This window comes from Schistocerca gregaria, chromosome 2, assembly GCF_023897955.1.
Source record: "Schistocerca gregaria isolate iqSchGreg1 chromosome 2, iqSchGreg1.2, whole genome shotgun sequence".
NCBI classification, from domain to species: Eukaryota; Metazoa; Arthropoda; class Insecta; order Orthoptera; family Acrididae; genus Schistocerca; species Schistocerca gregaria.
In genome coordinates this window covers 299,833,576-299,905,664 of record NC_064921.1, presented here as the reverse complement: position 1 = coordinate 299,905,664, position 72,089 = coordinate 299,833,576, and positions in this window count along the sequence as shown.

The following is a 72,089-nucleotide window of genomic DNA, read 5'->3' as shown; positions in this document are numbered from 1 at the left end:
TTGGCGCGTTAGTAAATCTGTGATTATAAACTTGCTCTACATGTTACTCCAGTTAACAATGACGATGTTTTCTGGAAACATACAAACAAGAAGGAGGAACTGCCAAATGAGTCAACACCACAACATTTCAAGGGGCTGCCTGCAGCACGTATTTTGTTCACACCATGCTGAATTTTCAAAGTCAAATATCATATGCAACTACTTAATCGAAGCATTTGTGTCTTGTGTGTTTCTCATCCGTGGTATCACGGGAATATCAGTCATGGGAAGGGGTGTTCAATAAATAAATAAAGACAATTTTTTATTGGCCAGTATCGGTTGAAAAAAATTGAAATTTATTGTGGGACATGGTGAAATATTCCCACTTCAGTCCCTATAGTTTCCTGAAGTTTCAATAGTTGGCAGTGCTATACAAAACCCTCAAGATGGCGTCTGTAACGGAGGTGCGTTCCAAGTGGAGAGCTGTCATTGAGCGTCTTTTGACAGAAAAACAGAGCATTGCAGAGGTTCATAGGCCCTTGCTGAATGTCTACGGAGACCTGGCAGTGACTAAAAGCACGAAGTGATTGGGGGAGGTGTCTGTAAACATCGCAACAAGATCGGGCAAACCTGTCCCGTCTCCCGCGTGCCGACCGGCCGCACACGCCTATGACTCCTGCAGTGATGAACTCCACCGTGTTCATCTCGACAAATATGAAAACGAACATGCTCTTCTCCTTGACAGCGCTAGGCCTCACAACGCTAGGCACCCGAGAGGAGCTCACAAACCTTCCGACTTGAATATGTTTTTTCAACGAAGGGGGCACTCCGATGGAATCAATATGTGGATGATGGAGAGATTATTGATGCAACAAGACGTTGGCTCCGAGTTGACACGTGTAGTGGTACCATACGGGCATACAGGCCGCTTAGTGGTGGCGTCAGGCCATCGCAAGGAACGGATATTATGTTGAAAATCAGGGTAGTGTAGTCAAAAGAGTGGGTAATAATATGGTGTATTGGAATCCAGAATAAAACCAACATGCTTTCAGAAAAAAAATGTATTGTATTACGTATTGAATGTTCCTCGTACTTATAGATTATCAACATTACAAATTTCACAATCTTCGTTGCAGCTTAAATTCATAGATTCCCTGTTTAATAGAAATTAAAACGCAATGGTGAATCTCAAATGCGGCTCCCATGCATGGTGAAGTTCGATCTACGAAAAAATAAAAGCATAACGAGCATTAATTATTTTCTCAAAAAAGTTATGCACTTCTAGGACTTCCGTGATAGTGATTAGAAGCATCCGACGTCCGTATATGATATCGGCCGAAAACATAACTCGTTGGCAATTGCCGTGTTATTAACAGAGATCAACAATGAGTGAACTATCTTCATCTATAAAATTTATTTCAATCAATCTTTACATGTACTTCTTAATAGCCATGAAATGATGTACTGGAGCTTAGATAGAAATAAACTTTAAATTCAAAATATGACTGACCAATCTCCGTTACAAAGCCCTGGGATTGTCTATCTGAAACGCGTACTAGTATCTGGCCGCCTTCACACCCTCCCACGATGATCGTCTGGTGTCTGACAAATCTTGCACTCGCTGGTGAAGAAAATCTAGACAGTGATAGAGATTCCATTTCAGATGTTGCATCGTCCACCTTACTTATGCAGCACGGAGCTGGAGGGAGATTAGGGGGAGGGAGGAATTTCGATTGTTGTTCGTAATGAATGCTTAGAGGAGAAATAGACCGTGTGGAGACGCTTTCTTACAGTCTGGGTCAACATAGCGTTCTGAGTTGTGCCGCCAAAAAGGCAGCACGCAGTTTTGTTGCATTCTCATCGGGGTACCTAAGAGCTGCAATTTGTAGGCATCGGTCAGCAGCTAGTGTTGTTGACTGGGGGCGACCACTTTATGGTAGGTGTTCAAAATGTTGTGTCTGAGGAGAGCGGTTCAATGTTTGAATGATGTCGCCATCGCTGTGACTCATGCCGATTCTCCGCGCAGTTTCACATGCTCCTTGCCTTAAACTGATAAAGGGGCACGTTGTAAGTTTGGAACGAACGAACCACGATACCCTTATGGAGTCATATTCTGGTTTACTGGCAGGTTGAAAACAGATGAAAGTGCTGGGGTTGGGGTATACTGGGTATAGCCTAGGCTAGAGAGCTCAGTCTATCCAACGAAGCTGGCCACGGATTCCTATTGGAAATACGTGCTGTCAGAACGTGGGCGGACAAGAATCTGCACAGGATCTACTAAGATCGTGGCGTCTACATTCATTCAGACTGAGAAGCAGCTCTGAAATTTTTATCGGCCGCTGCAACGGGATCTAAGATCGTTGCAGAATGCCATGACGTCCTTGTGAGGGTAGGAGAAAGCAACAGGGTAAACATGCTGTGGGTCGTTTTTCACTCAGGGATTAGTGGCAATGAACAAGCTGATAGGCTGACCAGCGTAGATACGGCGACTCACTGTTTTGGAGCGGAATCCTTACTGGTCGTCATTAAGGCGGTGGCGAAATCGAAACTACTTAGTTGGCTTAGGAGGCAGGACATTGAATGTTGGACCAAGATCCAAAAATGAAAACAGGGCGAGCTAATGATGCCGAAACCATTTTCCAAGAGAAGTTCTGCGAACATGGACTCGAAGAAGAGATAGATTACTCTCTTGGTATGACTAATGGCTACCCATTTGAACTTTAAAAAACACCTACACACGATCAGTATAGAAGAAGTAGCCCTAAGTGTTGACTATGTGGTGAGGTGGGTGAAACAGCACCACAATTTAATCTTACAACGCGAAGAATTCGAGATCAAAAGACATAGAATATTCTGGTCCTTAATTCGTTAAGAAACTGTCCGATGAAGAACTAGTAAAGGGTCAGAGAAATAGTAAAGCGTGTCCTACTACTTTTAAAGGGTACCGGCTGACTTTACCAGAATCACAGGGAGAGCAACAGCACAATAAACTTAGTCTCGGAGGGGTAACAGTGGGCTAAGACTCTGTTGTTTTGACTCCTTGCTTAAATCAATACATAAGCCGCATTGTCTCGCTCACGCACCACGCCCTACTGAATCGCACAGAGAATTCAGGAATTCACCTCTATTTCGCAGGTGATTGTACGGTGCGATATCCCGCAGCTAAGTCTATTTAGAGAAAATATCCGATTAAATAAAAACAAGATTTTAAATGAAATATGCACAAATATTTTGTGACACGAATTGTCTGAAAGTAAAAAAATAAAACTAATTATAGAAACATTCCATGCACTTGTGAAGGAGTCTCGAAATCATGCACAGTGAATGAGGATTGCCAAATGTTTCTCTGATCTACATTATTTTCCACTTTTAGACAAACCATTTAACAGAAACTTTGTATTTTGCAATTGTTTTCTTTTATTTCCAAGTTTTGTTCAAAATGCCTGAAATACAAAATATTTGAATATCGATTGATACTCTATTATTATTAAGAAAATATAGTTCAAGAGAAAGCTGAGAAGTTTCAGTATGTGCTGTAATTTGATATTTATTCAATTTTTTCCACATGAAAGAACGAATGTTCCTTAATTCTTACACCAACGTACCTTTCTATGCGCAAAATACGCCTCGCAAAGATGAACTTCTTAACGTTTCATTTATATAGCTAGCAGCAACTAACTGTTCCTGAAATATTTCAGTTTTCTTTCACATCTTTTTCTCCCATTCTTCCATTTCCCAAATTTGGTTTTGCTGTGTAAATGCGAAGAAAAATCCATTGTGTAATTTTTCGTCAAATCACTAATTACTTTTTTCTTAACTGCCCTGGTTACATGCATGAAATTACTTTTTAAAAGAATTAGACCTCTTGCAGATCAATTTGATACCTCATTTGTTAATTTATCTCTCTTCGTTTTGCTATGGAAATTCAGAGACAAATACATTGACAATTTCTATGGGAAGAAAAGATACTATACAGGACATGAGCGTATTGAAAAATTATTTATTGAGCAGGATATATAGGAAATGAAATCTTAAAAACACAGCGGAGTATGTATTGTAAAAATTACAGAGTGAGAGGCAAAGGTTTTACGTCAATAAGCAGGTTCATGTGTGTATGCAGAGGTGAAGAGGTTTGCGCAAGATACATTGGCATCGAGAGCTGCATCAGACCAGTCAAAGGATTGATTGCTACACCAACATGAAAAGGAATTGGCAGAGATTTTAAAAATATGACGTTCTTTACACAATTTATCAGGAAGCATATAAAATATGTTAATCCTCATTTTGAAAACGTCAAACGAAACCGTCCTGGTATTAGAAAGCAACAACCACGAACATAAAAAAAGGTTTTACCTGTAATGCAACAGTAAAATCGGGCAATAACTCATCGTATTCAAGAAAACAACGAGATCGCCGGAAGAAGAGAAGAAGAATGGAGGTGATGATGGTAAGCACTGTATTAGCGGATGTTAGCACGGCTGTGAAAACAAACCTGGCTGGCGGTGTAGTTCCGACTAGGCGTTTCGCTGAGAGATGGCCGCACCGGCTCGCTAAACAGTGGAGAACTGGTACGCCGGCGGATGTGTGCTAAAGTTAGAGAGGGGGCTTGCTGATGAATTAGCAATGGGGAGGCGGGCCGAGACCCGGAAGAGCGGGCGACAAAGCAAACGCCTCGACAATGTGATGAAGCACCTTTCCTGCGAGGCACTTCCACGTATCCCGACTACAGGCAAACCACGCGGTTCTGAAAGTAGAGCAGCATCTGCTGTCTGCCAGGTGACTATGGTGACGTAAATTGATATGTCGAGCTAGAAATGCAAACTTATTTATGAATCAGAAAAAAGATACATCGAATATAGCACTTTGGTTCGATACACCTGTAACTTCACTCCAAGAGGATATGGAATTATGCACGTAAGAACAACTGCCTGTAGAGGAGGGGATAACTAAATGAATAGTTAGTGTTCTCTGTTATACAGAAAAAAACGTTTTAATCCTCAGAAGACATCACGCTAACACCGTATAATATCACATCTGGCCTTGAAAGGTTGGAATAAAAATTAGTTCCAATATTGGCCACCAGGAGCAAATCTGGCGCTGTGCAGAATCTCGTCGATGCCTCCTGCGTTCATATTCATATTCAACAAATGGTGTAAGCGGCAGTAAAACATTATGGCTTTCTCATTTGTTTGATATTTCCTGCCCACGTCCCGTTCCTAAAGTGTTATAAACTGAAGCATTTCTGAGCGCATTTCTTGCATTTGCAGCGCCAGATATGCACCTGATGATCCAAAATTGGAATTAACTTTCTTCCAGCTCAGACCTTTTCAGCATTAATGCACCAGTATATCTATCAAGTTTCGCTCCTGTACGATAGTTACAGCCCACACTGGACCTCTGTGAGTAGCTGCACTTTAATTATAACCACCTGTTAATGGACTGCATTGGGTGAGGAAGAGAGTTTGCAAATTTCTTGATGTGTGCCATATGTAGCAGAAGCCAATCATTGATCATTAGACTCTGCAGAGCTACCAAAGTATGGGGAAGTTAATTACAACAGTTCACTTTCTGTTCGAAATACTTTCAGACATTAACTGTGGGGATGATGTTCGCTCAGAATCGATGTGAGATAGCATGGCTGAGTGTTCACCAAAGCAGAAAAGTTCACGTGCAGCCCTCTGAATGCGGAAAATTTCATCTTGGGAGACGGGAGCGTCTACAGCATACTCTTCATGATGATGCGGGAAACAGGGCAACACTTGCTTATCGAGAATGTTGAAATAAATGTCGTGTTCATATTCACCGTGGCATGAATGAATAGCCTCTAGCCGTGGTACGAAAAGTAAACCCGAAAACGTCACAGAACCACGTTCACTACAGACAACATCTCCCGCTCTACTGAGGGTCAAGCCTTCTTTGGCCGAGTTGCACCTGACGTCCTGCAGAAAAGACACAAAATCGCGACTCATCAGCCCATACTACACGCTTCTAGTCAGCTGCTGTCCAGTTTCTGTTCTGTGTGTCCAAAAAAATAGTCATAAATGAAACGTATTTCAGCGACACAGTAATTACATATACCACAAGTACCTTCATTCAGTACAATGTAGCTGGGCTACAACAATTAATGTATCATACGCTTTCGAATAAAACTCCAACAATACGTGATTATCACCTGCATCTTACTGAACAATAACATACACTTACGAAATACAGAAACTAAAACGAAAAGTTTCAAAATTTCCTATCAGTAGCACTAAATCAAGGAAAAGTTGTTTTTAAAATTATACAGAGGAACAGGTTATTATTATTATTATTATTATTATTTTCTGCTGTTTTGTCTGTCATCAAACCACAGTAACGCAGAGTAATCGCAAACATAGAACAAACAGGAGTAAAAGACCTTACGACTGTTTACACGTCCTCGAGAGTATTAGTTTGCGTTTTCCGACGAACTGTTTAGGTTAACAAGAAGTCATGATTTAATTCTGATATGTACCGATACCGTGAAGGACAGTTTTATTTTCACTAGATCCTTTATTTCGTTTTTAGAGAAGCCCGTTTAGTCCCGACAGGTGAGAACATCTCAAGAAGAAATTTTCGCTTCAGCTATGTTCGTATGTCCAACAACCATGAAAACGCAGCAGATGGATCATAGCATTGGTGACGTTAATAAAAGTGCAATAGTAAGATCAAAGAGCTTACGCCGACAGATCAAAATTAAGAAAAAAAAGGTGCGCCAAGACCCTGACTCGAACTCGAGTATGGTTCAAAAATTGTTGAAATGGTTCTGAGCACTATGCGACTTAACTTCTGAGGTCATCAGTCGCCTATAACTTAGAACTACTTAAACCTAACTAACCTAAGGACATCACACACATCCATGCCCGAGGCAGGATTCGAACCTGCGACCGTAGCGGTCGCTTGGTTCCAGACTGCAGCGCCTAGAACCCCACAGCCACTCCGGCCGGGTCGAGTATGGTAACGCAAGTCTGTCCAGCGCACAAACTAGGGAGCACATCTACATAGTATTGAATGATGGCTCTTGCCGAATCTGTGCTTAAAGTGTTGGTAAATTGCCTTTCTATGATGCTCATTTGTTTCGGAAGATATGCATTGTACGAAATTTCGTTTGAAACATTTTTGTGCCGTTGATGCAAAAACAAAAGCGATATGGTGTCCTAGTGCGAGAAGTTTGGTTCACTGTGCGTATTTATGTACGAAGCCTTACGAAATTTACTAGGGTGATAACACCCAACAGCCGGTCGGAGTGGCGAGCGGTTATAGGCGCTACAGTCCGGAACCGCGCGACCGCTACGGTAGCAGGTTTGAATCCCTCCTCGGGCATGGATGTGTGTGATGTCCTTAGGTTGGTTAGGTTTAAGTAGTTCTAAGTTCTAGGGGACTGCTGACCTCGGAAGTTAAGTCCCATAGTGCTCAGAGCCGTTTGAACCATTTTGAACCACCTAATAGCGTGTCGGGCCACGTTTCGTCCGGCGTAGTGCGGCGACTGGACGTGTCGTGGACTCAACGTGTCCTTGGAAGACTCCTGCAGAAATACTGAGCCATGCTGCCCATGTAGCCGTCCACCGCTGCGAAAGTGTTCCCGGTGCAGGATTCTGCGCACGTGTTCCATGGGATTCATATCGGATGATCTACATGGGCAAATTGTTCGCTCAAATAATACACAATGTTTTTCAAACGAACAATTGTGTCCCGGTAACACTGCGCATTGTCATTTATAAAAATTCCTTCGTTGTTTGGGAACATGAAGTCCATGAATGGCTGCAAACGGTCTCCAAGTACTCGAATATAACCATTTCCAGTCATTGATCGGTTCGTTTGGACCACAGGATGCAGTTCATTCCATGGAATACCGTACCCATTAATGCCAAATTTCGCCGCATTGTCCTCACAGATTTCTGTGGTAATTTAACGCAGTGTTTCTGACATATCAGCACTGACAGCTCTACGCAAACGCCGCTGCCGTCGGTCGTTATGTGAAGGCCGTCGGCCATTGCCTTGTCCGTGGTGAGAGGTAAAGTCTGAAATTTGGTATTCTCGGTACACTCTTGACACCGTGGATCTCGAATATTGAATTGCGTAACAATTTCCGAAATGGAAAGTTCCATGCGTTTTACTCCAACTACCATCCGCGTTCGAAGGCGGTTAATTCTCGTCGTGCGGCCGTAATGTCGTCTGCAACCTTTTCACATGTAGCATCTGAGTACAAATGACAGCTCCGCCAATGCACTGCCCTTTTATACTTTGTGTACGTGATACTAACGCCGTTACTGCACGTGCAGACGCTATTACTCCACTTTCGTCACCTGAGTCTATGATGTTCGCGGTAAGCAAGTGCACGATCACGTAAGAACGAAGTATATCACGGCACTTTTCATTAAATGCTTTTATTCTTGCCACTTTAGCCTCAGTAGGTAAATACAGATTAACAGCATTCGTGCCCTTGTTGATTTCGTAAGTACTCTCACAGCTGTGTCACGCGACCTATTACGGTCAGACTACTGCAAGCACGAAGGCTATCCGTGCTTGAGGTGCATTCGATCCGTTCGGAAGTTGTTGGGCAGACGACTGACGCACGGCAGTGGCTCTGACCATGCAAGCAGTACCCGAGTCGCATCACGCAAACCCTGACGTTCAGACAGGCGCGTTTTTGTTCTGTGCTTTAGGCTGCACGCTTTTCCTAGCGCACTGTGCACGCGTTACGTACTATAGTGAGGTTGAATTTACGGTGAGACCGAAGTACACCAATAAAATTTCGAAAGTTGATCAGACATATTTTCAGAGTACATTGGCACCAGCTGAAAAACACTCATGTTGGAGCACTCAAAAACGCGAATATGTTCGCATGACAATTTTTTTAAATTGAGGACGGTGGATTGAGTCTCTTGAAAGGGGGATATTCATCATTTTTTTACTCCGACACGAGCATTTTCAAGCTGGCTTTCTTTTTTTCCCTTTACAGTAAGGTGTGCTGTTTATAGTAAACGAATTCTATGGGTCAGCACAATTTTAACAGTTTAGTTACATACTTCGATACATTTAGGTACTTTGACACGTGTAAACAACAGGTAAGTACGCATTGTACACTGAAGCTCTAATGAAACTGGCACAGGCATGCGCATTCAGATACAGAGATATGTAAACATTTTATTTTCACAAGTCCTTCTTGATCTCACAGATTTCTTACACTTTGTTACCGGTAACTGTACTACAACTACGTTTATGGTAACTAATCTCTCAGGCTGGAAGATTTTTTTGATATTTTATTTTATTGTTACACTTTTTATACTAGCTTATACAAGTTGTATGTTTTAACTAGTCAGGCTAGTGGCTGTATTATATCACTGTTTGTAGGAGGAGGAGGAGATCAGTGTTTAACGTCCCGTCGACAACGAGGTCATTAGAGACGGAGCGCAAGATCGGGTGAGGGAAGGATGGGGAAGGAAATCGGCCGTGCCCTTTCAAAGGACCCATTCCGGCACTTGCCTGAAGCGATTTAGGGATATCACGGAAAACCTAAGTCAGGATGACCGGAGACCGGATTGAACCGTCGTACTCCCGAATACGAGTCCAATGTGCTAACCACTGCGCCACCTCGCTCGGTCCACTGTTTGTACTTTTTATGGTATTTTAAGTATGAATCCAATTTCACATCAGTTACGTTTTATTGTCAGACGCTCGTTTTGCTATGAGAAGTAATTTTAAGAAATTTTTAACTAATCACTGTGCATGCTGCAATTTAATCATCTCATTGGCGACACTGGTTTAATATGCGCACTAGCTGGAGTGCCCTCTGCTGGTACTAGTCTCCTGTGATTGTTACCAGCGCGAACCATGTACTCGCATGGTTAGGTTGACGATGATTTACATCAGAATACACTCCTGGAAATTGAAATAAGAACACCGTGAATTCATTGTCCCAGGAAGGGGAAACTTTATCGACACATTCCTGGGGCCAGGTACATCACATGATCACACTGACAGAACCACAGGCACATAGACACAGGCAACAGAGCATGCACAATGTCGGCACTACTACAGTGTATATCCACCTTTCGCAGCAATGCAGGCTGCTATTCTCCCATGGAGACGATCGTAGAGATGCTGGATGTAGTCCTGTGGAACGGCTCGCCATGCCATTTCCACCTGGCGCCTCAGGTGTACCAGCGTTCGTGCTGGACGTGCAGACCGCGTGAGATGACGCTTCATCCAGTCCCAAACATGCTCAATGGGGGACAGATCCGGAGATCTTGATGGCCAGGGTAGTTGACTTACACCTTCTAGAGCACGTTGGGTGGCACGGGATACATGCGGACGTGCATTGTCCTGTTGGAATAGGAAGTTCCCTTGCCGGTCTAGGAATGGTAGAAAGATGGGTTCGATGACAGTTTGGATGTACCGTGCACTATTCAGTGTCCCCTCGACGATCACCAGAGGTGTACGGCCAGTGTAGGAGATCGCTCCCCACACCATGATGCCGGGTGTTGGCCCTGTGTGCCTCGGTCGTATGCAGTCCTGATTGTGGCGCTCACCTGCACGGCGCCAAACACGCATACGACCATCATTGGCACCAAGGCAGAAGCGACTCTCATCGCTGAAGACGACACGTCTCCATTCGTCCCTCCATTCACGCCTGTTGCGACACCACTGGAGGCGGGCTGCACGATGTTGGGGCGTGAGCGGAAGACGGCCTAACGGTGTGCGGGACCGTAGCCCAGGTTCATGGAGACGGTTGCGAATGGTCCTCGCCGATACCCCAGGAGCAACAGTGTCCCTAATTTGCTGGGAAGTGGCGGTGCGGTCCCCTACGGCACTGCGTAGGATCCTACGGTCTTGGCGTGCATCCGTGCGTCGCTGCGGTCCGGTCCCAGGTCGACGGGCACGTGTACCTTCCGCCGACCACTGGCGACAACATCGATGTACTGTGGAGACCTCACGCCCCACGTGTTGAGCAATTCGGCGGTACGTCCACCCGGCCTCCCGCATGCCCACTATACGCCCTCGCTCAAAGTCCGTCAACTGCACATACGGTTCACGTCCACGCTGTCGCGGCATGCTACCAGTGTTAAAGACTGCGATGGAGCTCCGTATGCCACGGCAAACTGGCTGACACTGACGGCGGCGGTGCACAAATGCTGCGCAGCTAACGCCATTCGACGGCCAACACCGCGGTTCCTGGTGTGTCCGCTGTGCCGTGCGTGTGATCATTGCTTGTACAGGCCTCTCGCAGTGTCCGGAGCAAGTATGGTGGGTCTGACACACCGGTGTCAATGTGTTATTTTTTCCATTTCCAGGAGTGTATTTTAAACGTATGTATGGCTGCTATATGTGGTTATAAACATTCTATAATTTTATTTTTTATATATCACTAAGGCTTGTTAGATTTAGCGTTAACTGAGTGAACCTGTCGCTCACACGATACTTATGTTTGTAACAGATCTGAGGATGGCAGTATGCCGAAACCGGTAATAACGTGTAAGAAATCTGTGTGATCAAGATAGACTTGTGAAAATAAAGTGCCAAAAGTGATTCCGAACTCATTTACAGACTTTATGTCTTCAATGAATAAGATTTGTAAACAGCAGAATACGGCGCTGGGGCCGGCAGCGCCAATATAAGACAAGTGTCTGGTGCAGTTGTCAGATCGGTTATTGCTGTTACACTGGCAGTTTATCAAGATTTAAGTGAGTCTGAATGTAATGTTACGATAGGCGCATGAGCGATGGCACACAGCATCTCCGAGGTGACGATGAAATGGGGATTTTTCCGTACGATCATTTCACGAGTGTACCGCGAGTATCAGGAATCTGGTAAAATATCAAAACTCCGACATCGCCGGGGAAAGATCCTACGAGAGCAGGACCAACGATGATTGGAGAGAATCGTTCAACGTCACTGAAGTACAACCCTACCCCAAATGGCTGCAGGTTTCAATGCTGGGCCATCAACAAGTGTCAGTGTGCGAATCATTCAACGACACATATTCGTTATGGGCTTTCGGAGCTGAAGACAAATTCGTGTACGCTGGATGACTACACGACACAAAGCTTTACGCCTCTCCCGTCAATATCGACAATGGACTCCTGATTACTGGAAACACGTTGCCTGGTCGAAGGAGTCTCATTTCAAATTGTATCGAGCGGGTGGACGTGTACGGGTATGGATACAACCTCATGAATCTATGGACCATGCATGTCAGCAGGGCACTGTTCAAGCTGGTGGAGGCTCTGTAATGGTGTGGGACGTGTGCAGTTAGAGTGATATGGGACCCCTGGTATGTCTACATACGACTCTGACAAGTGACACATACGCAAACGTTTTGTCTGATCACCTGCATCCATTCATGTCCATTGTGCATTCCGGCGGACTTGGGAAATTACAGTAGGACAATGCCATACCCTACACGTATATAATTGCCACAGAGTGGCTCCAGGAACAGTCTTTTGAGTTTAAATATTTCCGCTGGCCACCAAACTCCCCAGACATGAACATAATTGAATATATCTGGGGTGCTTTGCAATGTGCTGTTCAGAAGAGATCTCCACCCCGTCGTTCTCTGACGGATTTATGGACGGCCCTTCAGAATTCATGGTTTCAGTTCCCTCCAGCACTTCTTCAGACATTTGTTGAGTCCATGCCACAACGTGTTGAATCCTTGAGGAGGCCCTACACGATATTAGGCAGGTGTATCTATTTCTTTAGCTCTCCAGTGTATAAAGTTAAACCAAAAACAACTGCCATCCAGTCCAAGTCCACTTTACACAACTTCGTATAAAAGGGCACAACATTTGTAGATTACACCTACAGTATACTAAAACGTGAGGTATTTGATTAGCAAATACACAATGATGTATGACAAAATAACTTTTGTAAGATGATTACGCCGGTAAGTAGAACAAATTAATAATTTTCAGGTCAACACATGAAGCCATTATACGGAGACAGCACGTCATAAAGTTTTAGTGGGGCTAAAAATAGTTTAGGACGTCCAAAACACTGCGATGACGGCAGAACCCTTGCCATGTGTTCAATACGTCAGTTAAAATATTTATGCCTCAGACGGGATGGTAGTGCGTATTTTACGTTCATAAATACGGTAACTTTGAACCTCTGGATCTCGGTTATGAACACTGATATCGAAAAATTTTCGAAGTTCCCCCAAAATTTCATCTTAAGAACATATCGTAAAAATTTCGACTATTTGCCGTTAGTAGAATTTGTAGAAGTGGCTGTCGCCCACAAGTGCTACTTTCGATACCCAGAAATCTTAGTTGTTCCTTGATTTTCTCAGGAACCGCACATGAACAAATGGTGCTTTCATAAGCGGCCTTAAGGCCGACATTAGACCACACCTAATGTAAAAGAACAGCCGATTTGCTTTGTTACCATGGAATGGAGGAAGTGTGTAATGTTTAATTTTTGACCCTGGACCGTAGGACAGATACAGGGTGCATGGACCGATAAGGGATCTGTCATCTCCATTGAATCGTTACGGAGTAATTTCATTGCGTTTGATTTCTCACACTCACATATCTTGGTAGCTGTATTTCAATGAAAATGTCTGCACAACAGTGAATATAGGGTGTTAGAAAAAGGTACGGCCAAACTTTCAGGAAACATTCCTCACACACAAATAAAGAAAAGATGTTATGTGGACATGTGTCGGGAAACGCTTATTTCCATGTTAGAGCTCTTTTTAGTTTCTTCAGTATGTACTGTGCTTCTTCGAATCACCGCCAGTTGGCCCAATTGAAGGAAGGTAATGTTGACTTGGGTGCTTGTGTTGACATGCGACTCATTTGCTCTACAGTACTAGCATCAAGCACATCAGTACGTAGCATCAACAGGTTAGTGTTAATCACAAACGTGGTTTTGCAGTCAGTGCAATGTTTACAAATGCGGAGTTGGCAGATGCCCATTTGATGTATGGATAAGCACGGGGGAATAGCCGTGGCTATCGAGACAGATTTCCAGAACGAAGGTGTCCTAACAGGAAGACGTTCGATTGTTCAAATAGATTTCGGGCTTCGAAGCAATTGATCGGCGTCCTAGGGAGCACGGAACATTCCAGCCTATGATTCGCGACTGGGGAAGACCTAGAACGACAAGGACACCTGCAATGGACGAGGCAATTCTTCTTGTAGTTGACGATAGCCCTAATGTCAGCGTCAGAGAAGTTGCTGTTGTACAAGGTAATGCTGACCACGTCACTGTGTGGAGAGTGCTACGGGAGAACCAGTTGTTTCCGTACCATGTACAGCGTGTGCAGGCACTATCAGTAGCTGACTGGCCACCATCGGTACACTTCTGCGAATGGTTCATCCAACAATGTGTCAATCCTCATTTCAGTGCAAATGTTCTCTTTACGGATGACGCTTCATTCCAACGTGATCAAATTATAAATTTCCAGAATCAACATGTGTGGGCTGACGAGAATTCGCACGCAATTGTGCAATCACGTCATCAACACAGATTTTCTGTGAACGTTTGGGCAGGCATTGTTGGTGATGTCTTGATTGGGCCCCATGTTCTTCCACCTACGCTCAATGGAGCGCGTTATCATGATTTCATACGGGATACTCTACCTGTGCTGCTAGAACATGTGCCTTTACAAGTACGACACAACATGTGGTTCATGCACGATGGAGCTCCTGCACATTTCAGTCGAAGTGTTCGTACGCTTCTCAACAAGAGATTCGGTGACCGATGGATTGGTAGAGGCGGACCAATCCCATGGCCTCCACGCTCTCCTGACCTCAACCCTCTTAATTTTCATTTATGGGGGCATTTGAAAGCTCTTGTCTACGCAACTGAGCGTAGGTGGAAGAACTAAAATGAGCTCTAACATGGAAAGTAAGCGTTTCCGGACACATGACCACATAACATATTTTCTTTCTTTGTGTGTGAGGAATGTTTACTGAAAGTTTGGCCGTACCTTTTTGTAACACCCTGTATATCGACGGTATGTGCTGTGTGTCTTGTATAGAAACAAACTTGGTCTATTCATTCACGATCGCTCTCAAACTCATTAGAAAAACCTATTGCAGTATTCATTAATTTCGGCTCTTATAGAAAAGTTGTCTCGTTCTTCTTTGATATCCATATTTCCTATGTGAGCAGCCCTCATCAGAATATACGAATTTTCTGTTAATATTTATGTAGTGTATAAAGGGGAAACGCTGTTACGTAAAATCTCAGAATATTCTTGCTTGATTTACTTCAGATTTTTACACGATGTTCCAATGCACATTGAGACGGGCGGATATAACAACAATGTACAATTATCATGTTTAAATCGGCTGCAAGAAAGAAACTGCAGTGCTCTGCTCTGCTGTCAAAATGTGCTTGTTTTTTTCTGACATTTTTAACTTTGGTGGCAGCGCATTTAAAGTATTAGACAAATAGTTTCTCCCATACATCTTCCTTCGCATTAAATACGTTTAGTATCAATGTATACACGCAATGTGCCGTTTTTTTGTCTTTTTCACGGTCACTGTTCACAGAAGACAGGAAACTTGTGTCTGCAGCTTATCGGTTTATGTTTCGGATACTATTATTGAATCTGAATTTGTAATGTAAGAAGAAACAAGGCTCATGGTCAGAGAGAAAGGGGAAATTAGATGGACAGCCATATGGGGAATAAATGGACATAGAGACGAGAAAGGAGGTGATGGACAGAGAGAGGGGGAGGAGGAGATGGAGGGAGAGGGGCAGAAGTAGAAGTAGAGGAGGGAGATGAGGTGAGGGACAGAAAGGGGGTGAGGAGGAGGAGGAGGAGGTGGAGGAGGAGGTGATGGACAAATAGAGAGCGAGGACATTAACAGAGAGATGGGAAGAAGGAGATTGGGACGTATATCCAATTGAAAAACTTTTTGTTTGCAAGTCTGAAGCACTGCCGGGTCCGCTGGTTCAGTAGAAAGGTGGAGGTTAGAGGCAGCGAGACGCACCTGCCCCTCGGAGATGGGCCTGAGCGTGGCGGAGTCGTCTGGCGAGGCGGGCAGCGGGTGCGGCCGCCCCCACGACTCCTCGATGCGCAGCTGGATGCCGGCCAGCGCCGCCGCCTCCTCCTTGCTGCATGGCAGCGCGCCGCCCACCACCAGCTGCAGCAGCTGCAACAGCACACAACACACACGCACTTGAGCCCCTGTCACACGGTGCACCTATGCAGCAGCGCCGCAAATGTTCGTGTCTGGAACTGCACTCTGGTTCAAGTCGCACAATTACTCGATGCCTGCGAGATAACCTTGGCGCGAATCCGCGCGTGAGCACTACACGGCAATACCGCACGAAACTCGAAGACGATTGTGACTGATTTTTTGTCAAGTCATTCGTCGAAACTAAAAATTTCTAAGAGCTCGAGGTTCCTGTTTATTAAGTAATAGTTTTTATTTTTGTTATTATTAATCATTGAGGAACTATACGAAGGAGAAGATATTGCTAATGAGGGGGAAATTCTGGAAGTAGAGAGCAGTGTGGATATCGACATGATAGGACCACCTATATCTAAAGAGGAATTCAACAGTGCCTTGAATGATCTAAGTAATACCAAAGCGACATGATAGGACCACCTATATCTAAAGAGGAATTCAACAGTGCCTTGAATGATCTAAGTAATACCAAAGCGACAGGCACAGATAACACCCCTGCAGAAATACTGAAGGAAATTGGAGAAAACAAAGGAGTACTTCTATAAACTTATTAAAGAGTACTATGAAGATGGAAAAGAACCACTTACAGATTTATTTAACAGCAAAACAGTAATAATCTCAAAGAAAAAAAGGAAAAACTCTGGACTATGAGAACTATAGGGCTATCTCCTTACTATCCCAAGCTTCCAAAATAATATTAAACATAATAAAAACTCGAATGAAAAAGAAAATTACGGCAAATCTAGGAGAAGACCAATTTGGTTTCAGATCCGGAAAAGGAACTAGAGAGGCAATACTAGACGAATTGGAGTTAATATGAAAACCTACTTGACCTTTATAGATTTACAAAAAGTATTTGAAATGGTTAATTGGAAATTGTTATTCCGAAAATCGAAAGAAATAAATCTTCATTGGACGGACAGAAGATTAATCTGAAACCTGTATAGAAGGCAGGAAGCAGAGATAGAAGTGAATGGTGTGAAGACGCAGGCAAAAATAAGGAGGGAAGTAAGGCAAGGATGGTCATTATCACCATATTTGTTCAACTTCTTTATTGAAAAAATAATTGAAAAACTGAAAGGAATAACCAAAGTAATTAAAATTGATGGGGAACGAATACACTGTATCCGTTTTGCAGATGGTATAGTAGTGCTTGCTAACTCAGTAAAGGAAATGGAGTTTATGTTGCTACAGTCTGCAAAAATCCTAAGAGAATTTAATCTAAAAATAAATAAGAAGGAATCAAAAACCATGGTAGTAGGGAAGACAAAAGAAAACGGCAAAGTTAATATTAAACTAGAAGTTGATGTTCTAGAGCAGACTGAGAACTTCTGTTATTTGGGGAGCACAATCACTGACGACAATAAATGTATCGCAGATATAAAGAGAAGAATAGCCTTGGCAAAGCAAGCTTTCCAAAATAAAAGGAATTTACTAACAGAGAATCATATAAGCCAAGTTTGCCAAAACTTTTGTCTGGAGTGTCTTAACATACGGATGTGAAGCGTGGACTCTGGGAAAGGCAGAGAAAAAGAGACTGGAAACAATGGCAATGAGGATATGGAAACGAATGACGAAAACAAGCTGCGTAGATAGAAAAAGTAATGAACATGTCTGAAGAGAAGTGAATGAGAACAAAACGCTGTTAAATTGTATAGGAAGAAGAAAATCAAAAATGATAGTGCACATAATGTGACACAACCAAACATATTTGAAGAAAAAGTTTTAGGGAAAAAACCAAGAGGCAGGCCAAGAGCAAAGTATTTTAATAACATCAAAAAAGATATGGGGATCAAATCGTATGAAGAATTGGATGACAATGGAGAGAGGGAAGTGCCTAAATCGACAAGGCATAGCCTTTAGTTTATGATGATGATCATTAATCATTAAATAATTGTTGGTCTTTTATGTAACTATCACTGAATTATCTTATTACTGTTCTCAGGCATAGGCTGAACTAATAATTTTATATTACACAAGAATATATTTATCTAAATTTACATTTACACAACAATTTGCATATGGAGGATGCAGGTATTTTTGGAGTTATTGCCTTAGCATTGTCTATAAGCCTTTGGATTACGGCACGATTACGACGACGAAAAGTCAGACACTGTCGAGATCAACCCTGACTGGGAAGAAGGGACGAATCCAGTGGCTTATACTCCCATTAATGAAGGACTTGAGACCCGAAGATACACAGTAAATTCGGAACTTTGGGAGAATGGACCTGGCTTATTCCGACAAGATACTGTCGATGATAAAGTAAGGAGTTCGATCAAGTGAGTAATGGACAAAACAGATTCAGCTAGTCGGAAATAAGAATTAAATCATTTGATTATTGATTATACATTGCAAGCTTTCACGGATGATGCTGACATCACATAAAATTTCCGGGCTGATACGCCGTTGTCGATATACGTATAAAACGTTCTCCTAAGTTTACTGTGTGACTGCGGGAGACATCTTCGCAAGTAAAATGGCGAACTAAAACCAGAACTCGAAGTAGAACCGAGTATATGTGCATATAGAGGACACCACAGTCCAACACATGACATCGGCTACGAGATTATCTCTGGTAGTGTCAGAATTCTCGACTGAAAGTAATCGATCGTCATTCTTACGTTGCAATGTTGACATTCAAATGTTATCTAATTTAACACGTTCCTCTTTCCTGTTAGAATTATTACGGTGTTTTCGATAGCCTCTCTATACATGCGGGCACGATAATGCAATTTTTTCGGTACAATACTTGTCTCGCCAATGATGGGCTGTGGTGTCCTCTACACTGCCCATATGTTCTGCCCTCCCTTGAGTCCTGGATGCAGTTCACAATTTTACCTCTGACGATGTCTACCGCAATCGGAGAGGAAACTTTAGCAGAAAGTTTCATGTATCGACCACGGCCTATTAGCCCGAAAGTTGTAAATCATTTGTTTATTCATTTTGTAATCGGACTCACTTTCTCCGACTAAAGCCAGGTTCTCCTCCCTGGCATGCTGAAAGAAAGAAAAAGATGCAACAAAATCAAACATGACCTTCATCAGTTACGTCACTAAATATAAAATCGAAAATCACACGTATAAAGTTATATGCATATTTACTCAGAAATAAACGATTTTCAACGTAACTTATTATAATACAGTGAGTCGTGTTAATCATATGGATTATAGACATATTTCCTCACTATACATCTGAATTACGATGCTTAATGCTAGTTTGATCCATCCCATTTCTAGAAAACCAAGCAATCAAAACATCGAATGCTTTTCCAAGTAGCTTGCATAATTAAAAGTTGGTTGGCAAAAAATATTGCTATTGTTTAGTTACTGCATTTACGAAAAATTAATCACGGAAAAATTCGCAAAATCTCCAATATAAAAACCTGAAGTTAGCTGCTGGCTACAGATGTCAATAATAGTAGACCATAAACAATACGACAGTAACAAGCAGAACCCGTTTTTCGCTTGCCCCAGATATCGCCGTCTAGTGCAAATGTGCGGATTCACGGGAGTTTTGAACCGCTTGCTATTTCTGAGGGCGGATAGCGTGTCTGCTAATTCTATTAGTCACACTAGACCTGTGCCGTTCGTAGTGGATCGTCGTCTAATACTCGCTTAACACAGTATGTAGCCTCCATGTCTCCTGTGCAACAACAGCAAAACGTCACCATCCACAAGCTCGTAGGCTGGAAAATACCGGGCCAGGCTGTCGCCATCTGGCTTCACCATAGTGCTTGTCATTTTGCCGTACAACCTCCTTTCACTGAGGAAAACCGTAACGGTAGTCTTTACTGTTTATACATAGAGTGACCGTCTTTTTCTACAACGCAAGTACCACATGAGAAGAACTAAAACCATGAGATGCAGAGGTTCAGCAAGACTGCTTCTCAGTAAACTGAACAATATTAGGTAGTAACTACTGTCACAGTGAGTGATAACTGGAATCGTGTGTCCACATCAAAGATTTGCGTCTACTGGATATTCAGTACATACCCCTTCAGTTCAAAAAGTTTCGAGACTAGATTAATAGAAAGTAGGGAAACGTTAATAGTCTATGGTGATTCTAATGTTTTAGGTATTCTACATAGGCTCTACCCATTTGAGTACAACACACAGAACCTTCGTACAACCAACTGAAACGGTTAGAAAAGTCCTCCTTTGAGATGTTGTTCCACTAGCTCGTCGCATTGGCTTGAATTTGGGTCGGTCGTCAAAGTTATGACTCTTCTTTTGAATTTCTCCACTTCGGCGTTTTGTGGAAGCTTCGTATAGATAACACCAAATCTCGTCACCCGGATGTTTTCCAAAAAAGGATTGTTCGTTTCTTGCGTTTTATTAAAGTCAGAGGTCGCTGGTTCGGTTCGGTAGTTAAGGAGTGCGGGACAATCTTGTCCCACACTTTTCAGTTCTTCAAAAAAATGTGAAGAATGTTTTGAGATTTAGAAATGTTGCTCCATTGCGATTATTCGAACTCCAACATCACCACATCACAGTCGCACGTCCACTACCTAGCACTGTTTGCTCACAGCTGACTGGTCCAATGAACATCTTTTGTTTACAGTTGTTGGTTAAAGCTGCCACGGTAGTTACGACACTGACGTCGACTATACGCCAGGAACAAAATCAGTCTCGGAACTTTTTGGATGGACCGTGTATACGTGGAATTAGTTTTAGCTTTAGATAAGAACAAGTGGTCACTGTATTTTTTATGATTTATTTATTCAAAACAAATTTTGATGAGAACCAAGTTTTTGTAATTATTATGTTCATGTTCTTGCCTATTACTATTACGTTTATTATGATTTTTATCTTTAACATAGCTAAAACAATAAATTTAACCGAACACGGACGCGAGAGTAAGCTTCAACCTCAAGATGAATACTACTCAAACATTTTTTAACGTGGTGTAACGTTACGCTTACAAGTATGCCTGGAAAGATGTAATAGAGCGCCAGAATGTCCTGATCAGTACGATATATGAAATAAACTAGTCTTTCTGAGATGTAAATGCATTACTTTTGAAATGGATAGTTTATTGTTTATTAATTTATTTACAGAGAATCCATGACTTTGCTTAGAACAACGAGGATGGGAACATGAACAGCTGTTCGATATTACTTCCTGAATACAATTCGTTATTGAAACAACGACAGATAAATATTTTATAAATTAAACAGTTTTTTGCAAAAGAACATTTTATGAATATCGCTTCACCAAAAGTCTCAGTGAGTCACTCGGTTTTTAATCTACGTTAAACTGCCTTTTTTCATACATATAACAGCATCAGTTAAAACGACAGTATTGGGTCGGTCTAAAGGTGGATGCCGAGGAATAGGTGGGTGCTGAGACAGAGAGCTAACTAATGGGAAGCTCGCGTATTATCTCTGGCTCATTTCCGTTCAGCAGGTCCAGTTGCACACCAGGTTTGCTGTACAGGCATGTTCGGCTAGCTAATAACACACGGAGCAGAAGCAAACAAACAGGCTCCGAATGCGTCGAGTGAGCTCCACGATTAGAATGGCTGGCGTCCGTGCGGCGCCTTCTGAAGCCGGCTCGGTGGTGGCGCCAGGCACGCGTGCTGCATTGTGTGTAACTTGGAGCCGGTCGCGGATTGACGGGGCACTCACATGAGACGTCCAAGTTTTTAAGTTTGTTGTATTACGTTTGAAAACAGCTGGATTTCTTTCATAAGTCCTGCAACATAGCATGGTTCGGTAGAAAATTTCAGGTTTTATGTGTGCTTGAATATCGATTAACTGTCTCAGATAAACATATTCATTAACATTTTTATTCAATTATTAGTCAATATCATTTATCTCCAGTTATCCAGCTATTGTGCAAAGTGTTTGTTTCGGACAGATTTATTTTAAGGCTCATTTTGTTTCAAAATATACTCATAAATCCTTTATAAAGGACTGCAACTCTATCTTATTGTTGAGAAGGAGTACTACATCGCCTGTAAATTTCAAGTCAGTTATTATTCTAATTCATCTTTTTAGCCACGTAATTTTGTGCATAGCCATCTCAAGGACTGATGTGATTAATATCTGGGGCACCCAGTCACTTTTTCTTACTTGTCTTCTAATGGTAAATTCCCACAGGCGTTTTCCTACATTGGCAGAACCCTTCGAAGTATAATAGATGTTACGTTTGTTTGTGTACCTTGTTTGCACATATTGTTCGGTCAGCGTCTATGTAATTGCAGTGTGGATTACAAAATCAATAATTTTTTGAAAGTCTATAAAAGCTATCACAGTGGCATTTCATATCCTTTGGCTCGAATCATTACTTCACGCAGAGCGTGTAATGTATATGGTCAATTGCGCTATTATCGTTGCGGAATATGGCTTGTTCTATGGATTTCCACAATAGCAAAGATGTGATCTGTCAAGACTTTCTTGAAAACTTTGTAGATAACAGGGTGGGACAGTAAATCTTCAAATCGTGAATAACTTCTTTTTTGTGGAGAAGGGATATCTTTTATTTATTCTACGAGGTGGAGATACTGCCTTTTTGTGCATGAACAGTAAATATTGTAACCAGTTCAAAAATGGTTCAAATGGCTCTGAGCACTATGGGACTTAACATCTGAGGTTATCAGTCCCCTAGAACTTAGAATGACTTTAACCTAACTAACCTAAGTACAGCACACACATACATGCCCGAGGCAGGATTCGAACCTGCGACCGTAGCGGTCGTCTTCACCAGGAAGCTTAAGTACATCAGTCGTAAGACCATCATGACCCCTGGTTTGATATTATGCATTCCATTTATATGTTTGTTTTCTTACTTCTTTTGTCCGTGGGAATACCGGTCTCCGTCAGACCACCAAAGCTAAGCACAGACGGGCGTGGCTCACACTTGGATGGGTGACCAGTCGGGGCCTAAGGGGGTGCACTCAGCTTCGTGAGGCCAACTTGTACCGCCGGCAACAGGTCACGAAAACTGACGACGGCCGGGAGAGCGGTGTGCTGACCTCTTACCCCTCCATATACAGATCCGATGACGCCAAACGACTGACTATGACACGGCGGTCGGTTGGTATCGCTAGGTCTTCCAAAACCTACTCGGACTCAGAGGGAGATTTTACTTTTCACTTTAGGAGGGCTTCTAAATCTTATTACTTATAATGGTTCCTCTTTTCTGTATTTCTTAAAGCTTTAAATCGTTTAGTGGAAGACAAACACCCTTCGGCGTGTCTGCGCACGTGTCGTCACAGATTTAAAAGGTCCTGCGCGGAACGGTGGGTGCAACCTTGCGAAACAGCCTGTAGTTGCTTCTTGTGGCGCAACTGGGTACAGAGTGTGGGGACTCGTCTGCTAGCTGTAAGTTTACAGACGGAATACACGACCAATTTAGTTGCTGCTCAAATTAGATAAAGTTTGTGGAAATAAAATGAATTATTATGTAGTTTAAGACTGTTGCTACACTGATACACCTAATCCATATATTACTGATAGCAAAGCCCGCACTTAAGTTCACAGATTGTAACTACAAATGAAATTAATGTCACGAGTCAAATTTTAACTTACGTGACGAACTACAAACTAATCGGTTTTTAGGGTTCCGTACCACAGTCCCTTATAGGGTCACCCAGTTGTCTTTACGTCTATCAGTCTGCCTCTCCGTCTGACTGTTAGTACCACTTTCTATCAGGGAGGCTAGAGGTATCAGGTTGAAATTTATGTTACCCACGAAGGTACACAATTTCTTGGCGGTGTATAAAAAGTATGCTTGTGAGTCAGTCGGATCAAAACACAAGGCCATTTTTGTCACTTATTTCGACGCTCGCAAACTCAGTCATCAAAACCTACAGGATAATTCCCGTTGACATAGAATCATGAAATTTGAGAAAAAGCAAGGTTTCATTGCACAAGTGAAGTAAAAAAAATCCGAAAACTATTAATTTATAATTATACCATATTAAAAATATTTTTTGGAGTTTGTTGTCCGTCTCTCTGTCCGACTGTTAATACCCCGTTCTCTCAGGAACGCGGGAACGGATAGATCGGTATCACGTTGAAATTTACGTCAAAGTCTAAAATGTACTGTCCCTTGACGGTATAAAAATTTAAGATTCTAAGTTAATGCAATCAAAAGAGACAGCCACATATATCACACATTTTGGCACACGCAAACTCACTCAAAGGATACTTACACTATGTGATCAAAAGATCCGGAGACCCCAAAAAACATAGGTTTTTCATACTAGGTGCATTGTGCTGCCAGGTACTCCATATCAGCGACTTCAGTAGTCATCTTGAGAGAGCAGAATGGTGCGCTCCGCGGAACTGACAGAATTCGAACGTGGTTAGGTGATTGGGTGTCACTTGTGTAATACGTCTGTACTCGAGATTCCCACACTCCTAAACATCCCTAGGTCCACTGCTTCTGATGTGATGGTGAAGTGGAAACGTGAAGGGGTACGTACAGCACAAAAGCCTACAGGCCGACCTCGTCTCTTGACTGACAGAGACCGCCGACAGCTGAAGAGGGTCGTAATGTGTAATAGGCAGACATCTATGCAGAACATCACACAGGAATTCCAAACTGCATCAGGATCCATTGCAAGTACAATGACAGTTAGGCGAAAGATGAAAAAACTTGGATTTCATGGTCGAGCGACTGTTCATAGGCCACACATCACGTCGGTAAGTGCCAAGTGATGCCTCGTTTGGTGTAAGGAGTATAAACACTGGATTATTGGACAGTGGAAAAACGTTGTGTGGAGTGACGAATCACGGTACACAACGTGGTGATCCGATGGCAGGATATGGGTATGACGAATGCCCTGTAAACGACATCTTCCAGCGTGTGTAGTGCGAACATTAAAATATGGAGGCGGTGGTGTCACGTTGTGGTGGTGTTTCTCATGGAAGGGGCTTGCACCCCTTGTTGTTTTGTGTGGCACTATCACAGCACAGGCCTACTTTGATGTTTCAAGCACCTTCTAGCTTCCCACTGTTGAAGAGCAATTCGGGGATGGCGGATGCATTTTTCAACACAATCGAACACCTGTTCATAATCTACGGCCTGTGGCGGAGCGGTTACACGACAGTAACGTCCCTGTAATGAATTGGCCTGCATAAGGTCCTGTCGTGAATCCTACAGAATACCTTCTGAATGTTTTGGAACGCCGACTTCGTGCCAGGCCTTATCGACCGACATCGATACTTCTCCTCAGTGCAGCACTCCGTGAAGAAAGGGCTGCCATTCCCCAAGAAACCTTGCAGTACTTGATTTAACGTATACCTGCTAAAGTGAAAGTATCATATTGAATTCCAGCTTTGCCGATGCAGGACACCACGAAATTGTAAGTCATTTTCAGCCAGGTGTCCGGATACGTTTGATCACATAGTGTAATTATTTGAATAGATTTGATTTCAACTCGTTTTTCAAGAGCTGTGCATTCTCTAAAAAGTACGGTTCCATCACAAAAATACTTGCTTTCATATCTCGGTTGATGCAAGAGTTACTGGTATTAACAGCATAACAAAATTTCATGCTATCGTATGACAGATAACCCGTTTCCATATCTTCGACCAGTTGGGAAATAAATGGGATGTTAAAACATACGTGACTCACAATGGCGTACTCTGTCCCCACTCACGTAACTACTTAGAATACACATTAAAATCCTGCAGAACGAATTGACCAGTAATTTATGTTACTGTAAAGCATGAGTCTCATAATTCGTTGCCTTGAGCGCCAACTGAAAGCAAGACTGAAAACTGCTCACCATGTCTTCCTACACATTCCCTTCATTGGTGTACTTAAGTTTTATCTGGTTTATCGTCATTTTTCCATCTATTAATCTAAGCATATGTAATATATACAAGCCCTTTAAGAGAGACAACTTGTCTTGTGGTCTACCGTAAGGTACAGAAAAGAAGAGGAGAAACAATCGCACCTTACATTTTGTTTAAAATAGCTCAGCTTGTGGGCCGCCTAGTCGGAAACATGAAAGTAAATATTTGCAGTGCCTGCTGAGCTGTCATTACTCACCAATAACATCATCCTCGCAGCGAACGCCTTGAACGTGACACCCCGAGTTCGCACGACCTCCTCTTTAAGCCGTTTCTCCGAAGCTCATTAGACTCGCCTATAAACGAAGTAAAGTAAATATCTTTCTCCGCAGGAAAAACGTTGAAAGAGGTCAATGTTACTACTCCAGATGCGTGGTCGGCCGACAGAAATATACTTAGCCTCACACCTGAACCAAGACCTTGTTCTCCTCAGACCCGAGAGTTAAGTTAATCACGGATTCTTGGAAATCATCTTTGAGTCACTTTTCATCTCTAATCGATGTAACTTTAGCTTCTAAGCTGTAGTCAATGGTAGAAGCAAATTTGCTTCCACTGACATACAACCCAGTACCCCTGCAGTAAACAACTGTTTAAAACTGATATTTCACTGTCCGTGTTGACTGCTTCAATTTTTTAAAGCTACCTGTTTCGGTTCAACAAGAACCAATGTCATATCTTACTGAATCGGTAACAAGATTAATCCGCTGACTGAAGTAGCACGTAACTTTTGCTTATTAGTCTTGTAACCGATACACTCAGATCTGAGGTTGGTTAATGTTTAACCGGAACTAGTATTTTGGACAAATTAAAGCAATCAAAACGGACAATAAAAAATCTGTTTCACCACCAGTGATTGTGGATTTTCTCCAAAGACATTATAACAGTTTTTCAAGGAATTCATACCCACAAAAACGCCCTTCCCCGTTTCAGCTGTTATGCTTTAGATTTATACATAACGTGAGTTTAGAGAAGCGGAATTACTGCATGCACTTGCTTATCTCGCATAAGAAGTGAGTTAATAAGTATTGACGAATCATTTCTAATTTGCATCACATTGACATTTGTGTTCTTACACAATTCATACTGCAGGCAATAAACAATAGTCTGCTATTGCGATTCCGAAACGAGGAGGTTTGCAAGAACAAGGAAACACGAATGCGGTTGAGTTAAGCTTCACTTGAGGGTATTTAGCAATTTGCAGTGAGAAAAATTACAGCAGTCATTCACTGTGAAACTGAATTCACCGTTTAAATGAAGAACTGAATTCGACGATGAAATGAGGAGTATAGTTGATTTACCTTCATCAGTGATGAAGACGGCAAACAACAGTCTTCAAATGACGACATGATGAAGTACAAAAATTTACACAAATTAGAATCTGTTAGACAACGATCTGGCTTTGGATATGGTAAAGGCACCAGAGAGACAGTTATGAACGTAATGATACTGGAAACAAAACTTCTACCGTGTAAACTTATACACAGTGTTCGAAATTCTCGAGAAAATAATTGTAAGCAATATGTTCAGACGGTTAAAACAATCAAGAGAGGAAAATAATAATGGAAGACCAAATAAAGGATATAAGATGGTAATGTAGCCTTTCGCTTCTACTATTCAATCTATTCGTAGAGGAAGCAGTGAAGGGAATAAAGGAGTGGGATTAGAATTCAGTGTGAAAGCATACAAATGACAAAATTCGCTGGTGACATTGCTTTTCTTATCAAAACTTATCAACCTGGGGACCACGACATAGACGAAATGAAGGAGTTCTGCTACCGAGGAAGCTAAACAACACGTGACGTTTGATGCAAGGACGACATAAAAAGCAAAATACCACAACCAGAGAGGGAATTTGCCTATCCAAACGAAGTCAACTAGTATCAAATATCGGCCTGAATCTGAGCAGGAAATATCTGAGAATATACGTTTGGAGCATAACATTGTACGGAAGGTAATCATGGACGGCGGAAATATCGGAAAAGAAGAGAATCGAAAAGTTTGATTTATGGTGCTATAGAAGAACGTTGAAAATTAGGAAAGTCCACTGGTCCTGACGGGATACCAATTCGATTCTACACAGAGTACGCGAAAGAACTTGCCCCCTTCTAACAGCCGTATACCGCAAGTCTCTAGAGGAACGGAAGGCTCCAAATGATTGGAAAAAGAGCACAGGTAGTCCCAGTCTTCAAGAAGGGTCCTCGAGCAGATGCGCAAAACTATAGACCTATATCTCTGACGTCGATCTGTTGTAGAATTTTAAAACATGTTTTTTGCTCGCGTATCATGTTTTTGGAAACCCAGAATCTACTCTGTAGGAATCAACATGGATTCCGGAAACAGCGATCGTGTGAGACCCAACTCGCTTTATTTGTTCATGAGACCCAGAAAATATTAGATACAGGCTCCCAGGTAGATGCTATTTTCCTTGACTTCCGGAAAGCGTTCGATACAGTTCCGCACTGTCGCCTGATAAACAAAGTAAGAGCCTACGGAATATCAGACCAGCTGTGTGGCTGGATTGAAGAGCTTTTAGCAAACAGAACGCAGCATGTTGTTGTCAGTGGAGGGACGTCTACAGACGTTAAGGTAGCCTCTGGCGTACCACAGGGGAGTGTTATGGGACCATTGCTTTTCACAATATATATAAATGATCTAGTAGATAGTGTCGGAAGTTACATGCGGCTTTTCGCGGATAATGCTGTAGTATACAGAGAAGTTGCAGCATTAGAAAACTGTAGCAAAATGCAGGAAGATCTGCAGAGGATAGGCACTTGGTGCAGGGAGTGGCAACTGACCCTTAACATAGATAAATGTAATGTATTGCGAATACATAGAAAGAAGGATCCTTCAGTGTATGATTACATGATAGCGGAACAAACACTGGTAGCAGTTACTTCTGTAAAACATCTGGGAGTACGCGTGCGGAACGATTTGAAGTGGAATGATCACATAAAATTAATTGTTGGTAAGGCGAGTACCAGGTTGAGATTCATTGGGTGAGTCCTTAGAAAATGTAGTCCATCAACAAAGGAGGTGGCCTACAAAACACTCGTTCGACCTATACTTGAGTATTGCTCATCAGTGTGGGATCCGTACCAGATCGGTTTGACGCAGAAGATAGAGAAGATCCAAAGAAGAGCGGTGCGTTTCGTCACAGGATTATTTGGTAACCGTGATAGCGTTACGGAGATGTTTAGAAAACTCAAGTGGCAGACTCTACAAGAGAGGCGCTCTGCAGCGTGGTGTAGCTTGCTCGCCAGGTTTCGAGAGGGTGCGTTTCTGGGTGAGGGATCTAATATATTGCTCCCCCCTACTTATACCTCCAGAGGAGATCATGAACGTAAAATTAGAGAGATTCGAGCGCGCACGGGGGCTTTGCGGCAGTCGTTCTTCCCGTGAACCATACGCGAGTGGAAGAGGAAAGTGAGGTAATGACAGTGGCACTTAAAGTGCCCTCCGCCACAAACAGTTGGGTGGCTTGCGGAGTATAAATGTAGATGTAGATGTAGATGATGAGGAACCAGGTTGTACATAGAATCGACGAGGAGAGGAACATCAAGAAGAAACAGCATTATATAACAGGTTTCAAGGTATCAAGAAATAGTTTACATGGTATTTACTGGAGCCATAAAGGGATAAAACGTATAGAAAAACAGAGGTCTGAATGTATAAAATAGATAATGTAGCTCGCTAGGTCCAGGTGTTACTTTGAGACGAAGAGGTTGGCATAGGAAAGGCATTCGTGGCAGGCCGTATCAAATCAGTCAGAACACGGACGACCCAAATAAAAAGTGGATGAGGGTTTGACAAGGTGTCGTGGTAGAAAAGTGTCAGAAAACAAATCTAGACGTCTAGAAATCTATTCCCAGATGGCCTCAGGATCCTTTTCAGTAAATTATGGCTTATTTCACCTCTGATTGGTTAATGCGTAAAATGTCGGGTTACAGCGTTGTTCGGAACCCAGTCGACCTCTACGTTCCCGTTTAATTGGCAGGTTAAGCTAGTCTGAAGATCTGAGGAAGTCAGTGGCATATCACCTCCAATATGACATCAGATAATAAAGGATTGTGGCGGCCAAACCAGACTGCCGATGGGGGAAACTTCATTCTGGGCGTTGAGGGCAGCTGAGGGCCGACCGGAGTGGCCGAGCGGTTCTAGGCGTTACACTGTGAAACCGCGCCACCGCTACGGTCGCAGGTTCGAATCCTGCCTCGGGCATGGATGTGTGTGATGTCGTTAGGTTAGTTAGGTTTAAGTAGTTCTAAGTTCTAGGGGACTGAAGACCTCAGAAGTTAAGTCCCATAGTGCTCAGAGCCATTTGAACCATTTTGAGCAGCTGAGCTTCCGTAACTTCCTCTACATCTCAAACAATCACGTCAAACGTAACACATTGTGGCCAGTTGTCACCAGATAGCTACAAATTTAGTTTCGAAGACGCAAATCACATGTATAACAGTGTGTATTGCGTCTTTGCTCATTATCAAAGCGTTGACTCTATGGAATACACCGATGAAATCATTTGTGTCTATTCTTTTTTATTTGAGACAAACAGTGCTCGTTTTTGTGTTAGCAGAAGAGTCAACACCGTGTTACGAGTAGAGGCCGAAATGCACGAGTTTTAGCTCACGCAGGTTGGCGTGAGGAGGGAAGAACTATTCTGACGTGAGGTCTGGAACATGACAATTAATGACAATTCTGAAACCGCACGTAATTACTTTCATACTTAACTTTAATCCATTAATGATGAACGTCGCTCTTGACGGTACATGATTCACAATATTATCTGTTCAGAATACATTCTTGAAGTAATTATAGTAACTGAATATGGCGCCTTGCTAGGTCGCAGCAAATGACGTAGCTGAAGGCTATGCTAAACTGTCGTCTCTGCAAATGAGAGCGTATGTAGACAGTAAGCCATCGCTACCAAAGTCGGCTGTACAACTGGGGCGAGTGCTAGGGAATCTCTCTAGATTAGACCTGCCGTGTGGCGGCGCTCGGTGTGCAATCACTGATAGTGGTGACACGCGGGTCCGACGTATACTAACGGACCGCGGCCGATTTAAAGGCTATCACCTAGCAAGTGTGGTGTCTGGCGGTGACACCACAGATATAGTCTCTTGAAAACGTATTAACCTCTTTGAAACAGTATTCGTTGGCGAAAGTCCGGTTTAGATAGATTTAAGCACTTACTCTGATCAGCCAAAACATTATGACCACCGACCTGCTACCGATATAAACCATCCAGGTAACAGCAGCGTTACCTGCTAGCCAGACACGCACGATGCATATAGTATCATTCAACGTGCTGCCCCTGTGTAGAATTGGGAAGGCATGCAATCTATCTCAGTTTGACCGACGGCTGATTGTGATGGCCCGTTGGCATATCGCAAACTGCACGATTTGTCGGGTGTTCGAGGAGTGCTGTGGTGGATGTCTTCAACACGTGACGAAACCAGCGGGACACCACATCTAGGCGTCGTGGGGCTGGGCCACCACCCCTCATTACGGATGTCGGACGTCGTAGGCTGGACAGCTTGGTAAAACAGGACAGGCGGTGAATTGTGGCGGACTTTAATTCTGGGCAGAGTACAAGTGTGTCTAAACACACAGTGCACCGAACACTCCTAACGATGGGCTTCCGTAGCCGACGACCCATGCATGTTCCAATGTTAACACCACGATATCGGTACCCACGACTGTGACGGGCTCGTGACTATCGGTACTGGACGTTGCCACAGCTGCAGAGCGCAGCATAGTCTAATGAAACCATAAAGCTTCTTCATTATGCGAATGGGAGTGTGAGAATCCGTCGTGTTCCTGGGATACAATTTATTGGCACCTATACTGCGTGACGGAGAAAATGCGGCGGCGGTTCCATTATGCTTTGCGGAACATTCTTTTGGGTGTCTATGGGTCCAGTGGAGCTCTTGCAAGGTATCTACGAGTACTGTACACTGGTTGCAGACCACGTACAACGCTTCAAATGGTTCAAATGGCTCTGAGCACTATGGGACTGAACATCTGAGGTCATCAGTCCCCTAGAACTTAGAACTGCTTGAACCTAACTAACGTAAGGACATCATACACATCCATGCCCGAGGCAGGATTCGAACCTGCGACCGTAGCGGTGGCGCGGTTTAGACCGCTCGGCCACATCGGCCGGCACGTGAAACGCTTCACGACGATCATGTTTATCGAAGACAGTGGCATTTTTCAACAAGACAATGCGCCATGTCACACGGCCTGTTGTGTGATGGATTGGGCCCATGAACACAGTGGCGTGTTCCAATTGATATGCTGGTCCCGCTTCCAACTTGCCAGATCTGAACCCGATCGAACACATCAGGAATGTGATTGAAAGTGACGTCAGAGGTCATCGCCCGCTCCCCCCTCCCCGGAATTTGCTGGAATAAGGTGACTTTGTGTCTGCAGATATACGCAGCTCCCATTGCTTCCATGCCACGAGGCGTAGCTGCTGTTATCCGTGCCAAAGGTGGACATACCGGATATTACATAGGTGATCATAATCTTCTGGCTGATCAGTGTATATACTCAGTTTGTAGAACATTTTTTATACTTCACCAGTGGCCATGAGTCGGACCTCTGCATCTGAGGCTGATGTAGCCCGTGAAGAGGAAGGAGCAGCCGGTAGTGCTCCACGTTACAGTTATAGGCGCCTTCTTGTCTTCCACTAAGTGGACGGCCGCGGCCACCGACCACTTTACGTAAATCAGCTGCGTGTCATGAACCAGCTTAATAAACTTCCTGCTAGTTGGGCGATATTTCAACTGATGCCGGTCGCCATGTCCGGGAACTTGAAAGTCGGTCGAATGTTTTCCATCAAGTTCGCTCTCTGTCTCGTTACTGGGCTTTTCTCAGATCGCAGTTGTGGAAGCTTTCGTAGAATATGAGTTTTCGGAAACAGGCTACACGTCTCTGGCAAGCGTAACAGCTCTACATTCGCAGAACGAATTCTCTGTCGAGATAAATCCCCTGTGAGATAATATAATACTGAAAAAAATCAGACACCATCTAGAGTAATTTGCGTTGTTACTGTTTATACGTAAGGAACAGATGCATTATTTATTTGCGAAACATTTTACTTTCGGTGCAGAACTAAACAAAGAAAAATAATTGTTGAAGCACATATCTTACACGGCTTTTGAAAGTACCAAAAAACCATATGTAGGGTACAATGAATGTAGTAGCGTTTCTACTTTTGTAGGCACTTCCCTTTAACGATCTGTTTAAATTAAATGTTGTCGCAGCATCGAGTGCTTCTGTTTGGAGATAGATTTCATCGAAACGACAGTACATTCAGTAAAATGAGCTACGTGTTTTACTAGGGTACCGTGTCGTTGGCGTTAACTTTGCAAAATGTCAGTGCTGTAGCCATGCGGCAAGTGAATCGGATTCCCCAGAGGAAGGTAATGCAGATTGTAAAATAAGCTGATTGGACGTACCATTCGCAGTGCGAGGGCATGCTGAAAAGTTAAGCTTACGAAAACTCTTAAAGCTTTTTAAGTAAAACAAACGTTATGAACATTCTACATCTTTATTCTTCATATTTACATATTTGTTTCTGAACATAGTCACACAGTCCTCCCAACGAGAGACCAGTTTGTTGATACCGTCACTGTGGAATGACTGATTTTGTTGGCGGAGCCACAACTTCACCCCAGCTTGCACCGCTAGATCATTACCAAAGTGAAATCCTCGAAGCTGTTCTTTAAAGTTTTTGAAACAGAGGAGAATCTGATGCCGCCAAGTCCGTACTGTATGGAGGGTGATCGATGTCGAAGCGCTCGTGTGTGTCCCCGCATTGTCATGCTGAAGCGGAGGGTGGTCCATGTGTGGACGAATTATTCGAAGTCCAAACTCGATTGCAACGCGCTGTTTCTCACGCACTGACATACGAGTTACACACTTTATTTAAAAATATTTCAGTGTTTTCACATAAAATTTCGGAGGCATTACTATTGATAACGCCTTCGTATACACAAAATTTGATTGAAACTGCTTCCCACATTCGTGAATTACGCTTTTATGTCACCCCCATTTCACTCCAAATCTTATGCGAGGTAGGTGATTCTTACATCCGAAGTGCCTCTTTCCATACAGTGCGTAATAGGTTTAGCAAGTATGGTTGAAATCGATCCTCTTGGAACCACATAATGAAATAATAATATGCCATTCTCGAGGTCTTTTGGTGTTGTCGTATCCTTGCCTATGACAGTTGCATGTTGATTGGTTGGTTTGGGGGGAGGTGACCAAACAGCGAGGTCATCGGTCCTATCGCATTAGGGAAGGTTGTCGGAGGAAATCGGCCGTGCCCTTTCAAAGGAGCCATTCTCGTATCTGCCTGAAGCGACTCAGGGAAATCACGGGAAACCTAAATCAGGATGGCCGGACGCGGTTTTGGACCGTCTTGCTCCCTAATCCGAGTCCAGCGTGCTAACCACTGCGCAACCTCGCTCGGTGGTGTTGACGGTAATGCCGTGAAACTTATCACGACAGTAGGTAAAACAGTATGCTTTCAACACCATATAGAGAACACAGGAGAGTGTTACGTACACGTACATTTTTCTGTGAAACTTTTTACAGTGAAACAACCTGATTAACGTTTCATTGCATTGTTTCTTTCTTTTTTGCGTTGGCGTGACCATGCATAAATTATAATCTTATCTGACATTCGACGGTGAATTAACATGTGGCTGCATAATGTCTTTGGGTGTGTTGTTTTCCTGTGGTGAATGAACTTGCATTTTTATAATCGCTTCAGGAAATTTTCACTTGTCGGAGGAAATATATCTCGTATACCATACACAAAGGCAACGGCGAAAACCGTGATGTACAAAATATAACTATCGGTCTTAGAGTCAGTAACTCGTGATGTTGTAGTTGGCGTTGCTGACTCTCGATCGCGGGGACCTGGATTCGATTCCCGGCAGGGTCTGGGATATTCTCAGCTCGATACGTATTGCATGAGTGTGTGTGTTGTCCTCATTATCATTTCATCATCATCGACAGGTGAGTCGCCGAAGTGGAATCAAATAAAAAGACTTCAACCAGGCGGCCCGGCAACCTCAGATGAGGCCTCCTGGCTACTAAATCCATCCGCACGTTGTTCTTACAAACAAATATATAATGACGATGCTTTTCGCAGGTGATCAAGTTTTAATCTCAAACTGTGAAAATGGACTTCACAGAGCTGCCTATGAAATGCATAAAATATGCCAGACATGTAACATTTAGGCCTGCCGCTGTGGCCGAGCGGTTCTAGCCGCTTCAGTCCGGAACCGCGATGCTGCTACGGTCGCAGGTTCGAATCCTGCCTCGGGCATGGATGTGTGTGCTGTCCTTAGCTTAGTTAGGCTTAAGTAGTTCTAAGTTCTAGGGGCTGATGACCTGAGATGTTAAGTCCCATAGTGCTTAGAGCCATTTGAAACATATGTAGCATTTCAGTATCAAATAAAAACCATGACCTCCTGTGGGGAAAAACCCCTAAGGACAAAAATCGTAATAGAAAACAAGATCACAGAGCAAGTAGATATATTTAAATTTTTATGGTCATGCTAACGTACAGAGGAGACCTAGATAAAAAGGACGAAACTGGGAAGTTCATTTACCTGTATTGTATCATTAGACAGTCTCTCCAAAAAAATAAGAAAAGAAACTTAATTTTGCAAAGTTATTTCGGTACTAATCCTGCTGTATGTAAAATTATAAAGATAAAATGAGATTACAGGTTACAAAACGAGGTTCCTTAGGAACTCAAAGCTAGTTTATAAAAGATATGTTGGTATTAGGAAGGAATTGAAAATATCTGACGTAAATGAAACAACTGATGAATAACAGAAGAAGAAGATAATATTATTACAGTTTAATGCTTGTTTTATGAAATCTACCTGGAAATGAAAAAGCGCGACGCTGCGTCTGATTCTAAATTTATTGAAACAAACCGCTTGTGGGAAACGCTAATAATTTTGCAGACGCAATTCTTCAATGGATCCCTACATACATGTGATTATTTTCTCATGCTGCAAAATCCGTGATCGCAACCACGGACTCCTCTTGTTAGATAAAAAAGAATTAAGGTTCTTCATTCTTTTTTACGAGAAATACGATCCACACTGTAAGAGTGGGAAGCTATTAGAGTGCTGAACTCAAAAATTGATATGATCGCAGGGATAATTTGAAACATGTCACACCCATCTTGACTCAAAATAAACAATGTTGATCGCATTAAGATGCTTGTGATCAATGGGAGAGTGTCGGGGAAACAGTGAAATAACTGGACGCGAAATTTCCCGAAAAGTTCCAAGAACGAATGTTATGTGAGTAATCTAAACATCACTCTACAATACCCTACGTGTCGCTCTTGTAGGCAGCGCGAAGACAAATAAGCCTAAGTACACAGCGAACACATTTCTTCCCATTCTCCATATTCGAATGGAACGGGAAAAACCCTAACACGAAGTACAATTGGAAATACCTTCGAGCTCGCATTTCAAATTGATTCACAATACGTAGATGTAGATCTACTGATGGTTATGTTTTTCGACGTTGAATTACGTCTGCAAGTATTGAAAGGCTTCACCAAAATCGTTCGACTCAGTAAGATTGGACAAAAAAATAAGTACAGTGTAACCCATTGCGGACAATGTTGGAGACTGCTAGTGTTAATTTACGTACTTACCTAACGCCTCCAGTAGTTGGCGATAGCCTTGAGAGTGGAAGCCTATTAAATCGACGTGCGTCTGAATTCTGTCCTCCCACTGTTCAAAACAATTCTATATTTGTTTTCCGTGATGTTGAGTAGGATCTCCGACGATTGTGCGGGAAAAGGTCTGAAGTGCCATTGGCTCCATCTATTTGACGAAACTTTGTCACAGCGTAAGGACGCAGTTCAGACTCGAAAACAATTGAAACGTTAATACTTCACGACAAACGGTTCCTTAGCAAGCGAGTCGTCACATTTCTTTTGTGTCAGGATAAGGTTCTACGAACCTGTAATGAATGCAAACTCTGATACTTCAAAAATCTCTTGCTTTTTGATTAACAACAAGGACTGTTAGGAGTCCTAGTCTCTTTCGTCTAAAGATTAGCAGCGCAGATGCACATACATTCCAGTAGCAGAAACACATCTTATTTTAAACGTTTGACGACGTTGAAGTGAGTCTCCAAAGACTGGTAAGTTCGTGCTGAGTACAAAAAACCGACTGAGAATTAACTGAACAGACACACACAATCGCATCATAGAAAAGAAATTAAAAAACAACCATTTCATGCCGTGTAACAACGATGTACGTTTTTCGACACAAAAGTAAGTAGTTTGTTGTCGAATCTTTAGCTAGACATGCGGGCAGTGATAGTGTCTTCTATGAGACGTTACAAAAATGGTTAGAACCAAAGGAAAAATAAAAATATGGCGACAAATTTCATTTAGTGTACAACACACACTTACACTATCAGTTCTTCGGGTGGTGCGTTGTAGACCATCGTTGAGTCTTGAATTCAGAAATAATTTCTGTCATTAAAAAACTAAAAAGAGTAGGTCTACATACCCAGAAAGATTTTTCCGAGCGATGAAGCATAACAGACGATGGCGAAGGCATTGAGCGTGCTAGCCAAACATTGTGCGACATTAGAACGGGAAACTTATTAAGCACGTTGACAGAATATTTTGGCACTAATACGAGTATTACTATATGGAAGTAACTTAAGACATGTTTTAAACATGAATCAAATTCATGCAGAAACAGTCATTCGAAGATTTTCATGCACAATTTATCTTTATTTTCATGGAAGCCGACTTAGTTCATCTACCGCAGTCATTGGTATGTGTTATCAGATAAATAAAATTTATATACACTGACGGAAAAAAATTAGAACACTAAGAAGGAGTTGTGCAACATAAACGAAAGTTGATACGAGTATTTATACGCTGAAAGATGATGTATACTCAAATTTTGTGCCAGTATAATAAGAGAGGCGCTTGTAGCGCCACTATAAAGTTACAGATCAGGTTTTATTTAAATAGACTACACGGTGTACCGGTCATAAAAGTTAGTTAACTTTGAGACTGGGCTTAGTGAGTTGATGTTAGTCAAGAATGCCATTGGGGTGACAAAGATACCATTATCGACACCCCACTGAATATGAGGGAGGTTGTTTAATAGGGCTATGAGAAGCTGGATGTTCCTTCTGCAGTACTGCAGAGAGACTTGGTAGGAATAAAGCCATTGTACATGATTGCTGGCAGCGGTGTAACGAGAAGGAACAACCGTGTTCGACGTATGACTCTGGCGCATCGTACTGCACCTGTAGCAGCAATTTGAGCAGCAGTCGGCACAACAGTAACACAACGACCTGCTATAAATCGATTACTTCAAGGACAGTTCCGAACCAGACGCCCTGTAATGCGCATTCAACTGACTCCAAACCACCGCCAATGTCGCCTTCAGCGTAGTCAAGTGAGAGGTCATTGCAGGGCTTTCTGATGAAAGCTGGTTTTAACACCGAGCCAGTGATGGTCGTGTGTTGGTTAGAAGGAAGCCAGTTAAGGGCCTGCAACCAACCTGTTTGCGTGCTAGACGCACCGGACCTACACCTTGAGTTATGGTCTGGGGTGTCTTGGGTGCTATTTCGTAAGACAGCAGGAGCATTGTCGTGGTTTTTCCACGAACTCTGACTGAAAAATTGTACGTCAGTTGCTAAATCGACTTGTTGTGCTGCCCACTAACAGCTTAGCAGGGGGTGTTTTCCAGCAGGATGAAGCTCGCACACATACCGGTGTTGTAACCCAAAATGCTGTACAGGTTGTTTACATGTTTCCTTGGCTGGCTCGATCACCAGATATGCCTCCACGGGACATCATCGGACAAGTGCAACGTCGTCCATAAACAGCATTAACCATCCCTGTATTGACCGATCGAGTGCAAGAAGCATGGAACTCCATCCCACAGTTTGACATCCGGCCCCGTTACAACGGAAATCGTGCACGTTTGCATGCTTGCATTCAACATTATGGCGGCTAAACGGGTTGTTAATGAAACAGAACTTCACATTTGGAATGCTTACCTCGCGCTTACAATAATCTGTGATCTTGCAATTTTAATCACTTAAATGTGTTACCTCCGGCCGGAGTGGCCGTGCGGTTTTAGGCGCTACAGTCTGGAGCCGAGCGACCGCTACGGTCGCAGGTTCGAATCCTGCCTCGGGCATGGATGTGTGTGATGTCCTTAGGTTAGTTAGGTTTAATTAGTTCTAAGTTCTAGGGGACTGATGACCTCAGAATTTAAGTCCCATAGTGCTCAGAGCCATTTCAACCATTTGAACCAAATGTGTTACCTAAACAAATGTGTTCCTGTAATTTTATTGTTTTGCATTGTTTTGGTGTTGTGATTTTCTTCCGTCAGTGTGTACAGTCGCAAGTCCTTACAAAATCACCTGCCGTGTAACCTGTTAATAATCTTGAATCTAGACTTCCTCTGTAGAGAATGTGTTTTAGGAGGCACAATGATTATGTACTTGATACAACGTTAAACACATTTTCTGGCGTAAGTGCTGTCTAACTATAGAAAATAAATGTACTTCGCATAGGCTTGGCTCACAATTGTCCGCTACGTTTGGTGTACTAAAGTGCTGACATTCAGTTTCACCTCACTATTGAAATACATGTTTCAGGCTTTGTGGTGCTTTTTGTCGAAATGGTCATTAGGTACATTAATCAGTGGAGAATGTCGCACAAATGTACAACCAACTCTTACGGGAGGTGGCACAAGAAAATCAGTGTGTATCGCGGAGAACTTTATGCTCAAAATTCCGAGAACGTACATTTCAATACGTGTCAAAAAAACAAATTACTGTATCCAACTTATATCTCTCATTAAGACCACGAGAATAAAATCAGAGAAATTCACAACTCTGCGGAGAAGCGCAGACAATGTTTCTTCCCAGCATCATCTGTGAATGTAAAATAAGCAGCGAAAACTGTTACTGGAGCTCTGCGTGCCTCCACCACACGCGGTATAGTGGTTCAATGAGAACACACGTGGGTGCGGATGTAAAGCCGTGGAGAGTCGAACCTCCGCTCGTCGGAAGGCGAGTCTCCTTTGGACAATGGGAGGGCAGTTGAGCGCGTCTGTCGCTCGGGGCGTTCCACCCACATGTTCGCAGATCGACTATCGATATCTCCCTGTCCCCTTACAGGTGGCTGCAAGGCAATGTGACAACAGTGCAATGAGGACTGTGTCAACATACACCGCAAGGAAGAGATTCATGTTTTATTTCCACTTAACGAACAATGTATTAGAAGAATGCTGAGTAGAAACTTAAGTAACCTGTGGCATAAATGGCGTCCAGCGTAAACATCGAGTTTCACTTGCACTTCTACTCCTGCTAACGTCTTCTCATTTTTGTTTAATTCTCGTAGCTGCCTAGACTATGTATTGAGACTTACATCGCTTTACACTTCTATAAATCTTGTTTAATTATACAATTCAAAACACAGAACAATCGTCGAAAGCCGACTTTATGTTAACAGTTTTTCTTTCATTGTTTCGTTGCCGATCAATGCAAGCCGTAACAAACCAAAGAAAAACGCAGAATACACACTGTGCGTTGGCTCATTTGATGTAACGCGAGTGGTTACAACTAATACCCCAAAACAAGGAACAAGCACTTCCGTAGCAGGGAGTGGTAGGGAATCTGTTCCTCGACACAGTCCAATACGAAACTCACGATTTTCTTTTACACGTCTTCCATCACCCTACAATTTAATTGCCTTATAATCCATTGACTTATTCATCGTCTCCTTCTTCTCCTTTCCTCTCCCGTTTCGTCCACCCTTTTTTTGTCTGTCAGCAGAGTGCGCCCCTCTGAAATAGCGTCCAGGTGAAGTCATAGCCTCCTTACGCCACGGTGAGTAACTGATCTTTTTCACAAATGAGTAAGTCTGCACACAGGCCAGTCGCATTAATGTGATCACCTGTCAAAAGCCTGAATAACCATCTTTTTCCAGCGCGGACATGCGCGAAGCGAGTGAGTGAGGTTCCGGAAGGTATCGTCATTGATGTGGAGCCATGGCGACTCCAGTGACGTGGCCAGCTGCGATAGGTTTCTCGGTTAAGGATCTACGGTGCAAGCATAAGCTACAGGTTCTCGACTGGATTTAAATCCGGGGGGTTTGGTGGCCAGGGGAGTACGGTAAACTCGTCCTGTTGCTCTTCGAATCACGCGCGTACACTGCAAGCTGTGTGACACGTTGCATTGTCCTGCTGGTAGATGCCACAGTGTCGAGGTAAAAAATAAATTGCATGTAGGGGTGTACCGGATCCCCAAGGATACAAGATTATTTGAGTTGAACCACTGTGTCCTTCAGAATGTCGAGATCAGTCAGGGAATTCCACGAAAATATTCCCCACACTCCCTCCTCGCTGCACAGTATTCGCTTACAGACGTCTCAGGCGGTACACTTCAAAGGCCGCCTGTACCATGGAGTACAAAACATAATTTACCTGAAAAGGTTACCTATCACCATTCAGTGGATGTCCCGTTGTGGTATTGGCGTGCAAATTTCACCCTTTGTCGCCGATGAACGGCAGTCAGTGTAAGTGCACGAATGAGGCGCCTGCTGTGATAGCCCATACGCACCAACGTTGGCTGAATGGTCGTTGAGGAGACACTTTTGTTAGCCCATTGGTTCATCTGGACAGTCAGTTGCGAAACAGTTGCGTATCTATTCGCCTCACGTATCTCTGCAGACGTCGTTCTGCCCTGTCATCTATGGCCCGCGGTGCCGAATTGGAATACGTAGCCATTGTTTATGTACTTTTCCAAGTCAGGTAAATCGTTATGTTTCCATGTTACGACAATGACGGCACTGTATTCCGCATAACCCCGACACGCTTTACATACACTGCACTGCCAGTGCTGCCGCCTGCCGTCTGTAAGTGGTTATTACACGTTAACATCAAACATAGGCTGTGGTCACAGTAATGTATGTAGCTGCCGAAGGATATGAGTAGTTTCCTCTAAGCATATTCATGGTAAGCTGATTGGCTCCTGTTATGTTCAGAAAATAGTTGCAACAATCTTCGAAGATTGTGGACTTCCACCATTCTCCAGTCCAAATGTTTAGATTAGATTAGATTAATTTTTCGTTCCATAGATCCGTGCTGAGGAGATCCTTCGTGGATGTGGAACATATCAATTCCTTTTTTCTTCTTATTATTTTTTTCATAGCTGAAATAACAATACTAATAGTATGAGTATATACAATACATCATTTGTTACAATTATAAAAATTCTTCAATGGAGTAGAAGGTGTTGGCCACTAGTAAGTCTTGCAGGCTCCTTTTAAACTGATCTTTATTTGTAACTAAATTTTTTATGTTTGCTGACAAATTATTGAAGATGCGTGTTCCTGAGTAGTGGACCCCTTTTTGAACTAAAGTAAGTGCTTTTAAGTCCTTGTGCAGATCATTTTTGTTCCTGGTATTGTACGTATGACAAATTACATTAACGAGTAAATATACTGAGAGGCAGTAGTTAGTATACCCAGTTCTTTGAGAGGTTTCTATAGGACGTCCGTGAATTTACTCCACAAATAATACGTATTACACGCTTTTGAACTCTGAAAACTTTTGTTTGACTTGAAGAGTTACCCCAAAATATTATACCATATGACATTACGGAATGAAAGTAGGCAAAGTATGAAAGATTTTTCATTTTTATGTCGCCTATGTCTCTCGAATTGCAAATATAGATTTGTAATGAAGAAGTACTTGATCGAAATGACGAAAAAAGAAATTTGCAGCACAAGTCGACTAAGAGAGGGCAACGGTAGTTAGAACACATCATGAAGAAAAAAGGATTTGGCAATGGATGGAAGTGTGGCGCGTAAAAATTGTGGAGCGAAAGATGATTTCAGCGCGGTACGCAGGTTTTAAAATTGGTGTAGGCTGCAGTAGTTATTCGGAACTGAAGTGGCTGGCATTAGATAGACTATCATGGAAAGCTGCATCAAATCAGTCTTCGGACTGGACCACGGTAACAATAAAACGCTGAAACAACGAAGCTTTTGGGAGCATACTTGTGGAATCAAGGGCAGTGGCCGGTGCACGCGTCGTCGGCGCAGATCGGGGCGCCTCGCCGCTAATAGATTAACCTTTGGCGCCTCATTGTGCGGGGCACGGCTACGGCTATTCCGGGTCGCTCCCTCGCCAAGGCGCAACTCCACAGCCGACCGGCCATCCGTGGCGGATCCGCATCTTCCGGAAATGCCGCTGTCACGCCGAAATAGCCCCGCGTAGCGCCACTTGCCGCTACCTGGCGCGTCACCGCACCTGGTTTAATCCAGCACTTCTGAGGATAAGCCGCCGCTTCACGCAGGGCTGGTCGGAGGAGGCGCCGAAGGGCGGCTTTCTGGAAGCTCGTCTATAAATTTATTCTGCTATCGGAACCAAGCAAGTGCCAGAAATAAGGTGTAAATGTTAGGAACTCGTTTTTGAATGTGTTTGTCTTGAGTGCAGCTTTGTACGGAAGTGAAACGTGGACAGTAAACAATTCCGATAAGAACAAAAAAGAAGCTTTTGAAATACTCTGTTACAGAAGAATGATGAAGATAGATCAAATTCTCCCTTATCTCTTCGACGAAAAAAGACAATGACAAGGGAGATTATTTGAGTTATAGCAGGGCAGAGATCGAGAAGAAAATGATCTACTGCAATTTTGTAGTCATCATGTTAGTCTTTTCATAAAATTTTTCGCCGAAGCCTTGGAAAAACTAAACTGTGTTGTCTAGATATGGATTCGAACTCCACTCATCCTGAATATGGCTCTACTATACACTGCTTTAACAGCTACGCGTTCTTGAAGAACAAGGACGAGGAGAAGAAGAAAAATAAGGAGAAGGGGAGAGGAGAGGAAAAAAAAGAGGAGCAGAAGATTGAAGGAGACGAGGAGGATAGGAGAGGTGGCGCAGGAGGAGAAGCAGGAGGAGAACGAAAAAAGGTGAAAGGAAGATAAGGAAGGGGTACTAGAGAGGAGAGGAGAGGAGAGGAGAGGAGAGGAGAGGAGAGGAGAGGAGAGGAGAGGAGAGGAGAGGAGAGGAGAGGAGAGGAGAGGAGAGGAGAGGAGAGGAGAGGAGAGGAGAGGAGAGGAGAGGAGAGGAGAGGAGAGGAGAGGAGAGGAGAGGAGAGGAGAGGAGAGGAGAGGAGAGGAGAGGAGAGGAGAGGAGAGGAGAGGAGAGGAGAGGAGAGGAGAGGAGAGGAGAGGAGAGGAGAGGAGAGGAGAGGAGAGGAGAGGAGAGGAGAGGAGAGGAGAGGAGAGGAGAGGAGAGGAGAGGAGAGGAGAGGAGAGGAGAGGAGAGGAGAGGAGAGGAGGTACGAAAAGTATCACCAAAGTTTCTAGAAAGGATCTTCTATTCTTCATAAAAGTGACTGCTCTGATACACCCTTTATTTGTTGCGCTTACTATAGTATTCTTACGTTTCTCCTTCACAATCGAAGTCCCTTGTGCCACCTCAAATACATACCTTACCCTATTGTTTGACCAGACTTCATAGTCTCAACAGTCTTTGTCTTATTCGTCTGCAAATACTCAGCCTTTGACAAACATATTTTTCACTATATCTCTTCTTTGACAAAATTAAAATCAAATATGTACTCTCTACAATGAACGTGCTCCGCATGATTTTACGTTCTTGTAAAGGAGTCATTAAATCGGTTAAAAAGGTGAGGTTTTTTTTCCAATACGAGCCGCTACAATCAACAAGTTATTGTGTGTCACTGTTAACTGTACGGAGAAAGGCTCACCCATTCATGCAGGACTTCGGCAATTCTAGCGCTGATCACTCTGCAGAAAACAAATTTGTAAGAGATCAGCATACACAGGCACGAAAATCTGTTGAGGCTAAAGTATATTCAAAATCGTCTTTTGGGTGAACTAAATTTCGTTTTTCTGAAATTATTCTCATAGTCATTAATCATATGTTTGGTATTTATTTCTAGATCTGGGCACACTACAACGTCATGTAAGTAGAAAAGGTTCCGAAAAATAGCGAACAACCACCTTCAGCCACAAATCATGATTCTATTAAAATGCACGGTGCATTTCGAGACTGGGGGCTCATGTTTAGGTGCTTCGACACTCTACATCAACTTTACATTTCGTTTCATTCTGGGCCTGGCAAGATCACATAGTTATGTTACAAAATGCCACATTATGAAATATAAGTTTATAAAACTACGACAAATCGAAAAGTAACTTACTGTTTCTAGTAGTAGGTGTACGGTTCTGGAGAATGTGTATGTACAAATTTACACTTTCTATTAAACAACACATTTGCAGAAAAATTTTGACACAGAGCATGTTGGAACACAATTCAAAACAAGTTACAGATTTTCGAGTGTGAAGATGATACATTTTTACAAATCCACAGCTATTATTTACTAGGTGTTACATTATTATTTACATAGATGTCCTTAATATTACAAATGTATGTAAGTGTTAAATGTGCCTATATTTTCTGAAATGGTTACATTATTGAATACTTGTTTCTGAACGAACAGAAACTATTAAAATTACTGACAAAAATGTGACTGCTAAACTCTATTTATTCGTTCAACAACTTTGTGGCAGACAAAGCTTTTGCCATTATTTTCTGTGTGGAGTACAGTTAAGCTGTTATGGATGTCACTTAATCTGTGTCGCGGTAAGTGTGGTTAGCTATTGTAGATCTGTCAAAGTGGTTAAGTCTAAAGGCATCAGCTTGTTCTTTGTAAAGTGTACTGGAAGTTCGACCTGTTTTACCTATGTAAAATGCAGGCCAGGTGTTACACTGTAATTTGTATACTAAACTTCGTTCTGTTATTGGATCGTTTACGTTTACTGTGTAAGGTGAGTGGTATTCCAGTTTGTTGTCTGTGGAGAATGGAATTTTGGTATTGCTATTTCTAAATAAGTTAGCATTTTTTGTGATACTGTGTCTGAATAGGGAATACTTCTGAATATATGTTCAGTATTATTTCTTGAAATTGTCTTGATGGTATCAATTTCTTGTGTTAGTACCTTGGGTTTTGATGGTAATGTGTGCCCTGTTCAACATAGATCTAAGTACATCATATTTGTGTGTGTTTGGATGGTGTGATAATTCACGTATTGTGATATCAGTGTAAGTTGGTTTTCTGTAAATGTAAAAACTGTGTTCTTGCTGTTCAATAATAATTGTGAGGTCTAAGAAATTTATGGAATGGTCAGTTTCTTGTTCAGTTGTAAACTTTATTGTTGATGGAACTGAATAATGTGAGACGTTCATCACGTTCGTCTTTTGTTCCATCAAATGGGAATAGACTACTCACTCATGTTGAGCAAAAATGGATGGCTGAATTCAAATAAGGCAACACTTCTCGCGAAACGGATTCACGTGAATGATGTCCCAGTGCTGCAGCCGCAGATGAATGCCGCTTGAGAGAGCCCAATATGGTATTGGATGTTCGCCGATTAAAGGTGTATGAAATAGCTGATGCTAAAGATATATTACATAACAGAAAAAGTGTGGTTCGTTTTATTCGAAATAATTAGCTATGAGAAAACTTCCGTACGTGGGATGGTCCATCTGTTGAATGCTCAGAGCAAATGACAAAATGAGATTCTTTTTGGTATTTTTCGGATCGGCTTCAAAAGAATCAAACTGATTGCGGGAGCCAGTTTGTTACTAATGAGACGGAGACATACAACGTGTAGCCATTGACGAAAGAAAAATAAAAGTAGTGGGTGGTAAAAAAGGAAACACAAATTTTCAGTTAGGGATTAAGACAGAGTATTGTGAACGATCTATGCCGCATTTGCGAATGCTGAACGAAAAACATATCCGAAAATTAATCACTGAATTAAGTCTGCATACCCTTGAAACGAATCCAACTGATTCCGAGTGCCGGATTATAGGTGTGGGAAAGACCTAGACTCGTTACTTGACGCCGGAAACCAGCAGTAACCACCAATCGCAGCAGTAGGTGGCAGCCAACTGGCCTGCACCAAAACGTGGAAATAATCGTCTGGAGTTTTTGGGGATACAGGAAGTGCTCTTCTATTGATTGAATAACTCGTAAATGGTGTTAAAAAAAGAAACCAATTAGTCAGGTGCGAATAGATCTGACGCTCTGAAGATCCCGTAGAAACTCAGTTAGGTGTGTAGACAGTTTGTGCATACCGGGAATCGAGAATCTCGAAGATTTTTGTCTGTTATCGACATTGATCATTAATACTGGCAAGATATCGATACCAGGAGTTCCAAGATAGTCGAGAATATTTTAATTTTAAGTCTGAAGTCAGATAACAAACGACAAAAGAACTGAAACTTCCTGGCAGATTAAAACGGTGTGTCCGACCGAGACTCGAACTCGAGACCTTTGTCTTTCGCGGGCAAGTGCTCTACCATCTTTTTTTTCTTTTTTTTTTAAATCTCATTTTGTTCGCTTTTGTTTGTTGCATCTGCTCGGGGCGGACGTCGTAAGACGTCCATTGAGAATCGTTGTTGATCGATTAACTCAGTTTTTTATTACAGAGGGTTAGGTGCCCTCTGTAATAAGAAAATTGAGTTAATCGATCATCAACGAACCTCAATGGACGTCTTACGACGTCCGCCCCGAGCAGATGCAACTAACAATAGCGAGAAAAATGAGATTAAAAAAAATGGTAGAGTACTTGGCCGCGAAAGGCAAAGGTTCCGAGTTCGAGTCTCGGTCGGGCACACAGTTTTAATCTGCCAGGAAGTTTCATATCAGCGCACACTCCGCTGCAGAGTGAAAATCTCATTCTGACAAAAGAACTACTTTTTTTCGTACTTCCATTATGCTGTAACTGTTCATTTCCACTTCATAATACGTATATATTTTTCATATAGTTTTTCAATTTTCGGAAATACAATTTTGACTATCTGTTACAATGATTTAAAAATGAGTCCCAGTCCGAAACTAGTCATCGAGTAAAGAAAGAAAATGAAATCTGACACTTTGGCTGGTTTTTCGTTGTGCTACTCTTTTCGTGTTGTATGATTACAAGTTAACAATTTTATGATTGTTTTCCTTTACTTCCATTGTTAAACGTCACTTCTTGCCCAGTCTCATGATTCTACGTCTACTGGAAGTATGTCGTATGGATTTTTACAAGTTAGTTCGACAGTATAAAATATGCGACTTAAATGACCATATCCTTTAACTGCACTTACTTAGAAGCTTCAGTTGTTTACATCCACTAGAGACTGTAGACCTTAGTATATGACATAAATGTCAACTTGATACGTCTGCCGTTCCTAAGGAAAAAGAGTTTTTAATAGTCGGAGAACCAAACAGACTACCAGGCTGACAACAGTGTGATCCTCTAACGGTTTCGTTTTTACCAACAGAGATACGGCACCGTAAAAATCAGCAAATTTTCCGCATGTCTTCTCGAAACGAAAAATACACAGTGACACCAAGAGATATCCTATTTCACGAGACAATTCCATCTACATGAATGCTTATAAGAACTTGGGGTGAATTTTAATTTTTGTATCGAAACTAGTTTACCGCGGGGCCAGGTGTAAGTCGCTGGATGACATGGTCGCTGCTGCGGTCTCCGTGGTACAGTTCGCTCGGTCGCCCATTACTCACTGTGCGTCGAGTCGATATGGTGATAAAACAGCAACAAAAGGCGTTTTATGTTCTCCGTTTCAACAGGTACCATTCAGACTGCGTGGCGAGATTTCCGTCAAGAGCGCTGCACTGCGCTCCCCTAGAGCGTTGAAGGATCTCGCATTGTGCCATTGTCCTTTGCAAGATCGCCTGATCTCATGGCATGTGATTTTTTTGTAGGTATTTGCGAAAGTTTCCCATTATGAGACCCCCATTCCAAAAATTCTGAATGGACAGTTACACCGCATAGCAACACCACAGTGAATGTAGTAACGTCAGACGTGTTGGCAAAAGAAAGACGAGAGTTTGACCGTCGTCTAGACGTTTGTCGTGTGTGCGGTGAAAGGCACATTGAACATTTGAGAAAGGTTACTAAACGTAATTGCAAAATAGAGACACAATATTGTACGTGTATGCATATAAAAGATATATCCTTGTAAAATATGGCGATTAATTTGAAACTAAAAACTTTGTAGTACTATGTCTAAGTTAAAATATATCATCATTTACGAAGAAGATATTGTCTTGTGCAGTCGGATGAATCATTTTAAAAAGAACCTGTAAATGAAACTAAGTATGGACTCCAAAATAAAAAAAAATCAATACTGTGTGTCCCTATATTTACCTCATTGGGCAAAATCAGCAATATCAGGTGAGTGACCAGACAGCAAGATGTGCTGGTAAGTTGGAAGTAAGTAAATGTCGTACGACGTCTACATCTCTATAAAAAAATATTAGAATATCCGCGCATTGTCGTGCTCGTTGACAAACTTTGCAGACGTTAACGAGGCAGCGTTACTGATGAAATAAAAGTTACACCAAATTATAATTTTATACAGGGTTCGAAGACCGGTTCTCAGAAATTTATAAATTCACTTGTCCAAGAAGGAGTTTTGAAAACAAAATTGTACATAGACTCTCAGTACAAATTGTTGGAGCATTTACACACTATTCACCATATTTGGCACCTTCACACTTCCAGTTATCCCCACGGTCTTGATAAAGATTCGAATCCATTGAAGCGGTCATGACAGACGTTATCTGGTATTTTCTAGACAATATAGAATCGCTCTTTCGATGTAGAATCCACTAACTGGACGAAAGTCGAAAATAGAGGGTAGAGCTTATGGGGTCTAACTCGAAACATTCCACCATTTTTGACCTGAAAAAAAAGATACTTTGTTATGCTAACAACCCAATGTGTCATCTAAAATGCTTACCACAGTTTCGCGTGTTTTCTTAGATCGACTGTTTAGATATAGCGCGTCAGAAGTCTGAATGGGAATATTCGACATTTATGTAAACATATGCTGAAGTTAAGTCCGAGCTGAGTATCGGCCCAAACATGCTACTCGATTATAGAAGTTTTGCCAAATAGAAAGAAATACACTGTCCTCACAGGAGACCTATCACCAGAAATTAATTATGGGGCATCTGATGGCCTCAATGTGATATCGAAAAACCTTGGAGTACTATAGAAGGTGCATAGAGGAACGAATTGAGACACCTATCTATCCGCAGACTTCGTCTATCGTGCTTACACCGCATAAAAATTACTCGTGACAACAACAGCTACTACATCGACTGAGCAAAATTATTGTAATCGAACATCATTGCAGTCAGTATACGTCTGCATCTATACCTATACTCTGCGAACCAGTGATTTGCATGGCAGAGGGTACGTTCCACAGAATCAGTTATTAGGGCCCTTTCCCGTTCCATTCACGTATGGAACACGCCAAGAATGATTGTTTGGATACCTTTGTGTGTTCTGCAGTTAATCTTGTCCTCACGATTCCTATGTGAGGTTGCAGTATGTTCCTAGAGTTATCACTTAAAGCCGGTTCTTGAAACTTTGTTAGTACACTTTCTTGGCATAATTTACGTAGTGTTCAAGTGTCTGCTGGTCAGTTCTTTCAGCACCACTGTGAATCTCTTCCGCCGGTCAAGCAAACCTGTGACCATTCGTGTGCTGCCGTTCTCTGTATACGTTCAATATCCCCTGCTAATCCTATTTGGTACGGACCCCACACATTTGAGATATGTTCTAAGATGATACGAATGATTTGTAAGCAATCTCCTTTGTGGACTTATGTCATTTTCCTAGTACTCTACTAATAAACCTAAGGCTGCTACCTGCTTTACTAACGACCGAGACTTTGCGATCGTTCCACTTCATGTCCCTTCTAAATGTTGTATCCAAATATTTCTATTAGTTTACAGATTCCAACAATGACTCACTGATATTAAATTACAGAATACTATGTCTTTTAGTTTTGTGAAGTACACAATTTCGCATTTCTCTATATTTAAAGCAAGTTGCCAATCTTTGCACCATTTTGAAATCTTATCAAGGTCTCACTGAATGTTTGTGCCGCTTCGTTCAGACTTTACTTCATTGTAGTTAACTGTATCACCTGTGAAAACTCTGAGGTTACTATTAATATTGTCCGTATGGTCATTAATATACAACATGAACAGTTAGGGTCCCAACACACTTTCCTGGGGCACACCCGAAATTACTTTTACATCTGTCGATGACTCTCCATACGACATCGCCGGTTGCATCCTACCTATCAAGAAGTCCTCAATACAGTCACATATTTCGCCGGATAGACATATGATCGTACTTTTGATAATAAGCTTAGTTGTGATGCTGAGTCAAACGCTTTTTGTAAATCGAGAAATACTGCACCTAAATGACTACCTCGATCCATGGCATATTGTATGAGAGAAGTACAAGCTGGATATGTTTTCGAAATCAATACTGATTGGCATGGTAGATCTGTGATCAATAAACTGTCGTTTGTCGACAGCACTTGCAACAAATCTCTATGTTTAAAAGATTATGTTCTGACTGATTCACTGCCTCATCATCTCCCAGCCCAAACCGCTAAGTATAGAAACCTAAAATTTGGAGATGGTGGTTGAGCTTATAGGGTAAGAAATGCTTTTTGAGAAACGTTGCTCTTAAGGTTAGAACGACAAAAATTGATATTTGGCTGTCGGTATCAGAAAAAGTATTGCAACATTTATGGAAATTCAACCCTTATGGGGTGAAACAGGGGGTGAAAGTATTTTTTTAAATAAATCATGGCTGAAGAACTACGAAGGCAGTTTTAAAGCTACATTTATGAAAATTGGTACTTTGCTTCTTGGTTAGAAAAAAAAGACGTCTTTCAGTGTTTTCTGAAATTCAGCCCCTAAGGATGTGAAATAAGGGACCATCATTTTTATTGAAATTAGGGGATAAAGGTTTCTATGGAAATATGTCCACAAGAACTCAAAAGGCAGGATTAACAAACCTCCGACTCTAGCTACCTACCAGTACCGCTTTTTCGACAGAAGTACTTACGGAAAAAACCGTGTTCCTATGGCCTTAATTAGCGTGAAAGTTTAGAAGGCGCAGCATAATTGTATAGTAAAAGCAACAGATTAATAGATTCATTTTTCAATAGGCCTAACAAATGTTCATAAAATCATTTTTGTTGTAATTACAACGCAAACTAACGATTACAGATGACGAAATACATACCACGTTTAAACGCGATTCCATGTACAGGCATATCTGTTTGAGATAACTTGGTACACTGTTTCTACGTAGTTGATTTCTACATGAGCAATGTGGGTGTGTATAAATAAATTCAATTAATTTTTTTTTTAAATTTGCATTATTCATACGAGGGATTGCAGTATTAAATTTTAATACCCTGCCTGCAACTTAGTTCGCTTGGACTAGATATATTGTTTACAGAGCGTGTACATTTATACATGAGCAATGCACGCAGCAACGAACAGATTCGATTGGGAGATCTGTGTAGACCATACAACCTGCGCGAGCGAAGAATCGGGCACCAAATTAATTAGTATATATATGGATCACTCTCGCAACAAACATGAATGGTTCTCAAGTTTCCGTCTATTGAAATGAAAACTTATTTTCAATAATAATTTTCGTAGTCTGAGAGTGTTAACTACGTTGAGACTGCCATTACGCGTAAGAAGCTCGATACAAAGGTAAAGAAGACTTTACTGGAACGGACACTGTACAGTTCTGATATTTCCATAGAAACATATAAAAAAAGAAAATAAAAAAATAAGCAAAACATTGGAATTGAAATACTCCTAGAAGACCACGCAGCTATCTAGACGGGTATTTTCATCAGTAAAATACTGTGTAATTGGTAACAGTGACTTTGAGATTTAACAATGTGCATGAAACTATTGACAAAGAAGATAGGAAATACTCAGTTAATTATTGCTGAGAGATTGTTCACTCGTAGAAGGTACGGGAGGAACATTTTAAAAATAGTTAAGAACTGTAGTATAATCCAGGATGATCTGAATATTATCAGACCTTCGTACTAAGATTTGCAGCTGACTCTCGGTATACACAAGTGTGAAGTGTAAAGTAATTCATGCGAAGAGACGCTTTATTATTTAAAAACGTGTCGGTAAAATATTTGTGTGTTATCGGTAGCAGTGATTTAATAAGATGATACGACTTTATAAAGCTACCAGGAAGGACAAATCCAGACAGATTTCGTCAGAGAAATTTTTGGAAAACTTAACTCAGCACACACAGGAAACATCTCGTCCCACTCTGAGTATTTATCTCCGTCAAGAATGGTTTCTAGAATAGATCAGCAGAAGGGATGGAGAAGGCAAAAAGAAGAAATGCGCGATGCTTCAGATGAGTCTTTGAACAAGAGTGTAAAGTGGTGACTGATTTATTTGCGGTCATTAAGGAAAGAAATGCGATTTGACTGTTCTTGTTTTTCCCACTGTCCCGTCAGCGGAAAGTTAAACCTCAGATATTTAGGTCTTAACTCGATGAAGCACAACTTGGGAGCGGTCATCAGTCTTTTGACTGTCTGATGCAGTGCAGAATGACTTCCTCTCCTGTGGAAACTTCTTCATCTCAGTTTAACACTTAGACCGCATATCCCGAGTATAGGTTTGTTACATTTATTCTAGCATGTATTCTTCTACAGTTTTGGCCCTCTATAGCTCCCTTTAGTACCTTATTTGTTAACACATGTCCTGTCATACTGTCTTTTCTTTTAGTCAGTGTTTGACACTTATTCTTTTCCTAGGCAATTACACCTAGAACCTCCACATTGCTTATCACTAACGTTCTTCTATATCATCATATCTCAAACGCTTCTATTCCCTTCTTTTCCGGTTTTCCCATAGCTGATGATCTGCTACCATGCTTCGGGAGAACGACGGTTCAATCCCGCATCCAGCCATCCTGATTTAGGTTTCCCGTGATTTCCCTAAATCACTCCAGGCAAATGCCGGAATGGTTCCTTTGAAAGGGCACGGCCGGCTTCCTTCCCCGTCCTTCCCTAATCCAGTGAGACCGATGACCTCGCAGTTTGGTCTCTTCCCCCAAACAATCCAACCGCCAACTACCATGCAGTGCTGTACTTGAAAAGCAAATTCTCAACAGTTTCATCCTCAAATTAAGGCCTATGACTGATACTACTACACATGTTTTAGCGAGGAATGTCATCTGTGCCTATGCTATTCTGCTTCTCACGTCCTTATAGCTTCATCTTTCACGTTTCATTTACCTCATACACCCAATTTCAATGTTTATCCTCTTTCATTACAGCTGCTTACCGTTACTTTCGTCTTTCTTTGATTTACTCTCTGTCCAGATTCTGTGGTCAGCTGACTTTTCACTCCATTCGACAATTCCCATAATTTTTTCTCATCCTCACTGAGAATAACAATGTCATCAACGAATCTTATCAGTGATATTTTTATCGCTTTTCTTAATCCCAGGCCTAAGCCCTTTTATTCGCATCTTCACTTCTTCGATGTGAGTGCTGAACAAGGGGGAAAAAAGACTGCATCCTTGTCTCACATCCTTTTAATGCAAGCCCCTCCTACTTTGTTTTCCATTCAACGGACAAAAACTTACTTACTTCCAGAGAAATCGTTACAAGCATCACTCTCTAACAGGTGGGTATGGACGTTTACTCACTGCCTGTCGTGTTTTGAAGTTATTTTGCGTCACAAACATTAATACGCACCTCTGGCCCCTCTCAGTCAGGATGTTTTACCGACCACAATATTCTGGAGTCGTTTTCGTGGCCATGTGTTACGCCACTGCTTCTAGACACGTTCAACAGTCTGTCGCGAAACACCAACAAATCCAGCAACTTCAGAAACCGTATGGCCATGGGCACGGCCAAACACAATTGACCCTTTTTGTCACTCTGCTACGGTCTTTCATTTACACATGTTACCGTACAATGTCCACTTGGGACATAAATGACCACTTGTGGCATAAATGTATCGGCGCGCGTGGCTGAGCACGTGATGCAATCGCTATGCCGTCTGTAATAGTTTTACGATTAATCTCTGCATACGCGCTGGGAGTTTATTATTCCCCCTTCCTGTTGGTTGTTGCACATACCAAGTATTACCCCTCTATAGTTTATACCTAGTTTCCTCGGAATTTAAAAAAAATATCACAACTTTCTTCATTGTAGGCGACCATACAACTTTATTTACACTGTGGTTCGACACAGAGCTATTACTTAATAAAGGAGGTATCGATTTAGCTACGACGGCGATTGCCGGAATCCCCTTTTACTATTCCTTTCTACATAATCGGTTTTTAGACACACGTTCATTGTCAAGAACATATCAGAGGGAGATTAATTCATAAATTTTGCTGATTGTTGAGCATAGTGGCTGTGGATTGTATTACTTTAGGAAATATAACAGCCAGCCACGTTTTTGTGTGCATTTATTTAGACCAATACGTGTTTCGGGACTTCGTCCATCTTCAATTCGCGTAATGCATATTTAAACCTTCAATTAGCACATTGTTAAAACATCGACTGTAATTTGGTTGCTACAGCTGCCCTATGAAAAATTGTAGCATCCAAACTGCAGTCGACGTGCTAATTGAAGATTTAAATATCTATGCGACATGCGTGAGTCAGTATGAGTTCTCGCTTTAAATATGTATTCTCATACAAATTAATGTGATTCGCGAAGCTTGGTATTGCTGTGCTGCATCGTAATGTAATGTAGTGACCCAACGGTAATTCGAGACCTTACAGTATCCAGAGACACGTTAATACGAAAGTAAGCCCTGTGTGACGCCACGAGTTAATCGTTAGAGCCACTTGCGAAACGCCACACGTCGGCTATCTTCGACCCAGGCACTGCTGGCCCAACGAAATATGAACTTCAGATGAAACTAAGTTTTATTACCATCGACGTCAGCGATCAGTATCTCACTGGCTGCCAAGAAGTTGGTGGCGTGGTTAATGCTATCACGACAATCATTTATTTTTGTGTACCGTTTCGCAACGTCCTTCAAAATAGCGCGCAACTCAAAACAAACAAAAGGGCACGACATTCATAGGGCAGAGCGCCAGATAATTGTCGGCTCTCGACATCTCCTGCGGCGAGGATAGCGTCGACCGAGCCCAACCGTAATGAGCTGTCTTGAACGGAATGACTTCCTCCAAGCCAGCCAGTGCGGAGAGAAACCCAATTCGCACTTTTCTCAAAAGTCAAGGGTCACGTAGCTGCAACATCTCTCGAATTTCGAAATGTGTTTGACTCAGAACCACGGCACCACCCATTAACGGAAAGACCACCACATGGAATAACAAACGGAATTTATGGCTGGATAGAGTTTTTGTTGACAAGGAGGGCGCAGCATTTTACACTACTGGCCATTAAAATTGCTACAGCAAGAAGAAATGCAGTTGATAAACGGGTATTCATTAGACAAATATATTATACTAGAACTGACAGGTGATTACATTTTTACGCAATTTGGGTGCATAGATCCTGAGAAATCAGTACCCAGAACAAACACCTCTGGGAGTAATAACGGCCTTGATACCCCTGCGCATTGCGTCAAACAGAGCTTGGATGGCGTGTACAGGTACAGCTGCCTATGCAGCTTCAGCACGATACCACAGTTCATCAACAGTAGTGACTGGCGTATTATGACGAGCCAGTTGCTCGGCCACCATTGACCAGTCACTTTCAATTGGTGAGAGATCTGGAGAATGTACTGGCCAGGGCAGCAGTCGAACATTTTCTGTAACCAGAAAAGCCCGTACAGGTCCTGCAACATGCGGTCGTGCATTATCCTGCTGAAATGTAGGGTTTCGCAGGGATCGACTGAAGGGTAGAGCCATGGGTCGTAACACATCTGAAATGTAACGTCCACTGCTCAAAGTGCCGTCAATGCGAACAAGAGGTGACCGAGACGTGTAATCAATGACACCCCATACCATCACGCTGGTTGATACGCCAGTATGGCGATGACGAATACACGCTTCCAATGTGTGTTCACCACGATGTCGCCAAACACGGATGCGACCATCATGATGCTGTAAACAGAACCTGGATTCATCCAAAAAAATGACGTTTTGCCATTCGTGCACTCAGGTTCGTCGTTGAGTACACCATCGCAGGCGCTCCTGTCTGTGATGCAGCTCAGGGGTAACCGCAGCCATGGTCTCCGAGCTGATAGTCCTTGCTGCTGCAAACGTCGTCGAACTGTTCGTCAGATGGTCCCCATCTGTTGACTCAGGGATCGAGACGCGGCTGCACGATCCGTTAGAGCCATGCGGATAAGGTGCGTATCATCTCGACTGCTAGTGATACGAGGCCGTTGGGATCCAGCACGGCGTTCCGTATTACCATCCTGAAACAACCTATTCCATATTCTGCTAACAGTCATTGGAGCTCAACCAACGCGAGCAACAATGTCGCGATATGATAAACGACAGTCGCGATAGGGCACAATCTGATCTTTATCAAAGTCGGAAACTTGATGGTACACATTTCTCCTCCTTACACGAGGCATCACAACAACGTTTCACTAGGCAACGCTGTTTGTGTATGAGAAATCGGTTGGAAACTTCCCTCAAATCAGCACGTCGTAGGTGTCGCCACCGGCGCCAACCTTGTGTGAATGCTCTGAAAAGCTACTCATTTGCATATCACAGCATCTTCTTCCTGTCGGTTAAATTTCGCGTCTGTAGCACGTCATCTTCGTGATGTAGCAATTTTAATGGCCAGTAGTGTACCCTGGATTGAGTCGTCGTCGACAGATGTAGTAGAGCCCCAGTGTAGTATGATGGTACACTGATGCTGATACAATAGCTCCATACTTAGCCATGATATAAAACCGCTTACTCTTCGAAATGTCTGTACCTAAAGAATATAAAGTTGTACTGGTCTCACCAAGAGGAAACAGGATTAACCCGCTGAATCATATCATATCATTAACATCGACTTGCAGAAGAATTTTTGAGCTACCTCAAAGGAAACGATCTATTGACAACCAGTAAGCACTGTTTCAGAAAACATCGTTCTTGTGAAACACAACTAGCTCTTTACTCAGACGAAGTGACCAGTGCTATCGACAAGGGATTTCAAATTGTTTCTATGTTTTTAGATTTTCAGAAGGCTTTCGACACCGTTTCTCACAGCGCTCTTTTAACCAAATTGCATGACTATGATGTGTCGCCTCAGCTGTTTGACTGGATTTGTGGTTTCCCATCAGAAAGGTAACAGTTCGTAGTACTTGACGAGAAGCCATCGGCTAAAATGTAAGTAACATCTGGTGTTCCCAGAGGAAATGTTATTGCTCCTCTGCTGTTTCTACTCTACATAAAAGATTTGGGTGACAACCTGAGCAGCTCTTTGGACTGTTTATAGATGATGCAGTCATTTACCGTCTCGAAAAGTCATCATCATCAGAGGATGAAAATCAAGTGTAAAATAATTTAGAAAAGATAGCTCTATGGTGCGAAAAGTGGCAATTGACCCTAAATAGTGAAAAGTGTGAAGTCATCCACATGAGTACTAATCGAAATCCGCTAAACTTCGTACTAATAAGCGCAACTAAATACTTAAGGATTATAATTACGAATAACTTAAATTGGAACGATAACATAAATAATTGTGTGCGTAAAGTGAACCAAAGACTGCTTATACCACCCTTATACGCCCACTTCTGGAATATTGCTGCGCGGAATAGGGTCCGGATCAGATGGGAGTGAGGGAGGACATCGAAAAAGTTTAAAAAGGGCAGCTCGTTTTGTGTTATCGCGAAAGAGAGGAAAGGGCGCCATGAAAATGAGTCGTGATTGCAGTGGCAATCATTTAAACAAAAGCGTTTTTCGTTGAATTGAATCTTATCGCAAAATTTCAAATTGGCGCCAGGCTATATAGTGAGAAATGATTATCGTGATGAAATAAGAGAAGTAAGAGCTCGCACAGGAAGACTTAAGCACTCATTCTGCCCCCGTGTGCCGTTCGAGAGTGGACCGGTAGAGAAATACCTTGAAGGTGGTTCGACAAACCTTCTGCCAATCACTTAAATATGAACTGCGGAGTAATAATATAGATGTAGATATAGATGTAGAACTCTTGTTGTTTATGTTACAAATAGTAACTTCAGCCCCCCCATGAACCATGGACCTTGCCGTTGGTGGGGAGGCTTGCGTGCCTCAGCGATACAGATGGCCGTACCGTAGGTGCAACCACAACGGAGGGGTATCTGTTGAGAGGCCAGACAAACGTGTGGTTCCTGAAGAGGGGCAGCAGCCTTTTCAGTAGTTGCAGGGGCAACAGTCTGGATGATTGACTGATCTGGCCTTGCAACATTAACCAAAACGGCGTTGCTGTGCTGGTACTGCGAACGGCTGAAAGCAAGGGGAAACTACAGCCGTAATTTTTCCCGAGGACATGCAGCTTTACTGTATGATTAAATGATGATGGCATCCTCTTGGGTAAAATATTCCGGAGGTAAAATAGTCCCCCATTCGGATCTCCGGGCGGGGACTACTCAGGAGGATGTCGTTATCAGGAGAAAGAAAACTGGCGTTCTACGGATCGGAGCGTGGAATGTCAGATCCCTTAATCGGGCAGGTAGGTTAGAAAATTTAAAAAGGGAAATGAATAGGTTAAAGTTAGATATAGTGGGAATTAGTGAAGTTCGGTGGCAGGAGGAACAAGACTTCTGGTCAGGTGATTACAGGGTTATAAACACAAAATCAAATAGGGGTAATGCAGGAGTAGGTTTAATAATGAATAGGAAAATAGGAATGCGGGTAAGCTACTACAAACAGCATAGTGAACGCATTATTGTGGCCAAGATAGATACGAAGCCCACACCTACTACAGTAGTACAAGTTTATATGCCAACTAGCTCTGCAGATGACGAAGAAATTGAAGAAATGTACGATGAAATAAAAGAAATTATTCAGATAGTGAAGGGAGACGAAAATTTAATAGTAATGGGTGACTGGAATTCGAGTGTAGGAAAAGGGAGAGAAGGAAACATAGTAGGTGAATATGGATTGGGGCTAAGAAATGAAAGAGGAAGCCGCCTAGTAGAATTTTGTACAGAGCACAACTTAGTCATAGGTAATACTTGGTTTAAGAATCATGAAAGAAGGTTGTATACGTGGAAGAACCCTGGAGATACTAAAAGGTATCAGATAGATTATATAATGGTAAGACAGAGATTTAGAAACCAGGTTTTAAATTGTAAGACATTTCCAGGGGCAGATGTGGACTCTGACCACAATCTATTGGTTATGACCTGTAGATTAAAACTGAAGAAACTGCAAAAATGTGGGAAATTAAGGAGATGGGACCTGGATAAACTGAAAGAACCAGAGGTTGTACAGAGTTTCAGGGAGAGCATAAGGGAACAATTGACAGGAATAGGGGAAAGAAATACAGTAGAAGAAGAATGGGTAGCTCTGAGGGATGAAGTAGTGAAGGCAGCTGAGGATAAAGTAGGTAAAAAGACGAGGGCTGCTAGAAATCCTTGGGTAACAGAAGAAATATTGAATTTAATTGATGAAAGGAGAAAATATAAAAATGCAGTAAATGAAGCAGGCAAAAAGGAATACAAACGTCTCAAAAATGAGATCGAGAGGAAGTGCAAAATGGCTAAACAGGGATGGCTAGAGGATAAATGTAAGGATGTAGAGACTTATCTCACTAGGGGTAAGATAGATACTGCCTACAGGAAAATTAAACAGACCTTTGGAGAGAAGAGAACCACGTGTATGAATATCAAGAGCTCAGATGGCAACCCAGTTCTAAGCAAAGAAGGGAAGGCAGAAAGGTGGAAGGAGTATATAGAAGGTTTATACAAGGGTGATGTACTTGAGGACAATATTATGGAAATGGAAGAGGATGTAGATGAAGACGAAATGGGTGATACGATATTGCGTGAAGAGTTTGACAGAGCACTGAAAGACCTGAAATGAAACAAGGCCCCCGGAGTAGACAACATTCCATTAGAACTACTGACGGCCTTGGGAGAGCCAGTCATGACAAAACTCTACCAGCTGGTGAGCAAGATGTATGAGACAGGCCAAATACCCTCAGACTTCAAGAAGAATATAATAATTCCAATACCAAAGAAAGCTGGTGCTGACAGATGTGAAAATTACCGAACTATCAGTTTAATAAGTCACAGCTGCAAAATACTAACGCGAATTCTTTACAGACGAATGGAAAAACTGGTAGATGCGGACCTCGGGGAGGATCAGTTTAGATTCCGTCGAAATGTTGGAACACGTGAGGCAATACTGACCTTACGACTTATCTTAGAAGAAAGATTAAGAAAAGGCAAACCTACGTTTCTAGCATTTGTAGACTTAGAGAAAGCTTTTGACAATGTTGACTGGAATACTCTTTTTCAAATTCTAAAGGTGGCAGGGGTGAAATACAGGGAGCGAAAGGCTATTTATAATTTGTACAGAAACCAGATGGCAGTAATAAGAGTCGAGGGGCATGAAAGGGAAGCAGTGGTTGGGAAAGGAGTGAGACAGGGTTGTAGCCTCTCCCCGATGTTATTCAATCTGTATATTGAGCAAGCAGTAAAGGAAACAAAAGAAAAATTTGGAGTAGGTATTAAAATTCATGGAGACGAAGTAAAAACTTTGACGTTCGCCGATGACATTGTAATTCTGTCACAAACGGCAAAGGACTTGGAAGAGCAGTTGAACGGAATGGACAGTGTCTTGAAAGGAGGATATAAGATGAACATCAACAAAAGCAAAACGAGGATAATGGAATGTAGTCCAATTAAATCGGGTGATGCTGAGGGAATTAGATTGGGAAATGAGACACTTAAAGTAGTAAAGGAGTTTTGCTATTTAGGAAGTAAAATAACTGATGATGGTCGAAGTAGAGAGGATATAAAATGTAGACTGGCAATGGCAAGGAAAGCGTTTCTGAAGAAGAGAAGTTTGTTAACATCGAATATAGATTTATGTATCAGGAAGTCGTTTCTGAAAGTATTTGTTTGGAGTGTTGCCATGTATGGAAGTGAAACATGGACGATAACTAGTTTGGACAAGAAGAGAATAGAAGCTTTCGAAATGTGGTGCTACAGAAGAATACTGAAGATAAGGTGGATAGATCACGTAACTAATGAGGAGGTATTGAATAGGATTGGGGAGAAGAGAAGTTTGTGGAACAACTTGACTAGAAGAAGGGATCGGTTGGTAGGACATGTTTTGAGGCATCAAGGGATCACAAATTTAGCATTGGAGGGCAGTGTGGAGGGTAAAAATCGTAGAGGGAGACCGAGAGATGAGTACACTAAGCAGATTCAGAAGGATGTAGGTTGCAGTAGGTACTGGGAGATGAAGAAGCTTGCACAGGATAGAGTAGCATGGAGAGCTGCATCAAACCAGTCTCAGGACTGAAGACCACAACAACAACAACAGTAACTTCAGATTTTTCATCTATAGTACAGTTATCTAAAACGATGAAGAATCTAAAACAAAACAAAAAAAAAACTCAAATATCCAGCCAGATATAGACAATATTTCAAAGTGGTGTAATTACTGGCAACTTATCTTAACTGTTCAGAGATGTACAACTGTGTATTCTACAAAAAGGAAAATTAAGCATTATCCTATGGCTGAATTATCAGTAGTCATAATTTTAGCCGGGCAACGGCCTTGCCGTAGTGGAACACCGGTTCCCGTGAGATCAATGAAGTTAAGCGTTGTTGGGCGTGGTCGGCACTTGGATGGGTGACCATCCAGGCTGCCCTGCACTGTTGCCATTTTTTGGGGTGCACTCAGCCTCGTGATGCCAACTGAGGAGCTACTCTAGCCAATAATAGCGGCTTCGGTCAAAACTACCATCACAACGGCCGGGAGAGCGGTGTGCTGACCCCACGCCCCTCCTATCCACATCCTGCACTGAGGATGACACGGCGGTCGGATGGTCCCGCTAGGCCACTCGTGGCCTGAAGACGGAGTGCATAATTTGAGTCAGTCAATTCACATATAGGTCAGTACCCATGTGTAAGTATTTTTCGTCGTCGTTGTCTTATATAGAGGGGTTAGGCACATATCTGTTTCCTCTTCACAAAGTCCATTGCTTCTTCTTGCTTTCGGATAGTAATTCAGAATCTTCTAGCGATAGTCTCTCGTCTGTCATTCAGTTGCCTTACTGCTTCCACCTGTCTCTGTTTTCAGTTATTTTCTCATTAATGGGCACGCATATTCAACTCGCTCTGACTGCTTTTATTTCTTATTTTCTGCTTGTGCAGCCTTTCACTTTCCTCAATAATATCATTTCCGCTGCTTATATTCATATTTTACTGTCATATTTTTTATTTATCGAATGTTCTCTTCCGTAGGACAGTAATGATATCACCATAGTCTTATGAAATTTAGTGTTTGTTTCTTTTCGGGTTTTGTAATTTCGTGTTGTGTTAATTGTTGCATATATTACTTGAAATTTATGCATTATCTCATCTTAACATTATCACAATCATAGGTGGTGTTTATATTTAAACTGTAACACATGCTCAGCTTTTTTTTTATTAATTATCATTTTGGATCATATTTACCTATGGAATATGGAATTGGTCCGCCTCTACCAATGCATCGGTCACCGAATATGCTGTTGAGAAGCGTACGAACACTTCAACTGAAATTTGCAGTAGCTCCATCGTGCATGAACCACATGTTGTGTCGTACTTGTAAAGGCACATGTTCTAGCAGCACAGGTAGAGTATCCCGTATGAAATCATGATAACGTGCTCCACTGAGCGTAGGTGGAAGAACTAAATGAGCTCTAACATGGAAATTAAGCGTTTCCGAACACATGTTCACATAACATCTTTTCTTTATTTGTGTGTGAGGAACGTTTCCTGGAAGTTTGGCCGTACCTTTTTGTAACACCCTGTATAGCCACCGACTTGTACTCAAGCTATCAGTGTGCATTCGTGTCGTTTCTCCGTGAGTACAGTACATGCGGCGTGAACAATGGCGACGAAACAGAACCAACGTGCTGTTATTCTTTTCTCAGCTGCCGAAGAAAAAACACTCATTGACGTCCATCGCAGAATGAGAAGTGTACGGGGCAGCTTGTCTGTCGAAAAACAACTACGACAACGGGTACTATTCCATCATAACGACTAACGAACGTCCACATACGGCACGTGTCGTGACGCAGAAATTCCGCCATGTCAAATGGGAGACGCTCGATCTCCCGCCCTATAGTCTTGATGTCTTGCCATGCGATTATCACGCTTCCGTTTCCTTAAAAAAAAGTCATTGGAGGGTCGAAGATTCCTTCCGGACAAGATTGTGCAGCAAACAGGTACGGACTTTTCACGCAATAGGACACGGTATTTGATCAAACGTGGACCTTCAACCTGGTTCGTCGGTGGGATGATTACCTCAATGTTCACGGCGATTTTGCCTGATTAGCATACCAATTCCGCACTGTACGGCCTTCGAACGAAAAATTTTTGATCGCCCCTTTGCAAATGCACTGAAAAGAATTGTGGAGGTTGTCCACAGAATCGACATGGAGAGCATTGACAATACGAGGAGACAGGTCTATAGGACATGAAGACATCAAGGAATAACTTCTAAGGTACCTGAACGAGCTTACGTGGGCAAACCTGAAGGCGAGACGAGGATGACGTATAAGCAAAAAACAACCGAATATATTGGGTGAAAGTGACGAAGAGGTTGTCACTGACGAGGAATTCATGGTGGGCATCATGAAAAGTATAAGAAGAGCGACAGACACAAACAAACACACACACACACACACACACACACACGCGCACACACACACACACACACACACACACACACACACACACACACACACACACACACACACATACACACAAAATACTTGACAGTACATCCTGTTGGTTTTTAGTGACACTGAGACCGACAGTGGAAGCCTACTAATTTGTACCCCTATGTATCGCTCCCGTAAAGATTTCGAAGACTAGTGTCTTCTAAGTAGAGAGTACAAGCAGGTATTCAAGCAGATACGCTTGCGCGCCGCACACTTGTATAGAACGGGAAGAGGAGTGAATAAGTGGTACATTGGATAGTGCTCTATGACATGCGCTTCACAGTGGCTTGCATAGATATACATGTAGATGGACTGCTGTATCTCGGTCGCAGACGCGGGCAGAACAGGTTAGAAGGGAGAACCTCAGAGCAGCGTCAAAGCGAGGCGCGTGCGTGACACATCTTCCGGAAGACGTGGCTTCGGCGCGAGGCGGGGGAAGTGAGGCGTCACTAATGTGGACGCGCTCGCGGTGCGGCGTAAGCGTGTACGTGTAGAGGCGTCCGGCTGGAATCGCCGGCTTACTGGGCGTGCGAGCGCGCCACCGCCGCAGCCTTTGTGCGTAAAGCCGCCGCCATTACTGCCGGTCGCCGCGCTTCGCACATCCCGCAGCAACAGGTGCCGCCGTGTCACACCGCTGCCACGCCCCCTTCCTGCCGGCCGCCGCTGCTGACGTCACATCTCGGTAGAATGGTCCCGATTCGGTTGAGGTCGACCATCACCTGCGCCATTAGCGCCCGTACAAGGTTTTTAGTACGAACGCATCTCAAAAGGCTAAGAGATAGCCTTGTCCCGGATGTGTAAGTAGTAATACGTTTGAAGTTCAAACAGCAGCCGTGTTTTTGCAGACTAGATTGTGAGAATTCAAGCACGGGCGTTTCCTGCGGTGGGAGGACAGTGGGGGCACCTGTTTCCCCTCCCCCCTCCCCCGCCTACCCCCACCCTCTCCGCAAAAATATTCGCACAAACTAAACCCGCATACAGCCCTCCTTCACAGACCGGCTTATTAAATAAGTGTTAGTTAGGTGGAACATGTAACGGACACCCACTAGCATATCCAAAACCAATTGTTGAGAAATCTCGTAACTACCGGATGGTTGTAATCCAACTGGCGTTGTTCCAAGTGGTGCAATGTGGGGTGTATATGTCGCAAGATGCTGGAACATCGTAGATATATTCATTAATTTCTGCTCTCATGGAGTATGCTGGCTGGCCAAAGTGCCGAGCGGTTCTAGGTGTTACAGTCGTGAACCGCGCGACCGCTACGGTCGTAGGTTCGAATCCTGCCTCGGGCACGGATGTATGTGATGTCCTTAGGTTAGTTAGGTTTACGTAGTTTGAAGTCTAGGGGACTGATGACCTCAGACGTAAGTCCCATAGTGCTTGGAACCATTTGAACCAGAAGTCCCATGGACTTAGGCGTAGAGATGATGCAGTTGTAAACGGTTTCTCGTAGGAGATCTTTCAAAAATGGCTCTGAGCACTATGGGACTTAACTTCTTGGGTCATCAGTCCCCTAGAACTTAGAACTATTTAAACCTAAGTAACCTAAGGACATCACACACATCCATGCCCGAGGCAGGATTCGAACCTGCGACCGTAGCGGTCGCGCGGTTGCAGACTGAAGCGCCTAGAGCCGTTCGGCCACTCAGACCGGCGCGGAGAACAACCCCATATCCGACGGTTCTATGCATTCACGGTACCGTACAGATTAAAACATGCCTCATCGTCCACAGAATATTCCCCACCTGATGTCATCCATTTTCACTCGTGCCAAAGCAACGAAGGACAATGACTTGGTGTTATGGCCATGTTCTGCAATACTAGATTTGCTCCGTTGTCGTAGGTGTGATCTTCCAGCTCTTGGGATAGCGGTATTAAGGAAATGTTGTTGTTGTTGTTGTCTTCAGTCCTGAGACTGGTTTGATGCAGCTCTCCATGGTACTCTGTCCTGTGCAAGCTTCTTCATCTCCCAGTACCTACTGCAACCTACATCCTTCGGAATCCGCTTAGTGTATTGATCTCTAGGTCTCCCTCTATGATTTTTACCCTCCACGCTGCCCTCCAATGCAAAATTTGTGATCCCTTGATTCCTCAAAACATGTCCTACCAACCGATCCCTTCTTCTAGTCAAGTTGTGCCTCAAACTTCTCCCCAATCCTATTCAATACCTCCTCGTTAGTTACGTGATCTATCCACCTTATCTTCAGCATTCTTCTGTAGCACCACATTTCGAAAGCTTCAATTCTCTTCTTGTCCAAACTAGTTATCGTCCATGTTTCACTGCCGTACATGGCTACACTCCAAACAAATACTTTCAGAAACGACTTCCTGATACATAAATCTATATTCGATGTTAACAAATTTCTCTTCTTCAGAAACGCTTTCCTTGGCATTGCCAGTGTACATTTTATATCCTCTCTACTTCAACCATCATCAGTTATTTTACTTCCTAAATAGCAAAACTCCTTTACTACTTTAAGTGTCTCATTTCCTAATCTAATTCCCTCAGCATCTATCGATTTATTTGACTACATTCCATTATCCTCGTTTTGCTTTTGTTGATGTTCATCTTATATCCTCCTTTCAAGACACTGTCCACTCCGTTCAACTTCTCTTCCAAGTCCTTTGCCGTCTCTGACAGAATTACAAAGTCATCGGCGAACCTCAAAGTTTTTAATTCTTCTCCATGAATTTTAATACCTACTCCAAATTTTTCTTTTGTTTCCTTTACTGATTGCTCAATATACAGATTGAATAACATCGGGGAGAGGCTACAACCCTGTCTCACTCCTTTCCCAACCACTGCTTCCCTTTCATGCCCCTCGACTCTTATTACTGCCATCTGTTTTCTGTACAAATTGTAAATAGCCTTTCGGTCCCTCTATTTTACCCCTGCCACCTTTAGAATTTGAAAGAGAGTATTCCAGTCAACATTGTCAAAAGCTTTCTCTAAGTCTACAAATGCTAGAAACGTACGGTTGCCTTTTCTTAATCTTTCTTCTAGATAAGTCGTAAGGTCATTATATTCTCACGTGTTCCAACATTTCTACGGATTCCAAACTGATCTTCCCCGATTTCGGCTTCTACCAGTTTTTCCATTCGTGTGTAAAGAATTCGCGTTAGTATTTTGCAGCTGTGACTTATTAAACTGATAGTTCGGTAATTTTCACATCTGTCAGCACCTGCTTTCTTTGGGATTGGAATTATTATATTCTTCTTGAAGTCTGAGGGTATTTCGCTTGTCTCATACATCTTGCTCACCAGCTGGTAGAGTTTTGTCATGACTGGCTCTCCCAAGGCCGTCAGTAGTTCCAATGGAATGTTGTCTACTCCGGGGGCCTTGTTTCGTCTCAGGTCGTTCAGTGCTCTGTCAAGCTCTTCACGCAGTATCTTATCTCCCATTTCGTCTTCATCTACATCCTCTTCCATTTCCATAATATTGTTCTCAAGTACATCGCCCTTGTATAAACCTTCTATATACTCCTTCCACCTTTCTGCCTTCCCTTCTTTGCTTAGAACTGGCTTGCCATTTGAGCTCTTGATATTCATACACTTGGTTCTCTTCTCTCCAAAGGTCTCTTTAATTTTCCTGTAGGCACTATTTATCTTACCCCTAGTGAGATAAGCTTCTACATCCTTACATTTGTCCTCTAGCCATCCCTGCTTAGCCATTTTGCACTTCCTGTCGATCTCATTTTTAAGAACTTTCAGCATTGCAGCGCGTCAGCAATCGAAATTATCTAAATAAATTATGAATAATCCGTCTCGATTGCGAAAATTTCCGGTGTTTACCCAGGTTTCAACGTGGATAACCACGCCTTCTTCAGAACAAAATAAAAAAAAACAGCTTGCCTATATGGGCATAGTCAATTTCTAAAATGAACACCCACAACGGCAGGTCCCCATAAAATTTATTAACATTACACGGTACATCCGTACCAAGTCAATAACACTACTTAACTGTGTGTGCTGTTCTGAAGAAGGCGTGGTTATCCACGTTGAAACCTGGGTAAACACCGGGAATTTTCGCAATCGAGGCGGATTATTCATAATTTATTTAGATTTTATTTTTGAGGCGTTTGTATTCCTTTTTGCCTGTTTCATTTACTGCATTTTTATATTTTCTCCTTTCATCAATTCAATTCAATATTTCTTCTGTTACCCTACGATTTCTAGCAGCCCTCGTCTTTTTACCTACTTTATCCTCAGCTGCCTTCACTACTTCATCCCTCAGAGCTACCCATTCTTCTTCTACTGTGTCTCTTTCCCCCATTCCTGTCAATTGTTCCCTTATGCTCTCCTTGAAACTCTGTACAACCTCTGGTTCTTTCAGCTTATCCAGATCCCATGTCCTAAAATTCCCAACTTTTTGCAGTTTCTTCAGTTTTAACGTACAGGTCATAACCAATAGATTGTGGTCAGAGTCCACATCTGCCCCTGGAAATGTCCTACAATTTAAAACCTGATTCCTAAATCTCTGTCTTACCATTATATAATCTATCTGATACCTTTTAGTATCTCCAGGATTCTTCCATGTATACAACCTTCTTTTATGATTTTTGAACCAAGTGTTAGCTATGATTAAGTTGTGCTCTGTACAAAATTCTACTAGGCGGCTTCCTCTTTCATTTCTTAGCCCCAATCCATAATCACCTACTATGTTTCCTTCTCTCCCTTTTCCTACTGACGAATTCCAGTCACCCATAACTATTAAATTTTCGTCTCCCTGCACTACCTGAATAATTTCTTTTATTTCATCATACATTTCTTCAATTTCTTCATCATCTGCAGAGCTAGTTGGCATACAAACTTGTACTACTGTAGTAGGCATGGGCTTTGTGTCTATCTTGGCCACAATAATGCGTTCACTATGCTGTTTGTAGTAGCTTACCCGCACTCCTATTTTTTTATTCATTATTAAACCTACTCCTGCATTACCCCTATTTGATTTTGTATTTATAACCCTGTATTCACCTGACCAAAAGTCTTGTTCATCCTGCCACCGAACTTCACTAATTCCCACTATATCTAAGTCTAACCTATCCATTTCCCTTTTTAAATTTTCGAACCTACCTGCCCGATTTAGAGATCTGACATTTCACGCTCCGGTCCGTAGAACGCCAGTTTTCTTTCTCCTGATAACGACGTCCTCCTGAGTAGTCCCCGCCCGGAGATCCGAATGGGGGACTATTTTACCTCCGGAATATTTTACCCTAGAGGACGCCATCATCATTTAATCATACAGTAAAGCTGAGTGTCCTCGGGAAAAATTACGGCTGTAGTTTCCCCTTGCTTTCAGCCGTTCGCAGTACCAGCACAGCAAGGCCGTTTTGGTTAATGTTGCAAGGCCAGATCAGTCAATCATCCAGACTGTTGCCCCTGCAACTACTGAAAAGGCTGCTGCCCCTCTTCAGGAACCACATGTTTTTCTGGCCTCTCAACAGATACCCCTCCGTTGTGGTTGCACCTACGGTACGGCCATCTGTATCGCTGAGGCACGCAAGCCTCCCCACCAACGGTAAGGTCCATGGTTCATGGGGGGATTAAGGAAATATTTGAAATTAAATTAGCAAATGACCTGATAAATAGGGACGGTACTTCTAGCTTACAATTTCATTTGAATCCTGCTCTCTATAGTGCGATGTCACTATGAAGTGGCTCACAGGAAATAGTACATATTCATTTGATTAATATGAGGTATATTTACACAAATTCGGCTTGTACATAACTGTTCTACAAACATTGCCATTACAGAAAAGCCAGAAACAAGCTCGCTTCTTAAAAGTACGTCACACAAATTACTTCTATCACTGACTATGCATTGATGAAGACGCTCGCTGTAGATCAAATTATTAATCATGGGTGCATACCACTCAGAACTGACACTCACTGGTCGCTCGTTGCTGTCCTTAAAAAAATGACCCAAAGATTCCAATGGTCTATCCAATACAATTATAGACACGAACTTTGGGCTAACCTGGGCTACCAATAAACTGGCTGTGCGTTTGTTACCGAGCAATATCGGAAGAGATTCTCCCTGGTGTAGAGCGCCTACCTGAAGTATTAAAGGCTGTCAGTCTTGCCTGCGAGATGAAAGCGCAGCTCATAATTTGCAGCATAGTCGGCAGGACCAATTGCGGACCTCTGGTACAGAACCGAGAGAAGGTTCTGAATCAGAGACTCAGACGGTTCTCCGACCGTGTAGGCTGCAGATTTCTCGACTTGCACCATAGGCTGGAAGGGCTACTGGTTCCGTTAAGTAAGTCAAGAGACGTTACACGGGGAGCGGGGGCTGTGTGAAGTGAACTGGGCGTTTTTTTTTAAGGTTAGAAGGTCTCGGGGAAATACAAAAGGGGCTTCAGTTTCAAAGGGTATAGGTGAAATGCAGGAAGAAAGTAGATCTAAGAACCGTCTGTATAACAATTGTAAAGTGTCGTAACTGTGTTGAGAAAGTACCGGAGCTCCAACGCTAATGTAAAGCACTGATGCTCAGATTGTTATAGGTATTGAAATTAGCTTAAAGACGGTGGTAATTTCACGCAATTTGGGTGCATTGATCCTGAGAAATCAGTACCCAGAACAACCACCTCTTGCCGTAATAACGGCCTTGATACGCCTGGACATTGAGTCAAATGGAGCTTGGATGCCATGTACAGGTACATCTGCCCATGCAGCTTCAACGCGATACCACAGTTCATCAAGAGTAGTGATTGGCGTATTGTGACGAGCCGGTTGCTCGGACACTATTGACCAGACGTTTTCAATTAGTGAGAGATCTGGAGAATGTGCTCGCCAGGACAGCAGTCGAACATTTCCTGTATCCAGAAAGGCCCGTACAGGATCTGCAACACTCGGTCGTGCATTATCCTGTTGAAATGTAGGGTTTCGCAGGGATCGAATGATGGGTAGAGCCACGGGTCGTAAGACATCTGAAATGTAACGTCCACTGTTCAAAGTGTCGTCAATGCGAACAAAATGTGACCAAGCGCGTAACCCATGGCACCCCATACCACCACGCCGGGTGGTACGTCAGTATGGCGATGACGAATACACCCTTCCAATGTGCGTCCACCGCGATGTCGCTAAACACGGATGATACAATCATGATGCTGTAAACAGAACCTGGATTGATCCGAAAAAATGACGTTTTGCCATTCGTGCACCCAGGTTCGTCGTTGAGTACACCATCGCTGGCGCTCCAGTCTGTGATGCAGCGTCAAGGATAACCGCAGCCATAATCTGAGTTGATAGTCTATGCAAACGTCGTCGAACTGTTCGTGCAGATGTTTGTTGTCTTGCAAACGTTTC